We start from the raw sequence: 71,684 nt of genomic DNA, 5'->3' as shown, positions 1-71,684 counted from the left end.
TCACTCATCCTAAAGAAACAGAAAGACGCGGGCTCTGCCTCCGTTTCTTCATTAGCTTTCTTTACATGATCGCCGCTTAGTACTTGACCACGCCCCCTTCCTCGCTGCGGTGTGTCCCATTTTCGTTGCTCTCTTCTTCCTTGGTAATTATCATGGCAGGTTCTGGCCATGTGCCCCTTTTTGCCACATGTGCAGCACTCCACTTCAGTCAGGTCAATTTTCTTTCCTCTTCCTCGTGCTTTTCTTGTCCCGCTAGCTTGCATTACATTGTCCCCTTCAGCATTCATGTCACCTTTCCCATATTTTTCAGTACTCTCGTAACTTCGTAGTTTAGTTTTAAACTCGCCGAACGTTACGGTGTCGTTGGTCTGGGTAATGTGCACGATGAATGGCTTGTAAGAATCAGGTAGCCCTTTTACCACCATGGCTATCTGCAGACCGTCATTAATATGTTCGTCTGCTCTTCTCAGTGACGTGAATATAGTCTCTGCTCGGATAATATAGTCAGTGACTGTTTTATTGCTAGCTTTATGGAGGGAAGAAAGTTCACAATACAAACTGACAACGCGGGGTTTGTCTTTTCCCGCGTAGTGCTCGCGAAGGATCTCTAGCGCTTTTCTTCCATCTCGTTTAGCATCCCTCATGACCAGCGACAAACTTTTGTTGTCCAGACATTGCACCAGTTCAGCATATGCCTCTCCGTTCTTTGCCTCATCTTCCGCGAGGGCATCCTCGTCGCCATCAGTTACCTGCGGGTCCTCCAGGATAACTTGTCTGAGACCGCGCAACTCCATGTGCGCGAGGAATCTCGTCTCCCAGAGCTTTTCTCATCTCCGTCGAACAGAAGTCTGAACCATCTTTGGCCAGTGTGACTGGGCCCATAACCTGTAGCGTTCGACATATCTGCAGCAGTTTGTTCTTACGGGAGAAAAGGACAGATCTCCATGTCTCGTCTGGGAACTCGCGCAGACCATTTATTGCAACTGCGCATGCCCACAAAAAAAAAACCATTTCGGTGCACGCAGGCACACGTGGTATTGTGACATCAATACGCATGCTATTTAACATGGCTTTGTTATTCATATTGTGAAATGTCCTCAACAGCTACCTTGTGTCTTTATTAAATAGCATTATAAAAATATTTTAGCATAAAGCACATCATTTTAAATGTTTAACAGTAACCTGTATCATAACAATGTCTCTGCCCTTTGTAACGAACCAAACTGGGAGAAAAATCAGGTAAAAATGTGTGAAGTTATTGTGGTTGGGCCCACACCTTACAAATAAATGCATTGCACGTGCAACCATGAGACGGGCAGACAGCTGTCATATCCTCCTGACTACCAGGGGAAAAAAATGTGTAACTACAAATGTCCACTATGGAGGACATTGCTTAAACTTTTAAATATTGTGGTAAAATATAGTTATATTTATCTAAGAAACGATTTAATGTGTTTATAAGATATTCAATGAAAATATAACTACAAAATGTCAAGTAAAAATCAGCACAAAGAAAAGTATTATGCTCTTTTGCTCTTCCCATAAAACATGCTTGTTGCCATGGATGCCATTTTTCTTGGAGAGAAAGAAAGTTCACGAAGCCCCACCCCCACAAATGAGGTACCATTTAAAAGCACTAAATGTCCTCTTTAAAGACCAAAAAGTGTTAGTTCAGTAGCATTCAGGGAGATGAAAATATTTAGGTTTACAAAGTTCCTCCACAGAGGACAAATTGAACTACTGGTAGTCAGGAGGATATGAAGACAGGATTGATGACTTTGCAAATGAAAAAAAGCCAGGAAACAGACATTTTGAGGATGATACACTGAAACTGTTAGTGTGAATAATGTGTGATATTTAGATGTTTTGCTGATAAGTGTCAGACTAAGGTAATTTAGCATTACTTTAAGTGTTGGTCTGTTTGATTTTTTATTTAATTATTTTTTTTAATAAATATTTAATATTTTCTATTTATTGATAGATATGCAATTCTTTTTCTTGTATGATAGTGCTTGTTTGTTTTTTGTTTTTTTAATATAATAATAATATAAATGATTAAAAGACCCCTCAAATCGAGGCTGATTTATTTTTCTGGAGATATGTATTAATTCATAACTAATGATTTATTATTTGCACAATCTTATATCTAATTATTCTTGTGAAAGCCCAAAAGAATTCCATTTTTATTGTAAGACTTAAAGTCTCCAAACCTGAACTGGATTAGTGTTCCAAGTCTGCTTAGTCCATCTTTAAAAACTTGTCCTTTAATAAATCTGTTCAGTTTTTGGGTAGATTTCTATGTCATGCATTCAGCTCAGAAGAATTTTCCAGACTCAGCATCTCAGAACTGAAGTTAAAAACTATTGCATTTTACTTTACTCTTTATGCCATTTCAGTCACTCACTTAAGAAAGAAATGAGTTAATTATGCTCTATCATCATTTAAATATTTTATACTGAGAATTCTGATTGCTTCAAAATAGTTCAATTGCTTTTGTCCACCAGGTGGCGCTGTTGTTCTTTGGACAGTCGAGCAGAGGGACAAGATATACCAGAGAAACACTGATGTGCACAAATAAAGGGCTACAAATAATTTGGTAATTTGAACCAAAATCTGGATCATACTTCCCTATAATATTGTCTTCTTGTCATTCATGCTGTTGATATGCCAGACATTTGTTTTTAGTATTGCATATTACTTAGTATGTACTTCTATGCTGACACAAACTGTTGACTTTATTTTTTTAATAAAATTTGATCATTTAGGAAATTACATACGTACGAAATTACGAAGAATAAATTCCTGCATAACATTTTTTGTAGACCCTCTAATAGAGAAAGAAAAAGTCGAGATTCAGTGGATTTTGGGCTAAAACTGAGTTGACTGCTCTCTCAATTCAAAGGTGATCTGGAAAATAAATTAAATGAAAACAAATGAACTGAAATTATATTTTATTAACATATATAAAACATGGATAAAGACATTTATGTCATAAAGATTTTTAAAACATTTTTAAAAATATTTATTGTATGCAAATATACTGACAGTGTCTTTAACATTAAAGGCTAAATTATATACACAACTGAATGAACCCACTGAGCTAAATATATCAACACTGAATGAGCAGGTTTTTTAAACATAACAACAATATACTTTTCTAATATCCTGGAAGAGAATCAGGAAGTGTGAAGCGGCTCTCTTTCCAATGTGAGAGGACATTTGTGGCTGCTGCAAGTCATCTGGATCACAGATAGCTGTCACAAGGATGAATGACAAAAAAAAACACAGTTGTAAATCACAAGTTACACAACACATTCCAACACTGTTTGCGTAAACAAAGTTTTTGTGGAGGGGGTGGGAGGGATTGTCCATGACTGTCAGCAGTTTTGACAACATCCTGTCCCTCACCACCTCCTCCAGGCTCACGAGTTTGAAGCCAACAACAGACCCTGCCTTCTTAATGAGTTGGCTTGAATAGCACTTCAAAGGAATATCATGACACTAATTTGGCTTTTTATTTGCAAAAATCAAGTATAGCTTTCATAAATACATATTTTACTAAAGTTTAATCAAAATTGCATCCAACTCAGTGTTGTCACAGCTTAGAATGAGTTATTTAGAAATACATAGGTGACGGCGCACCCAGCATGCTTGTTGCATTCCCGTCTTTAAAAATTGTAATACTGCACCTAAATGGCAGGGCACCAGAGAGCACTACTCAGTTCAAACTTTATTTGTGTAGCACTTTTCATACAAAAGCATATCAAAGTGCTTAATATTAGAAAAAATAAAAACAGTTTCACATTTAAAAACACACACATACACACATTACCCACACCAAATATGCCAAAATAAAAACTAATAACTTTAGGATTCTGTCATCTCTATCTGGCTTGGTTTAGTATTTTATGTATCCAATTAGTGCACCACTACATGGGAATAATTTTCATACACTAGGACTTTTAAGTTACGCTGCACTTCTGCGATCTTGTTGACAAGTAACCTGCACTGATCTTACGTGTTTTGGTGAGAATGTATGAGATATGTTTTTATTTGAAAAGATATTCTTATTGTTATAGTTTGTTGCTTGCTTTTATTGTGCTAGGTCCCGAATAAATATGTTCCTTTTATCATATTTTATTTAAATGGATGGGTTTTGAAAATGGATGGGCTCCTCATCCACGTCTGCAGGTTGCAGATGGATGTTAAATGCATCTGCTTCCTACATTGCAGGACCTGCGATATGACTATTGCACACATGTACGTTGCCATGACAATGCTAAAAGATATATTGTGCCACTGTAGTTAAAAGCTTGGTTTGGTTTTTTTTTACAGCTGGAGGTACCACAGAGAAATGTCAGAGTATGCATTAAACATATCTCCCAGTATAATCAATTAACCTTTCACAAATCTATTCCATGTTCCTGAGGAGAACCACATTGAAGGGAGACGGTTAATCTCAACAGATCATGATCCGTGAGTCTAATTTTCAGTGTAGTTTATAAATGTTGTTTTAAAAAACTACCGGCATCCAATGCTCTCTGCAACACGGAGCTGTCCTTCCAAAAAACTGGAAATAGACTTACCAATGATCATTGTTGTAGCCAAAGCAGCACTGCTGCACCCACAATGACGTTTGTAACAGTCAAAAGAACCACAGCGAGTTGAAACAGCTCCAGAATAACATGGGGCTTTAACAACAAGCCCATAGTGACACCTTTGAGACAAGATGAAAATGAGCTCCATTTGACATTCACAGACTGAAAACTAAATTCAACATCCTATGTAAATCCGATAAAGAGACCAGGAAATATAAAAGAGAACAAGAATGGGCAGAAACAGTTTTTTAAAAAAAAAAAAATCCCATCTATACCTTGTATGAAGATGGTACTCAGCGAGAATATATTTTACCTCTGTTATGTATATATATATATATATATATATATATATATATATATATATATATATATATATATATATATGTAACTGCTATGAACACGTATGTTTAAAATATACATGTTTATAAATAAATGGTGGTTACTGATCTAAATCTTGTCGCTTAATAAGCATGAAAAATCTAATTTAAAACAATTATTAAAAGCTTCAGGACAAAGTTGACTGCTCATTATCACACCAATTTATTGTGGACAATACAACAAGAAAGCAAATGATTTAGCTTTATAAACCTCATTGGAGCATTTTAAAATGTTTGCTGAAACACCGTTTCAGACAACACAGACTGACGATGCTCACCTTTAAAAAAATAACTAAAGTAGGTGCAATGATTAAAATTGTCCGCAAGATGGCGCTGTTTAACCAGCTGAACCTGGTTGCCGTGAAACGCCTGGTTTTTTTTTCTTATTTTCAACTCAACACACGTTTAACATGTAACATTTTTGCAACGTATATTTCAATTAACATACATAGAACACAATAACAAATATAATTAAAGCCGCAAGGTTTAACATGGTCGCCATGGTAACAGGTGCTTAATTGAGTTTTATGATTGTCTAGGGTTGATACACATGTGTGGCGAATTTCGTAGCCCTAGCTCAAAGTAGACAATCGGGCCCCTAGGAGCCCCCCCCCCCCCAATACATATTACAATGCATTAAGGACCTACCAAATATGAATTATTTTAATTTTGGTTCCGATCGGATGCATTTCTGTAGAGATATAAGCAAACCGAGTTTCATGGCGAGGAGCATTTTTCCATGGGTTGCCACGGTAACACGCTTTCTCCTATCAGAAAGATTTGAATAACTTTTTGTCCCCATCTTGTCACGAAGCTCCATGGCGAACGTGGAGCCAATAGCATGAATCGCCTCAGACTAGTTCGTTCAAATACGATGCGCCCAAATTGACAAAAACGGGCAAAAAAATGGCCGCAAACGCCAAGATGGCGGACAGCCCGTTGCCATGACAACAGGCGTTTCAATGACTTTTTTTTACTTGTCTTGATGTGATAGACATGTGTACCGAATTTCGTCGTCCTACGTCAAACTAAATTTTTTTTGACCCCATTCTAGAGGCCATTTTTGGCGTTTCTAGGGGGCGCCGGCGAGGCATTTTTTCATTGGCGTGCACGCGGACCCCAGAATATCGCTATTTTCGCCGGGAGTGAGGTGTGTGCCAAGTTTCGCAACTTTTCACGGGGTCTAAGGGGGTCAAAAATGGCCGAGTTGTGCTGACAAAAATAATAAACATTACAATAACAAAAGGGCCTTGCCATACTTCGTATGGCTCGGACCCTAATAATAATAATAATTAAAGCCGCAAGCGGCATCCATCGGGTCCTCGCCTCATGCCGAACCCTCCACCCGAGTCCTGGTTCTCCTAATGGTACATGTGAAGGACCCGCAGAGACAGTTCATTTTAATAGAGAAATACAATTCACATATTGAGAAAAGAATGTGTGTAAACGCCAAGATGGCGGACAGCCCGTGACCATGGCAACATGTGTTTCATTGACTTTTCAGCTCGTCTTGGGATGTTAGACATGTGTGCCGAATTTCGTAGCCCTACGTCAAAGTAGACGATCGGGCCCCAAGGGCCCCCCCCCAAAATGTGCCACCCCCAGCATACATATTACAATGCGTGAAGGACCTACCAAATATTAATGTTTTCCACTTTGGTGCAGATCAGATGCATTTCTACGAAGATATGAGTGAACCGTGTTTCATGGCGAGGAGGATTTTTTTCAAGATGGCGGACACACCGTTGCCATGGTAACAGGTGCTTAATTGAGTTTTATGCTTGTCTAGGGTTAATACACATGTGTGCCGACTTTTGTAGCCCTAAGTCAAAGTAGACTATCGGGCCCCTAGGGGCCCCCCCCCCCAAAATGCGCCCCCCCCCCCCCCCCACAATACATATTACAATGCGTGAAGGACCTACCAAATATGAATTATTGGAATTTTGGTTCCGATCAGATGTATTTCTGCAGAGATATAAGCAAACCGTGTTTCATGTCGAGAACGCTTTTTTTCCATGGGTTGCCACGGTAACACGCTTTCTCCTATCAGAAAGATTTGAATAACTTTTGGTCCCCATCTTGTCACGAAGCTCCATGGCGAATGTGGAGCCCATAGCATGAATCACCTCAGACTAGTTCGTTCAAATACGATGCGCTTAAAGTGATAAAAAGGGCACAAACGCCAAGATGGCGGACACCCCGTTGCCATGGTAACAGGTGGTTAATTGAGTTTTTTGCTCGTCTTGGTTACTTATACATGTGTACCGAATTTCGTAGCCCTAGGTCAAAGTAGACTATCGGGCCCCCAGGGGCCACCCCCAGAATGCGCTCCCCCCACAATACATATTACAATGCGTGAAGGACCTACCAAACATGAATTATTTTAATTTTGGTTCGGATCGGATGTATTTCTGCGAAGATATGAGTGAACCGTGTTTCATGGCGAGAACGCTTTTTTCCATGGGTTGCCATGGTAACACGCTTTCTCCTATCAAAAAGATTTGAATAACTTTTGGTCCCCATCTTGTCACGAAGCTCCATGGCGAACGTGGAGCCAATAGCATGAATCCCCTCAGACTAGTTCGTTCAAATACGATGCGCCCAAATTCACAAAAACGGGCCAAAATATGGCCGCAAACGCCAAGATGGCGGAAAGCCTGTTACCATGACAACAGGTCTACGATTAACTTTTTTGGTCGTCTTGAGGTGATAGACATGTGTACCGAATTTCGTCGTCCTACGTCAAACTAAATTTTTTTGACCCCATTCTACGGGCCATTTTCGGCGTTTCTAGGGGGCGCCGTCGAGGCATTTTTGCATTGGCGTGCACGCGGACCCCAGAATATCGCTATTTTCGCCGGGACTGAGGTGTGTGCCAAGTTTCGCAACTTTTCACGGGGTCTAAGGGGGTCAAAAATGGCCGAGTTGTGCTGACAAAAATAATAATAATAATAATAAACATTACAATAACAATAGGGCCCTGCCATACTTCGTATGGCGAGGACCCTAATAATAATAATAATAATAATAATAATAATAATAATAATAATAATAATAAAACTTTTTTTAGGTGTTTGATTGTAGAAACGCTTCTTTTGCAGGTGGCTGAATTCTCCACTTCGGGGCGCCAGTAGCTTTCTGCTGCGGCCGAGGCATCTTACAGTACAAGAAGAAGAATGCTCTTCTGCTATTCATAAGTGACCTGGCGTCTTATACCTGTGTCTTTATTTACGTATTCGTCTTTTTGTGAATGTCAGTGATTATAGTCGCACAGCAAAACCCTTGGTGAGTTACGAATGTTACAATAACTTATATTTGAAGCTTGCAAAATGTCGTGTTTGACCACTATTCAACGAGATTCAAGAAGTCGTTCACAAAACACCAACTAAGCTGTTTTAGTATCCAATCTGAATTTGTCCAAAAAGACCAGCTAAATCAGTTTCATACAAAGTCAATGTAGAATAATTACATTCCTTCAATTTCAACAGTGAAAGTACAGTAATCCGTTTCTATGGATAGCATAGAAACGAGCAGGGGTGACCTTCTGTTGGTCTTGGTATTTTAGTTTTGGGTTGACTATCAACTTTTCTGATGCTGGTAGTCCACAGAGGTCCCTGTCAAGCTATTTTAATTGTGGTACTAAATAAATAAATGAGAAGGGTACCGTTTGAATTTACTATGGAAATAATAAAATACTATATCTCACATAGTAGGGTACAATTGAGATAATCAGAAATACTTTATTAATCTCAGAGGGACTAAGTTGATTTGGAGTATTCCTTAAAACTTTTAAGTGCAGTGATACACAGAGAAATATAAAGTACAAGTGACATAGCGTAAGCCAGTTAAATGAAAATAAAACTAAATGTAAGTAGCACAATAAGGAGATTAACAAATAGAAAAATATTCATAATATTTATAAAGTGGTCATGGAGCAGAGTTGCTCTACAGTGCAGAGTTATGCCGTTTTATTGCCTCAGGAAGGACTGATTTCCTATGTTGTTCTGTATTTCAGCAAAGTGGAATAAGTCTGTTGAACAACTTGCTCCTGAGGTTGTTGAGCATGTTGTGGAGAAGGTGTGAAGGACTGTTAAGTAGAGTCAGCCTCACACTTACATGACTTCAGCATTTTAAACAGGACAAAACCCCTAAAAGAATACGTACCTCATATGTATACCATACTGTTGTCAATATATTGTTGTTTTATCATTTATTTTATGCAGAACCACTGCAAGGTGGCCTTTTTTCTATGCATTTAGAGTAGCTGACTTCGTACAGTCAGACAGATAATTTATGCAGCACTTTGAGTCTGTGCACTAAGTTACAAGAACATGCGACATTCAACACGGTGTATGAAATGCAAAATAACTGCAAAGACTCATATGGCTTGTTTCAACTTTTTCCTGACCAACACAACTTTTTAATTCTTTCAGGATCATTGGAGTGCCTCTACATCAGAATTCCTAATCAACAGGAATCATGTTTCGACGAAGATTGCCGTTCACACAGTTGGCCTTGGCCGCAATACTCGGGGTTGCTGGTGGTATTTATATTTACAGACCTTATTTTGAGCCACTACCGAAGACTTCAGTAGAGCAAGACCAGAATGTGCCAAAGAAACAAAATGAAGTAGACTGAAGAAATGAACATTCACAGAAAATACTGTAATTTCAAGCCAGAACCATCGATGGCTGCTGGACTGTCACTCCTGGACTGGAAGCCACACAAAAGACAAGACCAGTATAGATGAACATTTTCTATGGGCTGCCTAATGTGTTTTTAAAATATACTAAATAAAATAAGCTGTGATTGAACCTTTTTAAAAATCTCTTTTTAAGTGACTTTTCAAAGCTGCTCATGCTATTACATGTGTTTGTTACATCTGATTGTGTGCAAGGGAGATGATATTTGTCAAAGCCCTTGTCTCACACTGCCTTCTAAAGCTATAGGTGCAGTACATGGTAATTTGTTAGTGGACTAATGACATGGCTCATTGGCACCGTGAATAAACAAAACAATATGTTTGCTAATGTTTGAGAAATAATGTTTGAGAAAACATGACCTTAAGAACATCTGTCATTTCACAAACACTCTGTACCAGTCCCAATTTCTTTTTTGTCCTCCACAGGGATTCTTATTCACTGAAAATGAGGATTCTCATTTAAAAAAGCATCAAGATATTTCACATACTCTATAGAAGAATGTGTATTAATGCCTGTGAATTGTGAAGCTATGTTACAATTTGTGCAACTGACAGAAAAAAGTACCAACACGCCAGTGTAAACATTTTGAAGATATTAACTCCAACCTTTCATTTAGCACTCATTAGCGTTCATCACATTTTTCATGAGTTTTGCAGATGCTTTGGCCAGGTCACCATTGTGAATGACATAATTCTGCGGGTTTTGTCATAAACACTAATGTTTTAATATTCAGAAATTGAAAGTTAGATATTTTTGCATTTCAAAAGTAGTGGTGTTTGCTGAAAGAAAGGACCAATTACAGTTAAAGATGACAAATAGTATATCATATATTTTGATATTGTTTATCAACCAAGGCAACATGGTTTGGTGTTTGGTTGTAGTGTGTAGCTGCTCTGCTTGTCAAATATGGAAAGCCAAAGGTTGAGGTACATTCAAAAGCAGATCAGGTAAGGTAAATGACAACTAATCAGGTATAAAACATCAAAACAATATATTTAACCCAACCTTTTAAATGAAAACACAGCCTTGTTGTATTTTGTATGGGGTTATATCAATTGATACACATGAACATTTACATAAATACCCTATGTTAACTAATTTTATTTTTCCTAGAAAGGAAAATAAAGCCTTGATTAGCCTGAATGACAATACTCCGGATCTGATTGGTCTAATTAAATGGCACTGGTCTGGATGTTTTGGTTTTAATTACGGTGTTACTCCGGTCTCACTTCTCCTAGGAGGATTTTTTTTCCTGTTTATTCACATGTGTAAAAACTATACAAACAATAAGATAATGGAAGAAATGGTTAAAAAAAATAAATAAATAAATAAATCAAACAATTCTGAAAGTAATAGTTATGCAGTCCTGCACCTTAACCAAAGCTGGGCTAATAAATGGTCAGCAATTAGAGAAGATGACAATATGTTGTATAAAAGTGACACTTTTTTTTTAAATCTACATTTAAAATGAAAGATGGCCTTTTAATGCAACTTTAGCTTGATGAAAACCCAGCCAGTGCCATTTAATGTTTGTAGTTGAGCCTTTGGGTATCAACAGGAGTAGCTGTCGCGAGCGCCGTGGGGAGGAGCTGTTTCTCAGCACTAGACGACACGAGCACACGGAAAGTTAAGGTGGTGCTCAGGGCAACTGAGGCTGCTTTCCTGCCAACTTAATGGGCCAGATTAGACGGAGAAAGTAAAGCGCAGACTCATTTATAAATCTTTTGCAAAGTTTTTCACGACCATTTGAGCTACTTTTTAAAGAGCAGGACAGCGCGAAGCAGCAACGCCCCGCGGCTGGTGAGTACTGTGTTTTCAGGAAATGTCAAGTCGGAAAAAAAAAGAAGAAGAAGAAGAAAAAAAAAGACAATAGCATCTGGTAGGAGTTAGCAAGACGCTGAAAACTTATAATTTTTCTCGAGTTGTAGTTTTTGCTTAAAGAGTGCCTGTTGTATGTCAGTTCCACCCTCTCATCATGGCAGATTGTTGGCGTTGTTAAACATTTTTCCACCTGTCTTTATCCTCTGCTGAGAGCTCTTAGCATTCTCAACACTTGCTCAATGACTGACACAAACCACCAGCATGGTGGAAATTAATCCAGTTCAGGTTTCTGTCAGTCGTAGATTAAAATTTATAACGATGTACAGGTATGCATGGATCCATATGTTGGCAGCAGGAAGTCTGAGAAAAGGAGCTAGAAAGTTGGCCTCTAGTTTGGTACTTCTGGCAGGATATGAAATTTAAAAGTGATAATTACTTGCCTAAAAGGTCACGCGACAACCCCTTGATGACCAGCTGAGGCTAATTAGATGTTGTGTTTATATTTCGCTATTGATTTACGTGTAAGACATCAACATGTCTTATGGAAGTGTTTTTAAGCCCCTGTTAATGCCTGTTTTTGCTGTTGATAAATGCTTCACTTAGGATAGCTATGACTGTTTTGTTTCCAGCCACAAATATGTCCACCAAAATTATGCCAGAGTTAAGTCTTATCTCTTTTCTTTGCTTGACTGGTCAAGATGGAGTTTGTGGTTTGTACATTATCAGCTTGTTCCCAAAGAGCTGCCTGCTTCTGTGTTGGACAGCAGCCCAGGGTGGGTCCTCCACTTTATCCATGACAAATGATTAAAGCCCTATTTGTTTACTGTGCTAGCTGGCTGGTAGCCTGGCAGACACAGTCAAATGGTCCACTCCCACTGTTGGGGGGAAAAAACGACAAGCAATCTTGAATATGTTTGTTTTATTTTTATTTTTTTTTGTTGAACTTCCAGTGGACTTAAATCTCCTCCAACAGGATTCTAGTCAAACTGTGTAGCAAAAACAATACGTAAAAACACTTTCACAAATATGATAAAATATGGTAAATCGGAACATACAATCATGAATATAATTGATTCTACAACTACGTGATGAAGATTTAAATGGCTCCTTGAAGTAATCCAAGATCTGTCAAAGAAGAAATTAAATCTATATATATATATTTTTTTAATCCAGACAGCGCCACATGATGTATCCATAAATAGATTGGATTAAGCCTGTGCCAGTGCATACCAGCTGTAGACTTACAACTATTAATCAACAACTATGTAAATAATCAACTTATTAAGTCTTACATACTTTTTGAATAGAAATAGACATAGACATCAACAGAATGCCACTTTTGAACCCCTTTGAGACTTGAGGTTCCCATCACTGAATAGTTCTGACACTGAAGATCGTTTGGAAAAAAGAAAAAAAAAAAAAGAGTCAATATCCTTAAAATTTTTTGAAAAGCTTAACAGTTTTCATTGGTAACTAAAATGTAATTTTCGAAGCAGGCGGACAGAAAGATTTAAGAACATTTTGAGTCTGAAGCTTCACATTGAATTCTAAATTATTTAAGGTAATGATGAGGCTTATCCCCCCTATTCCATTACTTCTGTTTTGCACCACACATTTTTTATATACATATATAAAAGACATTTTTTTTCTCTTGCATAAATGTTTTTTAATACTTTATACCCTGTAAATACTGTTTATGTTCTTTCTGTTTTTGTTTTTATTGTTGTGTGGTTTCTTTTTCTTTGTTTTTGCACCACCACTCCAAGAGAAATTTCTTGTATGTGCAAACTTATTTGTGATTCACAATTCTTAAAGTCTTAAAGTAAGAAGCAAGTTACAGCATCCAATGTTATAACATTTTAATATATTTACTCCTCTATGAAAATGCAAAAATGGCAGACTCAAAACATGAAGGCAGTAAATGTGGTGTTGTACAAGCACTTGTTTTTGTTTTGCAATATTTTTCTGTCAATTGACAAATCACACAATTAGCTGGTTAATCAAAAACTAGTTCACAGAATTTTCCACTGTGAAAATAATCCTCATTTGCAGCCCTGATCTGCTGATATAGATGTGGATTTACATTTGCAATGTCACTGTAGATATGCTAGCATTAAACATGTTAATGGTGTCCATTGCTTTTGTCTGGGTTTAACCCAGATTGTCTTTAGTGCCATGGGGGCATTGCACATATGTGTGTCAATAACTTAACTTATCACAAAAACTAGTTTCAGTGCTGGGAGGAGACTATTTGATTACTGACTTAACAGAACGTGAGTCCATTTTGAAAATCCGTTAATTTTTATTGTGTTATCTAAAATTAAGAATATAAAAAATTGTGCAGATTAAACTTTTGCCTTTTCTTTCCCCTTTGAGGGATGGATTTCTGAAGACTTATCTTAGAAAGGTTTATTTCTCTTTTGTTATTGTTTTCTGTCTTTTTTATAGACAAGATAATCAAAATACTTGCCAGTTGCTGCACCTCACTTTGTTATTGTCTTTAGTTGTGAATATTTTACTACCAACAACCATAATTATGACCTGGTAATTTGTGAGTTTCTGGGCCTTTTGGTCATCTGTTTGTTTACAGGAAGGGAATTAAGTTTCATTAGGTCATGGAGTCTGAACTGGCAGAAAAATAGAATTAAATGACCATAGTCTATATTTATGATATCACAATGTTTGATACCATTAAAAAGAAAGCGAAAAGTAGCACCTCAAAAATAGCAGTAAAATATTCAGCCTTTGTTTTTTGTTATCCCCCTAATTAATATACTGATGTAGTTTACGTGTAATACATGACTTTTCTCCTGGATTGATCAGATCATTGTTGCTGACAGTAATACACACAAACTTAGCTAAACAAATCACACACAGCTATTTAAGTGCTGCGACAACGACCTTTTCCTTCGTCGCAGCAGCAGTTTTATGTGATGCCTTGACTTTTAGGAGAACAGGGTCTCGTTTGTTGTGTCTCAAAAGGTTTTGGGAAACATGAGACTGATGCTGTTTCTTCTTTCCCCAACTTGCATGCTCTCTGAAGAATTCAAAGTTATCAAGTAAAGTCAATATAAGAAGATAAAATTGTCAGATGTTGAAACCTCGGGTGGCAATTCTCTACGAAGAGTTAGCTTTTGATGCAGTGTAAAGGGATGTTTCAGAGAGGAGGCTTTTCCAGATTTTTCCAACCTACGTGTCAGCTTTCCTACCTTTTTGTCATGAAACAGTGTGCTCCAATTAGACAATCCTCATCCAGCAGAGGTCAGGTTGGGAGATTATTGTCACTGGAAAGCATGTGCGAGGCAGACATGAAGAGAATACTTTCTTTCTCTGATTTCCTACTGTACTGGGTGTTTTCTTGCCAACACAATGGAAAATCTGCCATCAGAGCTAGCTTCTTTTTCATAGCTAATGGTAGGGCCAGGGAGAAACTACAAACTTGCTTGCTAAAGTTAGATGAAGACATTTGTCGTCAAATTGTGCTCAGTCAGCAAGTGTCGGATCAGGCTGATATGATCTACAGAAATTTGCTGATGCAATATTGACTCCAGCAGTGTGGTTTTGCTCAACTGTGTCACTTGTGTGACTTGTTTTTACTAAAGCAGAAATCATACTCACTCCAGTTTTGATGTTGTTTTCACTTTTGATCTTTGGACTGTAACAAAGAAGCAAGTTGTAATTAGTAGCTGTTAAAATGAAGATCACACAAGTAATGCAACAGATAATGACTGAAAACACAATCCAAGCAGACACATGTTGGAAAAAACCCTTCCCATCAACACATCAGACACAGAAGATCTCAGTCAAATTGTACAAATATCCCCGGCAGGTATAGGATGTGCTGGAGCTCAGTGGTGAGAGCCTTAACAAAAGGTCAATACATTAATGCAACCATGGTAATGATCACACATAGTGCCTCGACTGGTTATCAGTCCAGGTTTTCATACTTTTTTATTCCCATATTCACCAATCAAACACACAAATGTAGAACTACCTATTACGCAAGAAGAACAAACTATAATCCTAAACAAATATGAGGAATTTACAGATATAATCCAGGCTTAAACCAGGTTGCTTCAGCCAAAGCTGTACAAAGCAGACAAAAATGTGCGAATACTTGTGTTTGTCAACTGCCTCATAATTATGACCCAACTAGATCGGACTAACTATAGAGGTCAGTGTTCAGTGAATGTGTTGCAGATATATTCCTTTAACAGATAAACTTTGAGCTGTTAGGTGGAGGGGGGAGTGGTAGTGTAGGGATTACAGAGGTAGGGTTGTGTCTGGAACCCTGAAACTGGGTTCCCCCAACAGAGTTTAATCAATGTGGACCCTAAGCCAGGACCTCTAGCATCTCAACCACTGCCCAGATGCTGAAACATGGCATAGTTTTATAGTAAATCCAGAGATTGGTCAAATGCAGAGCCGAAAGTCCCGATTGGGATTAATAGAGTAAAAGTTATTATTATAAATCAGCTTATTTGAAAATGTCTTGTTTTTCTTTTTATGACTACAGAAAAACACAATCCGAAAATAAGCAGATAAACATCAACAGAATAAGATTAGTGGTCCAGTTGGATTTCAGGAAAATAAGTCCACACAGACATATTGCAAAGCTGTCTGGTGGAGCCTGAGGTTGGTGTGGGCGTAGAACCGAATAGCAAGGGAAACTTCTACAGTTAATAAAACCAAATGGATCCAAATCTTGGTAAGTTGATAAATGAGTTTTAGTACTTATAAAAAAATACGCCCTTCACTAAGAATCTAGCAACAAATTCAGCCTGAGCGTCTTCAATCAGCTCTGTTGAGAAGCCAGTGACTTTTATGGTATTCATGTTATGTAGAACTTTTAACTTAGCTGAGGCAAAAACAGGGTACATGAGCAGCAAAGCATTTCCCTTTATGTGGCTGCATCAGTGCTTGCAACAACCAGTTCTATCACAGTGAATTTACCATGGATCTTGATTTGGCACAAGACCCTAATCTGCTTATGGTTCCAGATGAAAGGTTCACTGGGGGGATGCAGTGAAAGAATGTAAGGCTTGTCTGAAATCTTGTCAACACAGTGATCATATGATATATCTGTGCCTTCTTCTAACTGTTTTGACCACAATTAGTGAACCATTGCAAATGAGGACGTTAGGTCCAGTCGATGAAAACATTGTGTGCTTTCTTATTACCACTGAATTAATGCAGTGGACTTTCACACTTTGTTCCTTGAAATTGATTTAATCTTCACTCCATAATACATTAGTGCAATGATTAATAAAGTCTTAAATTTATTCCATAAGGATATCTGAAAGACATAAAAATGAGGTATTAAATGTATTTTTTGGTTGAGATCAACAAAGGAATTTCAAACGCTTCCTGTTACTGTCAGGAGGATGAAATGTCTTGTCACTTCCCACATTACACACAGTAGTCAACTTTACAAATGTACCGTATTTAGTAAAGCTTCATCCACAACACTGAAAAAATGTTAAATATTGTGTTTTTTCTTCTGAACATTAAACATGGTCTCCTCTGAATTGTAGATTGCCCCAGTGAAGGTGGAAGAGAGTTTTGGAAAGTTATTATAAAATCATTGTTGTGTCATTGCCCAGTAACTGCATGAAATTCTCGACAATTATACCCACAAATGAAAAGGGATTTCTACAAAGTTACTGTTGCAACAGTGGTTGCATTTCTCAATTGAGTAAAACCAATAATTGTTGCATTACAAGAAGGGTAATACAGAATTTCATCACTATCAGTTTGTTTTTTTTTTCACTTCATTTAAACTTTTTTGAAAATGGTTTTTTTTCCCCTCAATGTATCATTTTAAACATTTTGTGCTGCATAAGATGACAGCCTTATCACAGAGCTAGTGTTTAGTATAATGCTGCAGAGAAAACGTTGCCGATATGAACTCACTAAGGACCCTTTCTCTTTTTGTTGGTGTACTGTATTCCATTTAAATTTGTACAAAATGTATGACTTTGACTTTCATTTTAGTGGTTCACTCATAAGAAACTACCTTACCCTTTCTCATATTTTATTTTTCCAGTGATAGATTTTAGAGTTACATGGCACTCTCTAGTAACAAGTAAATCAAGCCCAGAAAGTCACTGTGAGAATATGATGGATGATCCTTTTTTCTTTGAATACTAAGAATGATCCAGTACAAAATAATAAACTATCATATCTTAAAAAGTTGTTCCTATGTCTGTTTACACATCTTGTAGGATACCTTTCTGTGTTTCCAATGATTTGAGCCCTGTCCAATAGTAGTTAATAGATGTAACTTTATTTTTGTGTCCACTGACCCCTTCTGGCACACTTTGGGTGAATGTTTTTATTTATGTACTTTTTGTGAGTGTACCCACATTTAAAAATAAGACTTTTTTTTTATGGAAACATTTAAAAGGACCTTACTGTGTCCCCTCCATTACCATGTTTATCTGAGGGAAACAAATAAATACCATTTCACAAAACAATTGTTACTTTTCTGGCTGGCTAAGTTGTTTGTTTTGTGTGTTTCAGAAATTAAGGCTTCACTATGTCTGATGGGGACTATGATTACCTCATCAAATTCCTAGCCTTGGGGGACTCTGGTGTGGGAAAAACAAGCTTTCTTTTCCAGTACACAGATGGCAAGTTTAACTCCAAATTCATCACTACAGTTGGAATAGACTTTAGAGAAAAGAGAGTGGTAAGTATGTTCACTTAGGCCAGCTTTGAAATGATGGAGATTTCCTTCATTACTCAAGGATTTTGGGCTTCAAACTTGTGATGCAACATTTCTATGTGTGCTACAAGAATTTATGGCTGTCTTAGGGCTTAGATTAATTCCCACAGTGTTGAGTATTTCAATTATAAGAAAAGGCTACTGATAGATGTTGCAGTCGAATTCTGAGCTATGACTAATGTTAGGCAGCACCCTCCTTCAGAATAAACAATTCATACCCTTGGCAAACAGCTGTGTAGCATTTGTATGTGCTTTGTTCTCACTTTTTAATGCAGTTGAACTCTATGTTTGAAAGTAAAGTCTGGTTTCTGAATATCCAGCATTTTTCTCTGACATTTTTCTATCTCATCTCTGAAAAACATCAAGATAAAGGATCAAAGAAACACAAAGGTTTTGAGAGTGCTGATGTGACAGGTTGTGTTAGTAGTTAATAAACCATATATTTGAAGTATTTATGTTGAATAAATACACAAACAGTACAAATGTAACTCTAAACATTGAGTTTTTGTGGGATGAATACACCTATATGACACTGGCTGTCTGTTCAGTGGTCATAAGTATCAAACATGCATACATGCATACATACATACATACATACATACATACATACATGCATTTATTTTTTATGCAAAGCATGATCTCTGAGCTCTGGGTTAAGAGCTGAACTTTACTGCCAGCGTAGCTGAAAAACTTTCCAGCTGTAGAATGAAGTCCACAACAGCTGTACATTAAGTTGGTCTTTTGGGTTGAATATTTGCGTTAAATTCATTTTTGGTTTTCTGGCACAGAAAGAGAGCAGAATTAGAATGAGCAAAATATTTTACTTGGTTTGTCTTTGCTTCCTTCAGATATACAAATCAACAGGTCCAGATGGGACTTCAGGCAGAAAACAAAAGATCCACATGCAGCTGTGGGACACTGCAGGACAGGAGAGGTTCACAGATCACTTTTTCTATAAGCACTTTCTTAACTTCTTTTAGCCTCCCCACTTGTTTCTAAATGTGTCTGTATCTGCTGCTCATTAATTTTTTTTTTTTTCTTCATGAATGATTTCAGGTTTCGAAGTTTGACAACAGCTTTTTTCCGAGATGCAATGGGTTTCCTCCTCCTGTTTGACCTCACAAATGAGCAAAGTTTCCTCAACGTCCGAAACTGGATGAGTAGGTCTACTAATGCGAACAGCTAATTGTTAAATTTTAGTCATTGATAACAAGTCTGGAGACATAATCTGCAAATAAATGTTGAATTAAGATGATTTCAAGTTTGCACAACATTTGATAACAATGTTGTTGTAGCTGACAAATTGGTATTAGAAATGGTTAAACCCCAAAAAGGGTATGTTTGTAGTAATATGTCCTTCAGATTATATTCTAACCCAGTGTTTCCGAATCCAGGTCCTCAGGCCGCTTGCCCTGCATGTTTTAGATGCCTTCCTCCTCCAAAGCACCTAAGTCAGATTACTGAACTTTCTCCTCAAGTTCTTTGCAGCCTGTTAACGAGCCTTTTTTTCATTCGTGTGTGAAAATAGTGTTACCTGTTAAAGAAAATGCAGGTCAGAGGCTCCTGAGGGCCTGGATCGGTAAACACTGTTCTGACCTAAACTATGCTTTGTGCTCGTATTTTGTATAACTATACAGTAATTCATGATTGTTTTTCTGTGAAACTCTCTCAACATTAAGCAGGACCAGATACTTAAAGGTTTGATGTTTCTCTCAGGTCAGTTACAGATTCATGCATACTGTGAAAATCCAGATGTTGTCCTGTGTGGCAACAAAAGTGACCTGGCAGATCAGAGGGCAGTCAGTACAGATGAGGCCCGTGAACTGGCTGAGAAATATGGGTATGTTCATCTATGTGTGATCCATCTGTTTATAAACCTCTCCCTCAAACATTTGTCTTGAAGGTAGTGGCTTCACAGTTTGCCTAACTCTGGTCAGTGGATTGTAAGTCTAAATTGGTTCTTCTTGAAAAGCAAATATTTGTTCACAAGTGTAAAATATCCTGTTGTGGACGTACCAGGCACACCTCTAGTAAAGCAGATACTGTGGAGTAGTTTGTCAAACGTTTAAAATGCCCATAAAGAAATGATAGGAGAATTTGGAAAAAACACTTATTAAAAAAAAGTGTTGAAGCACAGTGTGGGGTGTTTTCTAGGGCTTGAAATGTATTTATAAAAAGTCTACTTTTCTGACCGGGGTTTGTGTCCTTGCAGAATCCCATATTTTGAAACAAGTGCTGCAAGTGGGCAGAACGTCAGCGAGGCGGTGGACGTACTGCTGGATCTCATTATGAAGAGGATGGAGCGGTGTGTCGACAAATCCTGGATCCCAGACGGCACTGTTCGTGCTAATGGTTCCACCAACCCAGACATCTCTGAGGGCTCTGATGGAGGCAAATGTGCATGCTAGAATGATATTTCTTGCACATTTGTGTTTACATAATGTTAGCAAAACAATAGGAAAACAACCAAGTGGGAGTTTGTATTTTACATTCTTTGTTAAGGAGAACTTTATCATCCTCATCAGCATTTTCTGGACACTTTTCTCCACAAACTGTTACAACTTCACTTTAGTGACATGCTGAACAGTTTCAGTGTGGAGTTAAATTCCTTCTGAATTAAGACATTTAATTTTCATTTACATAAGTCTTTTGAATGATCAGGACTTACTGGCTCAAAGTCTGAGATCTTTATTTCTTATGATGTCTAGTAGGTTTGTCATTTTGATAATTGGTGAAATATGTTGATAAACATTTCAAGAATGAATGTTCGCAACAGAATAGTGAGCTGGTTTGTCACATGTTCTATGAATATATTCTTCACTTGCTGTAAAAAGAGAATCTAAGAGCCTTTATATCATCACTTGAGTACCACTGTTACTTTACTGAAATGTCTCACTAAAAGCTGCACTCTCACCAGTGCCACAGCCAGAGAAAATGCAGCTTGCAATAACCATTCAGTTTTGGCTAGATGGATCTTTAACACTTAAGTTTCTTCTTCTAAAATCTTTTCGCTAGTTTGCTTCTCTGTAAAACACAGATTGTGGAGTACACTTTGACTACATGTGCAGTTTAGATCAGTGGTAACAAAATGTTCTGAAGTTGTTAAGTTACACAAATAAATATAAGAGTAAAAAAAAAAACAAAAAAAAAAAAAAACAGCACAGTAACTCAGGAACCCAATTTATTCCGGTGCTGCCATCTATAGGACTGATTCACACATGCATAACAAAAAAAGAAGCTATTTGCACTTATTTGGCTAACTGCATTAAAACTGTTTATTTCTTTAAAAAATATGAGTATATGGACTCTGTTTTTTGTCATTTGGAGCATCATAGAAAATTACATCTCATTGTTGCAAATTATTTCTGAGATAACTTGAAGTAAACTGCTAAAGAAAAACAAAACAGTGGTAAACCAAGTGAGTTTATAATTAGAATCTGCCCAATACATTGAAATATTGAAAATTTAAATGTTTGGTAAACCACAAATCTCAAAATATATTTTGTATGAAATCCTAACAAGATGAAAATGCATTAAGATAAAAGAAAATTCAGATGAAAAGGGCACCCCTGTCTTTTCACACTGCAGATGCCATGAATCAGAAAATTGTGATTTTGTTTATTGATCAGATGGTGAGGTGTGACACTGTGTCATCAAAGCAAATTTCTTTTATAATCTCTTTTGTAGAAGGGCTGGATATAATTGCTGAAAGACCATTACATTCTTGTAACCTCAAAGTATTTATAGGAAATGGTGTGCCATGTTAATAAGTCAGTATACCTGTGGCTGCTGAATGGGTCGATTCTTTGAAACTGGTAAGCTAAACTGTTGTATTGATAAGTTTTATAGATGGGAATGTAAAAATGGGGTCTGCCCGTTTACCATCAGTGTATTAACCTTCAAGTTAGTTTATAATTTTGGTGGTATTTTACAAAAATAATATTTGTTTCGCACACAAATCCACATTTGTATCACACTGTCATTTTCTTTGTGAAATACTAGAAGTGATATTTTTACTATAAGTAAATATCTTTCCTTCCTCAAACACAAATATTTCAGTCTATCACAAAAAATTATTTCATCACATTGGTCAGATTAAAATATATCAAGAGGTATATCAAGCTGTCAATTGTGCCATACTTTCATACAAGATATGCATATTATTTCCAAAATAAACATTTGTATTATTTATGACTGAAACTTTATTAAATTTCATGTGATTGATTATTGCAAATTGGGGAAGGGGCTGCATGGTGGCATAGTGATTAGCACTGTGGCCTCACAGCAAGAAGGGGGTGGTTTGATTGGTGACCTGTTTGTGTGGAGTATGCATTTCTTCTTGTGTTTGCACGGGTTCTCCCTGGATACTTTTACTTCCACTGTCCAAAAACATGCATGTTAGGTTAATTGATCACTCAAAATAGTGTATGTGATGTGTGAATGGCTGTTTGTCTCCCTGTGTTGAACTTTTGATGGACTGGCACCCTGTCCGGGGTGTCCCTGCCTCTTGCCCAATGATTGCTGGGGATAGGCTCCTGCTTCTTTATTCAATGCTTAATTGGACTAAGTGGTTAAAAAAAATGAATAATTATTGCAAATGTTTACAAAGTGGAGATGATACTTCTTTCAATATCAGGTATGTTAAATACTAAATGTTTCAACTTTGCAACAACACATTATCGGTATCGTAAAGCCAATAAGTTGTATTTAAAGAAAGTTTCTTGGAAAAATACAAATGAATTGGGAAAACTTGACAACAGTATGAGACAACAGCCTGTCTACAGCTGCAACAATGGCCTACAGGGGGCAGCACTTACTCTACATATTTCTGATTTAACAGCGTAAACCGCAGACGAAGCATTACCTCCGGCTGAAGTTGTATAAGGTATTTTTTGCTTCTGATATTCAGTCATTTTTTGAGAAAATGTTAATTTAAGCCAAGGTTTCATCCTGGCCCACAGCTTAAACTGGCAAGCTTTATTATTTTCATATAAAGCAAGGCTATTTTACATTTTTATATGCGTTTTAGTTTTAAATCGCTAGCTAATGTATTTTGGACTCAGGAAGTTTGGAGTGCCCAGTAATAGACATTACAGCACAATATTTTCTGTCTTCTTTTTTTCCCCCTACATGCACTACCCCCGCTAAAGAGATTAGCTGGGAAGCTACGTTACGCAAAAAATACTTTTTTGTTTGTTTTGTTTTATGAGAATGGATCCTTGGCTGACTTGTTTTCCATTACATTTTGGGAGCATTTGGGAGGAATTCTGAACGCAGAAGTTATCGAAAGGATTAAGGAAACTAAGGATTCTACGCAATATATGAGAAGAAGTTAGTTTTGGCAGTGGTCTGTGCTCTCAGGGTGCCTTTCTTGCTTCAAATGTTTTAGGATTAAGTCCTTGCGAAGTATACAAGTATTGCATGTTAACCAGCCAAAGTTTAAACTTCTCTTATATGATCTTCAAGCTGAACAATAGTTTATAGAGGCCTTGCTAGAAATGCAGCTGCAGGCTGCTCTGTTACCCCAAAACATTGTTTTCCACACTTGTAAAGGCCATTGTCATAAACTACTATTGCTAAAGCAGAATACTGCCCCGTACATTTAGGCAACGCGTTCCCAGGCGAGCCAAGAGATATAACCCCTCAAGCGTGTCCTGGGTCTTCCCCGGGGTCTCCTCCCAGAGGGACGTGCCTGGAACACCTCACCAGGGAGGCGTCCAGGAGGCATCCTGACCAGATGCCCGAGCCACCTCAACTGGTTCCTCTCGATGCGGAGGAGCAGCGGCTCTACTCTGAGCCCCTCCTGGATGACCGAGCTTCTCACCCTATCTCTAAGGGAGAGCCCGGTCACCCTGCGGAGGAAACTCCCAGGGTGCCTCCCAGGCACCCCCTCCAGGTCTCACAGTTATCGCCCACGTGAGCATTTAAGTAAGCATTAAGCAGAACAAGGGAGTCCCCAGATGGAGCAACCTCCAACACTCCCTCCAATGTCTCCTGAAAGGGTGGGTACTCTGAACTGCTGTTCGGTGCATAGGCACAGAACACAGTCAGGACCTGTCCCCCCACCCAAAGGCGGAGTGAGGCTACCCTCTCGTCCACCGGGGTAAACCCCAACGTACAGGCAACAAGCCGGGGGCCAATGAGGATGCCCACACCACACACGCTTGGCGCCTCTCACCACTGGCAACTCCCAAGTAGAAGAATGTCCAGCCCCTCTTGAGGGAATTGGTTCCAGAGACCAAGCCATGCGTCGAGGTGAGTCCAACTATATCTAGCCGCAACTGCTCAGCTTGTGCGCGTTCCACATCCCTAGACCTGTGTCCGGTCAAGGGAACACTTCTGCCAATGGTTGCCATCATCATGAGGGTCGCTGAGCCACACTTAGTCTGGTCCCTTCCCTGTTTGCCATGAGTGACCCTACCAGGGGAATAAAGGCCCCGACAACATAGCTGCTAGGATTTTCAGGATACACAAACCCCTCCACCATGATAAGGTGGCAGCTCAGGGAGGGGCCAACTTCCTGAGCGATAGATAGAAATATGTGGTTGCTCAAAACCTCTTTTAACAACCCTTTGTGAAGATGATTACTATACTTTCTGTCTGTTAGTATTCTTTTTCAGGAGCCGTCTCACAGATTTGTTATATAATGGCAAAGATAATGGTAATGTTTGTGTTCCTTTCGCCAGAATGCCTTTCCATTTTTGCCCCCAGTGTGGGACAAAGCTGCTGCCGGATTACAGATTTTGTCCCTCCTGCGGAGAAAAACTTCCCTGCCCTTCAGATGAACCAGCGTCTTTGGGCTCCACCACCCTTTCAAGGGATAAAACAAGCCCTGAGTCAAGCAAGAACTGTGATTCTATAGAAGATAATGGTGAATATTTTAGCCGTATTGTTTTAAATGATAATTTGGAGGTTTTATGTAATTGTGAACCGTTTTATTAAATTGAATGTACCATGTCAGCTCCAGTTTCCCCCCGTCCTGCACTTCGAAAGACTCGTAAAACTCTGCACCTGGATAAAACAGTTAAATTAAACATCACAAGTGCTTCTCCAGATATGGGACCTTCCACTCATCTTAACAGAGATGACAAGACCAAAGGTATTTACTATGGTTTGGGGCAGTTTAAAGTGTATATTGTTAGTATGTATCACCAGGTTTGAGGCAAAATCAACAACACTTATCAGCTGCATGTTTGAGTAATGAATATGACAAATAAGGATTAATTAAAAATTATTTTAAAAAAAGTAAGTGAGGTACATCTGGATGTTTAAATCGTAAAAATGAAAGGCTTTGATTTGCATCAACAGCTAACAGTGGGTGTCAGGTGTCTCCGCTGAAGCAGCACACGGTCACCGTCAAATTGGATGCAGAGGAGTTCACAACAGAGTCTTCATCACCTGTTGGAAAATCCCTTCGAACAAGTGAGCTGAAACATAGCCTACTTTCCCATCCTATTCATACTCATACTAAATGTGTATACTACATGAAAACTACAGATGGTGTCATCTTTGTTGTTTGTTTGCTCTTTTTTATCGCTGCTGGATCCATGTGCAGTTAGGGGGAAAACAAAACTCTCCAGTCCGGCTAAGGAGCAAACAGAGGAAACAACAGTGGATGGCTCTTCATCTATTTCCTCACCAACCACAAGGTCTCCTTTAAAAGGTGAGTTTCAACCTTTACTTAAAATGTTTCACACATACAGTGTGGATTAGATACACAAGTAAGTTTCAGATGCTTAAATTAACTGCTTCAGCTTGGAGTCTTATAAGCAAAATGTCGTAATTTAAGATGACAGGCTTTTGTGGAAATGAATGTTGGGGGAATTTAGAGGATACCTGAGAGCAGGTGTTAGGGAAAATGGGCAAAATGTTGCTGTTATGATCACATGTTTATATGTTAAACATGTATTCAGCATGAAGAGTCCATATGAAACATGTCCATGTTAAGCATATGGACCCTGTACAGGGTCTAACTCATTTAAAGTAATGAATCTGTGCTCAGTGAAATTGTAAATTACATTCCTTTTCCCTGTGTGCAGGGAGAAGCAAAGCCAAGAAGGCAAAACGTGGGCCTGCAGTGGAGCCACTGCAGGAGGGAGAGGAAGTGATGGACACAACGGGTAAGAAGTGGAAGCTGATGAAGCTGATTAGTCAGAGCACAACAGAGCTCTTCTATGAAGGTGAGACTGCATTCATGATGTAGGAGTTAGTAGTTAGTAATGTTATTAACTCAGACCTTCATTTTACTGATAAATATCCTGAGAAGATCATAAATTATAACCTACGAACAAGGAAGTTGACATTTAGACACAGAAGTTTAGATTCAATTTAATTATTTGAGAAAGCGCAATAAAAATTTACTTTTATAATTTTACACTTTATATTTTTTTAGTTGCTTGTGGGTAACATTTGCAAACATATGCTGATTTAATTATTTACAACATTTGTAGTTTAGCAAAACTTAAACAATTAACCAAAACAATAAAGACTAAATTAAACTAATGATGCTTCTGTTTGGACTAAATAACTGATTTTGAGTAACTCCTGTTTCCTGTAAATTCTGGTTGTTCTCAGAGAGAGATGGCTAAAGTTTAGTTGATCAACCTGTGTTGATCAACAATTTTATTTCATTTAAACATTTTTTTTTCTCATTTTCAGTTTCTAGACCCAATTCCAAGGAATCAGATCACATCCTCAAATTGGTTTGTAACATTTTTTTTTTTAAGTTTGCCATTTATTCATGTAAAATATTGTTGCATTGTCACTGAGGCGCCATTAATACATAAATATAACCGTCTTCTCAGCTTCCTCCCAGTTTTGCTTCTTCAGTTATTTTCATTGCTCTACACTGAACTGATGAATTGCACGTGTCTTTATTTTCAGGGAGCTAAAGATGGACGCATCTTCAATGAGCAGAACTTTCTGCAGAGAGCTGCTAAACCTGCATCTGGTGAGGGTTTATTAGGCTGTCTTTGAAGAGCTGTGCAACCCCAGTTAAAAGATTTTTGGAAGGGAGATTATTTCTCTACAGATTTGTTTCTTGTCCTGCTTGAAGCACTTCTGATGTTACACTATAATCCTTCTGGCATTTGTCTGCAGTGGACAAGTGGATCAAACTAAACAAGATGGATTTTCTGGGGATTCCTCCTTGCATCGGCTTTGGTCTTCATTCTGATAGTTACAGGTGTGCATATTTATTCATTTCATGACAACATTTTACTCGGACTGAGATTTTTCTTTTTTACGTAGGTTTCTTATTTTCCCCGACATTGGACGCTCTCTCCATTCTGTGATTGAAGAAGAAAAGAAGCCACTGCCTGAGAAAGTCGTTCTTCAGCTCGCCTGTAGATTAGTGAGTGTTTTTTCATTGGGTGTAAACCTGCCAGACAATATTCTTTCCATAAGTTCATCTAGATCATTCTTCTCTTCAAACAAACAGCGTTTTTTTTTATCTCTGATGTTTCAGCTGGATGCGCTGCAGTTTATTCACTCAAACGAGTATGTTCATGCTGACATTAATGCAGAGAACATCTACGTCAAATCAGGACAGAGATCACAGGTGGGAAATGCTTTCAAGTACAAATTGAAACTACGGTAGCCATAAGGTTCAAAGTACAACAAAAAAAAAAAAAACAGCACCATTAAGATCAGATAAGCCTTTATTAGTCCCACAGTGGGGAAAACTGTACAATTATGTCTTATATCTTTTAAAAATATTTTCAGTATGTTTCTTAAGATTAAATGTGTTTTTTTTTTTTTTTTTAGGTATACCTGGTAGGATACTGCCATGCCTTCAGGTACTGTCCTGGAGGCCAGCATGTGGAGTACCGTGAAGACAGCAGAACACCACACGAGGGTGCTGTGGAGTTCATCAGCCTGGATTCACACAAGGGAGCAGGTGTGTTTCTTCTTTTAAACACCCACAAGTGTCACTGACTCTAGAGATCACTTTATAAATGTCTCTGTAAACATCAGCTGGTTTGTTTTCATCCAGCTTTCCATCTGGCACACAGATGTTCTGAAACTGATGTAGATTTGATCCTGAAGCTGTTTTAGTTTTTATGTTCTACTGTGTAAAAAAACATTTGCTTTGCACCCTTTGTGATGCTTCCACATATGAGGATTACAATATAAATGTCATTGCTATGTTTTAGCCCCGTCTTGCCGCAGTGACTTGCAGTCTCTGGGTTACTGTATGTTGCACTGGCTCACAGGGAAGCTGCCATGGACTGAACTCACTCAACCAGCTCAGGTCGCCGCCCAGAAACAGAGGTATGAGAGAGACCATCAAGACTGTCATTGACACCTTTTAAACATAAAACTGCTGCATGTCTGTGTAGTGTCAACCCATAATATGATTTTTTTTTTTTACATTTTTTTTTTTTAATTTGTTCATTATTTTAAAATAAAAAAATCTTTCTAAACAAAACAATCAATATAAACCTCAGACACTTGAATGTAAAAGAGGAAAATCTGATGTAATCTGTCCACTCATTCAAATCATGAATTAACCAAACATTCGAGAAAATAGCACTAAAAACAGTTGTAGGCCAACCCCTAACTTACCATATTCATATCACCACAAAGAAATAAATTAACTTTTTTCCACTGTATTTTCTATCATTTCTGTCATTATAAAGACAATCTTTGATTTTGCATCTTTAGTGTCTTTCTACGTGTTACTCCATAAACCAACTCTGTAGACAGTAACACATCTTTTTTACACTTTCGTTCTGAATGTTAGTTTGTAAGACATCTTGCATGGTTTTAAATTTGAACAACTTTGTCTTATTTCAGATCTTTTTTGGGGGGTTATTTATAGATAAACATCTCTTATAAGGATTATACATTACCTTCAAAACCTTGTAATCAACTAGATTATTTGGTTTTAATCATTTTAACTTTGCAGATAAAGGACTTGATTGATATCTATTTCTGCTTCTACTCGTGACTAGCTCTATTTTTTTGTAAAATCAATGCTGGATTAATTTATGTTTTAAATGTGGTTCCTCAAATGTCAGTACAGTATGTCAGACATGGAACAATCAAAAAATTATACAATAAATTTGAGTTTTTTTTCCAGGGAATTGTATACTGTATGACACATTAGAAACAAGTCATCACACACACCCATGTATAAATTCTAACAATTGTTAAAACACAACTGATCATAATCTCTCTCAGATGCGCACACACACATGCACAGCATGCATACACTCACCTTACCACCCACACCCACATCCTATATTTGCACTGTAACCTCCAGCTTATGTCTCTTTAAGTGTATATTAACCAGGAAATAACGCAATGTGACTTCCATAATATATTTTCATAAGACCCAAATACTTAATTTCTCTTATTTTGTTAATTGTAGTACCTTCTATATGCAAAGAAATTTTCACATTTGTACACGTATCAATAAATATCATGAAATGTGATCATACATTTGTGTGATCTATAATATTTTCCAGTTCTTTCTAGGCCACTTTTCATATCCGTTTCATTGCTGCTGCACAATAAAAGAATGAGTCCTCTGCAAACACAATATATTCACAGTTCAAATACATTACCAATATAATTGATAAATAAGTTTAGGACCTAGGATTGACCCTTATAAAACACCATGTTATATTTCATGTGTCTTATTTTATCAAATTTATTTGAACATACTGTTTTTTTTTCAATAACTTGTAATGATATAAAACAAAGATACAATCACTAAAATAGTTTTCATTGCAGGTTCATGGAGGATGTCAGTGGCCTTTTCAGCCATTGCCTTGGGAAAAAGAGAGTTTCCAGTGAGTTTAAATGTGTTTACTGTAACATATAAGAAGTGTTGTGGTTTGCTGTTTGGTAACACGTATGTGTATACGTTGTAGGTGCCTTCCAAACTTACCTGACTGCAGTGATGGCTCTTCAGTACTCGGAGCAGCCTGACTATTCGGGGCTAAAGGCTGGACTCAGTGATGCTTTACAGCAGCTAGGCAGTTTGGTGGAGCTGCCGCTCAATTTGTAGGCAAGCTCTGCTGGTCACATTCTCCTCAGTACACCTGCTGAGCAGCAAGTTCCAGTTGGACACCACTAGAGTTTCATTTGAAGCTATTATATTGAGCAGGTGGTTTTAATGTTGTGGTTCAAAACTTGAAAGTGGTTTGGTTTTTGTGTGCTAAGATGTCTTTCTTATTCCACAAGTCTTTTCTCTGCACTGAATGGATTCTAACTTAAGGTTAGTTTCTACACTTGAACTGTAGAAGCTGCCTCTAAAATCACACCTCAGTTCATTTGTACACCTAAAAACCAAACACTGAGAATTGTCACATCTTTGTCATTCACAGTGGATTTAGTTCTTAATTTTTTAAAATTGAATTCTGGATCTGTTGCTGGTTTTTTACCAATGTGTCTCATGGTGTATAACTTACAAACAGTAGCAGAGATGCAAACGAACCATATAGTCTGTGGTCTTGTGCAGATTATTGAAATAGTTGTCAGGCCTGTACACCATCAAAGCATTACATCCCTGTGACTACTGCAATGATTGGTATGAATTACCTTCTCATTCTCTAGTCTCTAAGCTATAAAGCTTCCTCTTCATGCTGTGAGTACACAGTTTGCTAACATTTGAAGAATCTGCTATCTAGAGTCAGATGGCTTGAGGGCTGAAATAAATTTTAGTAAAGTAAGCAGGAATTTTACCTTTTTTTTTTTTTAAAAAGTAAAATGACATCCTGGGCCAGAAGAGCATCTCAACTTCGGACTGTTTTAACCCCCTTAGTGTGAAAATGTCTGTTAATAGAGTTCCCTTTTCCACAGAAACTGAACCACAAGACAGCCATTTTAAAAAACAGCCTTGTTTTAGTCTGCCGTGTTTTATCCATGATGTTTTAATTACACTGATGGTCTTGTAGTTTAGTTCATACACCAGCTTTTGGTGTGTGTGTCAATAACTGTTAAAGTTCTGTTTCTAATGCAGAGATTGTGGATAAAATGGACACGTTAAATCTCAGCATTCAGGGTTGAGAGTTCAGTCCGCATTTTCTGTTTGTTGTTTGTTTACTTTCAGGTATTTTTTCTGGTCGCTTGTAATTTGATATTTTTTGTGTATGAGGAAAAATGCGTGTTTTTTTTTTATTTTTTATTTTTTAACTTTTGTTAGGTTTACTACTGTTGTCGTATTTCCAATACTAAGATCTGGACTGCCGTGAATAAAAAATTAAGTTTTCCACAGCAGAATCACTCACATTGTATTAATTGATGCTAATTTAACCCATCATTTTAAAATAACTTCACCCTGCATAAAAAGTCTGCACTTGTGACATTTGCCAACACATTCAACACACAGTGATGTTGATTTTAAAGAAATCTTTATAAAGTTTAAACATTTCTGAACATAAACATTTTACCATTTCAGGACATACAATTCTTAATATGAAACAGTAAATATCTCTTATTGTGCACACTCTTTAAGTGATTCAGAAAATAAAACACTATCATCTGCAGGATTTCTCCTGCCATGGCATTTAAAACTTGAACATCTCTGTCACTTGAGGCACTTTCTGAATGACGAGGCTTTTTTTTTTCTTTTCTTTTTTTAAATTTATGTAAAAGCATAATGAAAGACAACAGTGACCCCGTGAGGCAGCTTTCTGACACAGTTACAGAACGAGTGGGTGGCTTCCTCGGAGCGGAGCCTAGCTTACACACTTAAACTGATCAGACATGCTGGCAGCAACACATGCATGTTTAAATATAGATCCACACTGCGGATGGTTTTCTTGTTTGTAAAAAGTGGAACAAAAATGAGCTCTCACATCCTATTCTTTGAGAAATCATATCGACTTCCTACATAATGTGTCCATTCAGCTCAGGCACGGATACAGACTGAAATTAAAATAAACTTAAAAGAAAAGATCCTCTTTGTTTTCAGGGTACATTCCTGGTTTGGAAATAACTTTTTCGACAAACATCACATGCTCATAAAGTCTTTCCTCTGACAATGAAAGAGCTTTGGGCTGTACACTGATTTAACACAGAAATCACAACTGTGGTAGGTTTGTATGACCACGAATACTGTTTCTTTAGAAAACTGAATGCAACTTGGTATGTTTCTCTGTAGACTGAAAAATACATGACTGAAATTAAAAAACAGGTTTAGAATAATTATGCAGAAATAAGGCAGCTTCTATCTGTTCCTTAAATGTTTTTGGACATTGAATTTTCAAACCACAGGAACAGTTCTGTAAACTTAAGCAGTGTCCCATTTTAACCCAGGCAAAATAATGAAGTGTGTATATCAAAAGAATGATTGCCGTTGGAGGGAGGTGTGTGTATGTTTGCATGTTTCAGTCTGGCTAGTGGTGTAGTAACCTCCCCGTTTATCATTCTTGGTAAACAAGGCAAAAATGAGCACAAACTCCACTGTGATGGAAGAGCTTGTTTGTCTGAGAAGTGGAACATCGTCAAGGCCTCCACGTCTGCAGTGTGAGACAGATGGCACCAGTTTGTCAGAGGAACAAATTGATTAGCTGTAGCTCCACTGAGTCATGAGAAGCCAGCAGTGGCCAGTTGGATGGGAGTGGAGGGGCGCTCTGACTGTTCATCTGAGGTTTCCTCTCCTGAAAAGTTAAAATAAATTAAACTTCTGAAGTTTGTTACATACCCCACAAAAAACAAGAACAAAGTTCTTGTTCTTAAGGCTGCAAGAACAAGAACAAAAGCTTGTTTTGGGCCAGTCAATTCATACTCCTTGAGAAGCTTCGTCCACAATGAGGCAGGATTACTGCGGCGGGGATGACAGTTTTTGTTTTTTTAATGTGAAATAAACAACTGACCCAATTGTTTTACATTTGACAAGAAATGTCATCCTCCGCAGGGCGGTTGTGTTTTCATTCTTTCTCAGCACCCCAATCAGCTGTTTATTAAACCTGTGCGGAACGACACCTTTCCGCTTCATGCTTACCCGTGTTAACCACACCCACCTCTAATGTCCAAACAATCACAAAATATTTTTCGGACCCCAACCAGAAGAAAGAAAAAGGCGCAAGGTTGTCACCAATCACAACCGCAAGAAAACGAGAGAAAGGATTTGGTTCTTACAGAGTATGTAGCAGGCATCTGCTATCACAAAAATAACTATGACTTCTTTCCTAAGACACTCCTCTCACCATGCGGTTCGTCTCCCTTTTCCTCGCTGTGCTCGTCTTTCTCGTTGGGAATTTCCACCGGATCCAAATCCAGCACATCATCCACGTTTGACTCCTTTTTAAAAACATTTCAACCAACTTTTAAAAACATAAAAACAAATAAGTAGAAGTAACAAGCTTTGACAGGAGTTAGTTTACCTGTGATTCAGAGAAACGATCTTCATCTGAGTTTCTAAATCCTTCTGGAGCCTCCATGAGAATTTCCAGACCATCTGCCTCCTCTTCATCACTGCAAAAAGAAAATTTATATTGGTAAGGAGACACTCATGTTGGTATTATCTTGATGCCACCTTCATTATCACAACACCTTCACACAGAGTTAGATGTTCAAGCCTCAATGTTTTCATCAATGACGTATGTCTTCGTTTTACATGCATTTCCGCTGATTCAGCAAACCCTGATTTTCAAATCCAAACACCTTAATAACCAATCAAAACTGATCATACATCAATGTCCTATAATTTAATAAAACACCAGTCAGAAAAAGGTTTTACATTAGCTGACAACAATCCTGAGTTAAAGATATTTTTAACATCTATGATGCTTTCCAGTTACAAAAAAGAACTACTGAGGTGTTAAAGTTGTACATTTCACACATTTAGATGTAAATTATATAAGTTGTACATTTCACACATTTAGATGTAAATTATATAAAATTTATACTTCCAAATTATAAAGTCAAGTAATTTAAAAAACTAAGTGAAACCATAGAAAACAGTTTTAAAGCTAAATACTTTGACAACCTTTCGTTGCCTATGCAGATACATAATATGGAGAGAAATATATTACTATTATTCTGTTTATTATATTGGTCAATCACTAGGAGAAATAAACAGCTTCACGTTGCATTTAAAAGTTAGATTTGCTGTTTTTTGCATCACTCAAGCTACAACAGGACAAATCCGATTTTACCTGCACGCAAGAATGAATTTCATTTTAAAGTCATTTAAAAATCTTTATTGATTGGCAAATACTAATAAATTACATGCCGATAATTTCAGAAATGAACTAAATGCCTAATTTATGACATAATTTTGAAAGTAGTTTATCTCTGAATTTTTAACAGCTGTTGCCAAAAATATCAGCTAAATCAGCAGCTAAACATTTATCATCAAGCTCAGAGCTGAAATCTCTGTTTGTTGTGCTGTAAATATTGTTTATAATTACTTCCTCCTGAACTCAAAGCTCTGCAGAAAAGCTGCATATTCCGGTGTTCAGTTTGCATTAATCATAAATTATTACTACGATTATGATATTATAATAGGAGCAACCTGTCTTGGAAATATTTCAAATACAAACTGAACAACAAATATTTCTGTTCTTGTTGCACTGACCTTCCTCCAGAGTACAAGTTATCCATATTCTTCTCCTCTTCCTCTAGTTCTTCTTTTGATTTATTTTGGTCCTCTTTACATTTCCCATCATCATGCTCTTCTTTTTCTCCTTTATCCTCCAGCTGCTGTTCATCTTCCTCATCGAGATCAGAGTAGTTGAGAAAGTCAAAGCTTTCAAGGGCAGTTTCGACTTCCTGAGTGAAACTAGCAGAAGTAGGAAAAGGAGCCTGAGGGGAGAAAGATGCAGGAGTTAAAAAAAAAATAAAAAAGTTAACACACGAGACTTCCCAGAAAAACCTGCTGATTTGTATTTATTTATGTTTTTGCTCACCATTGGAGTGTCTTCTGGTTGTTTTAACTCATGGGCCGACTGATGTGGATGTTTTTGTTCTACCTTGTCTCCCTCTGAAGTTTCAGTGGTGCTGTTCTCTGTTTCTGCTTCAGTCTGTTCAGTATGTGCTGACAAGTCTTCACATGGCTCATCAGTTACCACAGCCTTCTCCACCAATGGCAATGGAGGTACAGACAATTCGTTGGGGCAGGAACAACTCAGCTCTGCTGGAGTTTTTGAGAGTTTCTCTGAGTGGACAGAGTTCCTATCAGTCTTAACACAGTCTGAGGTACTCTCTCCTGAAAGGCTGAGAGAGCTGGAAGTCTGCAGATGGCCGTTTGGCACTTCGTCCGTCTGAGGGAAAACATCACCTCCTTCTGTCTCGTCCTCTTCTTGGTTGGATGAGAGTGATGGTGTGGATGCACTGGACTTGTGTGGCGCAAGAGAGAGCTGAGTCGTCAGAGTGGTTTGCAACATGTTGGAGGCTGTTAACCTCTGAGTGTGATGAGCCAGCGCTGGACTGGAGGAGTCATCTGAAGATTCAGAAGAGTTGGACCAGACTGTCCCATTCTCCATTTCTCCCTGACGCTTCAGAAGGGACTAAAGAGGAAATTAAAAATGACCACAGCTTTATCAAACAGCAGGATGCTATGTAAACATCTTAGCTATTAAATCAAGAAAAACCTAATTCTGTAGATTAATAAATTAATCCAAAGGTCCACCAACAGTGTGTCACAAAATCAGTTTGACATTAAACCAGTGAGTATTTTCAATAGTCTCTTAAAAATACTCATTGTTGATGTTTCACTAAACTTGGGTGAACTATGTGCTGAACAGCCAACATATATGACTTGCCACCAAGTAGTAGTAAAATGGATAAAATTTGAAAAAGCAATATGATAATTAACTCTTATTTTTGGCATTATGTACTTAAATGAAGTGGTAGAGATGGCTCAGACAAGTTTTACAGTGCTTGAAAAATTTAATTATAGTAAATGAAAATGTGGCTCTACTGTTTGGTAGAGCAGGACTTTGAGTTGAACTAGTACAAGATCCTTTGTCATGATATGTATTTTACGAAAAAAAAACTGACTAAACAATAATCAGCTTTTTTAAAGTTGTGACCAATTTATAATGAATCAAATATTCCTTGATTTGAAATAAACTTGAGCTTATTCAGTTTCGTGACAGATCAGAGATGGTGTCAAGTGTCTAACTTTTAATAAATAAATATTTCACAACAGTTGATCTTAGGTCTGCACAATATTTGTAAAACATGCAGTATTAGTGATGACATAACTTGGAATATATGAACAAATATTTCAATATATGGTGTTAATCTAGTGTGTATTAATGAGGGATTCCTTCCACTTCTGCACTTTTCCATGTTGTAGCAGTGCATACACAAAAACAGGATTTCTTCTAACTGGAATGGAGCCCCATTAATACAACTATGCTTGTGCTATTTATTTAAAACTGCAATACTGATTTTGTATATTCCAACAGTCTGATACAAAATTTCTATATATTGTGCAGCCCTAACTGAACTACTGCCAGCTAAACTATAGCTACAGCTACATCCCAACACACCGGCTGTGATGAAATAAATTGTGGTGCAGCATGGCTGAACTCCCAACGTAAGGATGCGATCCTGTCCGTCGTGACACTGGAGAAAAGCTTAACCAGCAAACGGCTCTGCTGGGCCCTGCTAGTAGGCATGCTCTTCGTCGAGGTGAGGGAAAGGAGGGACATATTGGAGGGCTACTCAACCACTATTAAACAGCTACAAGGACCACAGCTGCGTTCATACAAACTGCTGCTGTCACACAGGGCTCTACTGCTCTCATTCATTCTCCTCACATGGGACATCCCACTCCCACAACCACATGTCCTAACACACAACCCTCTGTGAATATCCTGACACATGTCAGTGCTACCGCTACACACAAAGCAGTTGGGGAGCAGCTGAAACAAAACAAGCCAGTGAGATGACAATAATAATAGCCATCAGTAAGATAAATCACAGAATCACAGCTATACATATGAGAGGTAAAAAGTGAACAAAGTACTTTGCAGTACTGATTTATTTAATCCATGATGCCAATCATACACAAGAAGTTTATTACAAAGTGTTTTGATTATTTTTAATGGAAAACACTGAAGATAAATGTGATTTAATGTAACTTACATAGAAAACCTGCTCGCGCATTGATGGCGTGTCAGGAGGGCTCTGATTGGACAGCAGCCTTTTGGAAACTGTACTGGAAGAGGATGTCTGGTCATCCTTATCAAATGGACTAAAAAAGTAAATGAAAGGCAGGACAAAGAGTGAGCTTTTATAATCACAAGTGTGCAAGTTGCTGCAGGTGTACACACCTCCAGGTAACCTCCAAGTTTAGCTTCACTGTCCCCAGGTCGTTGATATCCACGGCGAGCGTCTGAGGGAGCGGGCAGAACAGATCAAGCATTTCACAGGACACACTGCCCACCACCACGTGATTGGCCAGGCTCTTCAGCTCCGTCACCTTGACAACCAAAACAAGCAGACCTCAGAGACGATTCAATAAGAGCGATGATTATCTGAAGCCTTTGACCACAGATGCAGTTTGGAGCAAGTTTCTGGGTGTGCATGATGAGGCTGTGGTTGAAGATGTCTTATCTAAATGCCAAATATTTTCTTGTGCAACCAAAAGCTGACAGAATATCCTGAGATCTGTCAGACACTGTGAGCAACAAAGTTTCACAGGATGATATGTTCTCATCACTGAACACAGAATAAAAATACACTGATCTTGCCTTACAGTGATGCATGTGCTAAAAACTACCTCAAGTGCCCTGCCAAAGCTACTAATTTAATTATTTCTAAAGATTTGCTTCTTCAAATCAAATAAAACTCGCTTTTATCTTTTCTATGTCTGGCAAAGTGATATTGCATATAATGGGATTATCATAAAAACAGAAGAAAAGCTGCAAAACCTTGTAAAAGGCCCAGTTTCCTCGGACTGGTCACTGCCTATTTTTTTTTTTCAGTTTTAATAAGGCTCAGAGAAGCTCTTTACATGCATTATACAAAATATTAATGACTCCATCTATTTTTAAAAGCAATGAATCTCATTTTTACATATTGTTAACTTTTTTGTTTAATGACCTCAAACTTTAATTCAGACATGTTAGAAAGTGTCAGAAGGAACCACAGAGCATGTGACTGTTACTAAATGGCACATATCTTTAGACAGTCAGTTTCTCACAGCAACATATCATAATCGCATGCCAAGTGTGTAGAAGTATTAAACCACAGAGGTAGATAAAATCTGCTAAAAATCCTTCTTCTTTCATTTTTAGGCACATTGAACTGTTGTTGCATTTAATTGTAAGGGTTTAACAGCATTAACTTGAAAAGTGTAGCTGTTGTTACCTATGGAAACAGCTGGAAACAGCTGGAAATATTGATATATGGTCTAACTGAGCTGAAACTTCAGCTGCAGCTTAAATACATTTAAGCAGTTTTTATCAATCATTTGGCGGAAAAATATTATGTATCTAATTATTGTAGATAAAAATACTGAGAAAGTTTAAACAGTACTCTCATTTACTAATTGACATAATCTGTCAGATTCCTTTGACCACTGACCATTTCACTGTCGCTATGTAGACAGTCATTATTACTGTGCCTACGGCCATTCAGATTTTGTTGTGCTGAAAGTGATATGTTAATGTTTCAAACCCAGTTAGACCCCCATTGCTATATGTATGGAAACACGCTGGAGGGAGTGGGGGGGTAAGAAGAAGGAAGCTAAGAATACAAATGAAAGCAGTAAGATTTCTTTTTCTTGCTTCGTGAGGATGTTTCATCTCTGACCCACAACTAAAAGTTTGGAATTGAAGGAGAACTTGAACCTGACGGTGAAACAATGTTTTAGGCGTTTTTATTCCATTTTTGGGAGGAGCTGAAGCCCCCCCAGACTGAAGCAAAGCACCCCCTAAAGTCTACTTTGTTTTTTTCTTTTAGTGTATGCGTTTTTTTTAAATAAAAATAAAAACTATAAAAGTGTAGAAACTATACACTACCTGGTTGAAAAGTAATATTGCAAACACCCCCCCCCCCCCCCCCCCCCCCCCCCCCCCCGAAAAATCTGTTCTATCTTATTCTTTTAATACCCCTATGTTGAATATGGACATCTTCAGGTTTATTCAGTCTAATACCTTCACTTTACCATGCTGGAAAAAAGAATCTGTCTTTAATTTTTCTACATTACTGCTCTTATCCAGCCAGCTTTTTCTCAGCCAATCAACTCATGTCCCTCATAAACAATGTAGTTTCTGATAGGTTTCTTATCAGTTCTCTTTCATACAACCTCCCTACTCCTCTATCTCATCTTCTAGATTCTCCAACTATCAGCCATCTGTTGACTACACCATCAGCTGCATTTAGACCTGCAGGATTCACCAGCTCTGGTCCTTAATGGCCACAGCCCTGCAGTTTTTAGACATGTTTCTGCTTTAGCTCACTTGGTCCAGACTGCCAGCAGAACTAGAGGACAACATGCAGAGGAGATCCATTTTATCTGAACCAGCTGCATTGGCACAAGGAAACATCTAAAACTTGGAGGGCCACAGCCTGAGATCCACTCCTACACAATGATATACCCTCTCTCCTCTGTTCAGCAGAGACTTTCTCATACTGTATGTAGCAGCTCGACTTCCAACATGTCTTTATTATACACACACACTTTTGTTTTGGAAATAATTTAGCTTAAGATGTTATTTCCTTACTAAAACGAAATCCACAATTCTACAATGCATTTCAGTGAGTCCATGTCCCGAACATGAAACATCAGTCATTTTTAAAGGATTTCCAGGAAACTTGAAAAACTGTTAAGAAAACTCACAAACCTACTATTTTTGCCACCAGAGAGGAAGATCTTACAGACTATATGTTGTGGAAGTCTTAAAAAAAAAAAAAAAAAAATCACATTTAAAATGTCTAATTTGCTTTTGTTGGGGATAAAAAAGAACTTAGTTCCATTACCTTGATTGACAGCAGATCTGCAATGAGGGGCAAGAAAATATATTCCTCACTGTCCCATATCTGCTTGCTGCTGACTTCTACACGACCTCGTAGCCTCCAGCGTTGCCGCCCATAGCGCATCAGGACCTAACAGGGCCAAAAGCAGATGAGGACAGCATTCAGAGACAGATACTCAAAGATAGAAAAAAAAGCAGGAGTGTTCTATATGTGGTTGGGTTGGTGTCTAACCTCATACTGGTCACCAGCACACAGTCGTGCAAATCCAGCAAGGCCTTAAACATAAGAGATGGTCAGAAAATGAGAACTGGACTAAAAGCAGAGGGCTGCAAATAGGAAGTCACATAAGTGAGAAGAGTGACTCACCCTTCATCTTGACATGAAATTCTCCCATCTGGCTTTCTAACTCACTCTCAAGAGAGCACATGTGCTGCAGAGAACAAAAAGAAGTGTCAGGTTTAAACAGTGCATCATTTTCCCACACTTGACAGCTCCTAAACTAGTTACTTAATTGTCAATGAACATATGGGTCATCACTCATTTTTAAAACAAAAAACAAAGACATCTATTTCCTATTTAAATGATCTTTAACTGCAATAAATATATTTGAATTTTTGAATGTTGAGTAATTTGGAGATTTACCTGTAATAAAGCATTAATAAAAGAACTTTTTTGGGTAAAATCAAAAATTAAATAAATGAATAGGTTAAATAAATAAAGACAATCTGACCTCAGATCAGTCACATACCTCTGTACATTCCCTGTAACCCTTGTTGGCTTCACTTAGGCTCTCTCGGGCCTCTTTGCTGCCAGTGGTAGAGTTAAACGCTGCCACCATCTTGCTTGCTCCATCACGCAGTCGCCGCTGTATACAATAAGCATCATACAGTTCCTCGACCTGGAAACATTACAAAGGTTTCAATGCAAGAATGTAAAGAAGGATAAAGAAAAAGTTGCAAAAAATAAAATCTGTTTGCTGCTTTCTGACAGACTTTAACAAAAGCAACATTTCAAACACAACACAGACACGAAAACACTTGTGAAGCAAACACAAAGTAACATACTTTCACACTCAAATGAAACTCAGTAACTGAGAAATTTATGTGGAGCTGTGTTTGTTTTCCATTAATGACTTTTGAAATAATATCCATAATCCTTTCAGGTCTATTAGCTGCTTAAATGTTTTAAAGTGCTCACAATCTATTCTCAACCTCCTGTGTTTCTCCATCAGGTGTAAAACCATAACAATGATCTTAAAGACACAAAAATTTTCCAAGAACTGAGGAGAAACTACAAAGTTTGTTGTAATTTTTGTTCATCTTTTCAAATGAAACATTTCAAATAGCTCATTACCTCTTGATTAATTATTTTTACAACAGTAATAGCGAGGCCATTTATAACCTGTCGACTCATTCATGTATTAGGTTATATACACACCTTGCTGAGATGAAACTCCAAGCGACGCATGAACCTCTCTATGGCTTTCACTTGCTACAATAACAAACAAAAAAAAAAGAAAACATTAACTATACAAAAATTTATATAAAGTGTCTGTTGTACTTTGTAATGCTGGTCTTTTCAGGGAATAATACACAAAAACTATGAAGGAAACTCACCTTATCCAATTCATACAAAGAGCCCTGCAAAGAAAAAGAGAATAACAACATTTAGTATCACAAAACATCAAGTCAGTACTAGAATGACTGGCTTGAGTAGTCAAGCTCTCACCAGACGACCATTCCTCTTGTTTTCTCTGATCTGCTGACCCAGACTGTCCAGCTCCAGCTGGTGGACCTGCAGGTACGACCTGACAACAAAACCACAACTTCTTCACTTATTTATTCTACAATGTAATGAGCAGCTGCATGTTTAGTGATATTCCACCAGGCAGTCATCCACTGGAATCAATGCAAACAGAGCCTGAGGTTTGTTTACTCACTGTAAGCCTCTACGCAAGGCGGCGTACACTTCATCCAGCCGCTCGGGCTGGGGGTTTTTAGTTGGTGGCAGCTTGGTGGAGCCTGTGAACATCCTGCTTCCTTAAAAGGCACGTTTCTCTTGGATCAAACAGGACTGAGGAAGACAGTGAGGAAGCTTTATCATCTCTGATATGGCTTTAGTGCTTGTTTCTATTAAAATGGTTATCAAGGAAACAGGACAACAGAGTCAGATAGGGCGTTGCTCACCTGCTGAGTGGGGAGATACTATCACTGCATGCTTGGAGAGTTGTGTGTAGCTCTGTGGCATTAGCAAACTGAAGGACATGTCCTGCAATTACACAAAAAGAAGATATTTAACCCAAAAAATATTCCTCCTCTCATACATTTCTAGGCCTAAAACAACTTCAGTCAGTGATCAGAGATAGCTACATGGGAAAAAAAGAGGATACAGACCACTCTTTCACTTCCTCAGTTTGTTCAAAGTGCTTTGTTGAAAGTCTGACATGCCAAGCAACATGCTAGCAGTAACCACAGTGGCTACCACTGACAACAGAAGGGAGCACGGGCTGCTTATGCTTCCCTTCCCTTTCCTTCCCTGCCTCTCCACCCCCCACCCCACCCCCGCCCCTTCACATCCAGTACAGGAAGTCTCATGGCTGACTCTACACAGGAAATTCTACACTGAAGTTTGGCCTGTGAATATAAAAACCATCCCTCCAGTGAATGCAAGGGTGTAAAAAAAAAAAATAATAAAATAATCGACCCTCTATGTGCAGATCTGAGTGATGCTGCAGTCAGGAGAAACTGCAATAAGAGAGGGTCGCGTCTGAGCTAATAATCCACTCACAACAGAGATTACAGACTTAAACCAAACTAAACCTGTCAAGCAGGAGCCAACTCACAGCTCGTACAGGATGCAGCAACTGGTGGCATCTGCTCTGCATTGTTGGGAAATTTGCTTCATAATACTGTAACAGATGGGAATAACCTGTTGGACTTGCTGAGGTGGAAACATACAGATTATGATTTTACATGATCAAAGATGTATTAAAAACAACACTGCTGATATGACATTAATCTGTACACACCCTAGGTGGGTGTGAGGTGTTTCAGGGGTCTGGTTAAAACCACTAATCTATGCTACACCCTGGGAGGATTAAGTGGAGCTGGTCAAGGTTAAAACAAAGCAAGGAGAAGGTGCCATACCATGAGAGCTTTTATGGATAAAGCACCCCACCACCAACCAGCTTCTGCCAAACATGGAACAGGGTCCAGGGTCCAAAAAGTGCAAAGTCATCACAATAACACACAGCAAAAGAAATGCCCCCATCTCACACACCACACCTCCATAAATAAAAAGCTTGGGTCCATACATGTCCTCAACAAACGTCACTTATATTGACAGTTATAAGAACTAGTCAAATCACCCAGTTTCCTCAATGTTAGATGTGCTTTCACCCCTTTCCTTACATTGAAAGGCATTAGCTGGATTATTCCTTTTCACAGAGCAGCGTGAACAAAGAGTACACTGTTATCAAACACCTCACAAGACTGGAGTTTGTTAAAAAAAAAAAAGAGAGAAAAAAAAGAAAAACTTTAATGTACTCAGTGGATGAACAAACACAGGGTTCAGCTGGTCATTTGAGCCCAAAACATTCTCAGTTTTCAATTTTGTTTATTGTTTCATGATATCATAATGAAAACATCACAGATAAAGACTATATACAAAGAGAAACTTTATAAAAGAATATTCAATTCCTTGTTTACTCCATATGCTATCTCCTTTATAATATGAATAAAAAGAAAATATTCAGATTTGTAACCTACAATACAAGAAATTTTCAATTGAGAATAAATGGCATTTTTTCTTTCTAAATAATCTCAATTACAAATACATTTTAATATGTCTAATATTATTTTCAAGAATTTGGGTCTAAAGGACTCAATTCTTCTAACTCTTTAGATATTGTATTTGACTAACTTATCTATGTATTTGGAAGAAAAATAGGTTTAAAAAATTAAATCAGGAATGTGAAAATGAAAGTAGCAAATGTTTGCTTTTTACTTCACGTCATAAATTTATTAACATATAAATATTTATTTATTTAGACAGAGTTGTAAGGTTTTTTTTCTCTGTTATTCCCATTTGAATTTAAGGAGTATTAAATAGTCATTTCTGCATATCAAACCATTGACAAAAGTGTTCATCCACACTTTGGCTCTGTTTGTTGAGGAAGAGGAGGAGGGAGAGGAGGAGGTGGAGGAGGTGGATAAGGGGGAAGTGGTGTTACAATAAAATGAAGCCTCTATTCCAGATTACTGGATTAGCCTAACCCGGCGGCAGCAGGCCACTCAGGCGGATAAACACCTTCACACTTCACAGCAGTGCTCCTTACTTGCACTAACAAGCAAAGGATGGAGTTCAACCCTCAAACTTGTGAGATGCCGTCGTGCCAGATTTAGTATTCCGTTCATATCCCACCCCAGCAGCTACCAGAGCTCATCACAGGCCACAAAAAGTCCTCTCCCCTCCGTTCTCTCAAGGGTCCGCAGCACCCATTTCACCCGAAAATATGAAACCACCAAATGACAACAAACAAACAAACCTCGCTGGAAAAATAAGGATACGGTCAACCAGAGCCCCCTGCTTCGCAGATATTACTTTAACAACATCACAGCAAAACAACTTCACGTCGGACGGGCTCATGCCCATGAAGAGAAAATTTATCAGCGTTCTTGTTGTGACCTTGGCGACAGAAAAAGACCTGTTTCCTACCTCTGTTTTAATGTCCAACAAGCCCCAGGACATAACCAGGGTCCCATTCCCAACGAGATGCTGAATGCAGTTTGCAGAGGTTTACAGTTATTCTGGGCGCTGTCCTTCTCCTTGATTTCGCAGTTTTTTGTGTCCACAATCAAACTAGTTACAGTCACGCGCAGTAACTTCCGGTCGGCTGGTTTCAATATAAAAGTTAAAAAATTAACACTATTTTACCACTATTTAATTGGTATGAAGTCATAATAATGTAAACATGAATGAAATCAAACATTTGACACAAGCCAAAACCCTTTTTTTTTTTTTTTTTATCATAAAACGAGATTATACAATATTATTTAAACAAATTATGAGATATTACAGACGTCTCCTAAATGTATAACTAGGTAAAATGAGGCAGTTTAAGTACAACACAAATAATGAAAAAAGTAAAGAAATAAAAAGTAGCAGCAATACGGTACAGTAACATGCATTGAAAAAAGGTTAAATATTACAGGTAAGTTTGAACAGATAAGTTTTGAAACAAAATTTAAAGCAAGGGAGGGAGTTGGGGTTATGGAGGTAAGGAGAAAGGGAAATCCAGAGTTTAGGAGCAGAGCAGCTAAAAACCTTCCTATCCAAAGTAATAAGTCAAGGGGAGAACAGTGAAATGGGAAAGGATGCCCCCTTTTTTTTTTTTTTTTTTAAATTTGTCTTGTTGAGCATCTGTGCAAGAAGAATAGGGGTATGGCTGCTGGATTATGCCAAATTTGCTTTGGCTAGCAGAGCTTTATGCATATGTTCATAATTCACAAACAAATGCATACATAAATATATACACCTGCTTAAACAAATTTATGTATGTAACAAGTTTACAAACAGCAAAACATTAGTGTTTATTGCATAAGAGTACTGAGTACGCATGGAGTATGGAGAAAAGGATGACAAGACAACAAATGAAGAATGTTTCAAATAAATGTGCCTCATCCAACTCTCTTGAATTTGTTCAAAGTGATCTTCTTGTAATTTAACACTAAATTACAAAAAATAATTTAATAGGTTATCGATAACCTATTGAATTACCTCATAGGATGGCTTTGCAAATATCCTAAACAATCAATGGCAAAAGCTCTTCATTATCACTTTCATAAAAAAAATTCACAATGTCTTTCCTTGGTCTCAGTTGACCCATTATTGCTGTATTCTCCAACTTTTTCTTTTTAAATGGCACAATTATATCCAATTGAAGTGCTTTCACTTTTTTATATTCCCATTTTGTAGTTGCTTCTATTTAATATTTATTAAATGGCTATTTTGAATAGACACTATATCTTCGCCATCCCCTTTTCAATCAGACATACAGTAATTTCACAGAACTCCCCAAACTGCTTAGATTACAAGTGATTACCCTAATCAATTTCAAATTTTGCATTATATAAATTGTAAAGCATGCAAGCCCCTGTACGTCCAAATTTTAAAAAGTTCTTTTTGCACACCTTATGCCATAAAAGATAAGCACAATAATAATCAACATGAATAAAATGTTTCGGTCAACACTGCCTCTCTGAAATTTTCTTTTATATCCACTGAGCATAGTTGAAGCACCAGTTTTATTTTGAAATTCTGTTTATTAGACCGGAAATGGTGTGGCTGGTAGTTGCTGTGGCAACAAGCATGTGCCTCAGCCTCAGTCACTATTTCCTCCGTTGCTGTCTCTGCTACGCTGGCGACGCCACAGTAACGGGAAAAATAGGCATGATGTTTCTGTGAGAGAAAAGCGAAGAAAAAACAAACAAACAAAAAACAGATTTAGTAGAAAAGATTGATGCTCGAGAGAAGCCCAGTTAAAACGTGTCGGTTCCACTGTTAACTCTATCAGGTGGAGTTGCTCTGTGAGGCCATATGACCTAGATTGATCAATCCGGAGAGGAGGAAACGATCAGGGAAAGCATGAGGCAATTTTGTCTCCAGACTTTTCACAAAACTTTAGAGAGGGGGAAGAAGTTCTGTTGTAAGTATGTAATGTTAAAAATAGCTTATATTTCCCACCTGCCTGCCTGCGGCTGATACCGTTTTTGGGATCGTAGTGTATAGAAGCTGGATAGGGTTAAAAAAAACAAAAACAAACATAAGGCCGGATACAAATTTATGCCTTACTAGTTAATTAAAACCATTACTCTCACACATGCATAAAACACTTATATAGTGTTTTGGCAAACTACTATCCAAAAACTGCATCAGGAGGAGGTTATGAACCAGCATCACTTTCTGCCACCAGGGTAAACAATACCACTGAGCTTACCACTGGATTGTTTTAAAAGTTTATTGAATAAGTTTTAATGTAAGTAGCTTAGAATAAATATCATAGTTAGAAGAATATACTAAAACAATATCATGACAAATATTTTTATTTTCAGTCAATTAAAATATCAAGCTAATAAAACTAAAAAAAAAAAAAAAAAGAGCTAAAAAGAAAAATAGAGCTCTGACGATTTTCCTCCCAGCAAAGAATCTTTAATTCTCCTGAAGCTTTGTTCCCACCCTTCCCTGTGCATGATGTTTGAATTATTTTGTAAATGTACCTTCAGTTTCTTATTCCGTCACACTATATGTTGTTTTTTATTTCAAAAATTAGGGACGCTGCATAGAATGTAAATGAAAAAGCAAACAGCATGCAGAAATGTTCTAATAGAAACATATCAGAAGATGAAAATGAAACATTTAGCCATTTAATGGTAATATAATCTATATTTGAATTTAATGCAGCAACACATCTCACAAAAGTTGGAACAAAAATTAGTTTTGCAAGTATGTAGCACTTCCCTTTCTTTTAACTTCTGGGAATATATATATATATATATATATATATGTGTGTGTGTGTGTGTTTTCCATTGGTGAAAAGTAGGCAATTCTGCTATTGTGATGGATACATTTGTGATTTGGCATTGGCATTGTATTGCTGAAATATGCAACATCTTCCGTAAGAGAAGTCTGCATGGAAGTGCTTGCTACTACTCATAGCCAAGCACTAGTATGGCACCATCAGAGATGTAGGACTAATACCAAGCTGGATTGTTCCTTTCCATATTAATCTTTGCACCCTTGAGTATAACTTTAAGACTTTGATGCATAGGATCATAGAATGGTAGAATGGTTTTTGTATCTGTCTCAGAAAATGTTTTATGTTTGTTTTGGTAATATTTGTATTCAAGTTTAAAAACAAAAGAAGTTGCTGTGTTGCATGGTAAATGGACTTGTACTTCTATAGCGCTTTTCTAGTCATACAGACCACTCAAAGCGCTTTACACTACTTGTCACATTCACCCATTCGCACACACACTCACTCACTCACTCAACACACTCATACCCTGATAGGCACATCAGGGGGGGCAGTTTGGGGTTCAGTGTCTTGCCCTAGGACACTTCGGCATTTCAGGGGAAGCCTGGAATCGATCCCCCAACTTACCAGTTGAAGGACAACTGCTCTTCCTCCTGAGCTACAGCCGCCCAAGTGCATGTGAAGTGCATGTGAATTAGGCATGCATGCTAGTTAAGTGATGAGTGAGTAAACGTGCTTCTGAGAAGAGGAACGACACAAAGAAAGAGGAACACTTTGAACATGGACTAACAGCTCCTAAACGTTGGATTAGAAGGCGCACACGGTGATTGTTATTATTTTATTGTATATTTTGGATTTATTTGTGTTTTTGCTTTATTAATGAAAGTTTTATATTTGTCTTTCTTTAGTTTTTCACGGTGGTTTTGTCGGTTATTGTGTGTGTGACACAATAAATGCCAACTAAAACATCAGTTGATGCGTGGCTTTCTCTGGTCCAAACGAAAATCCTTGGGAGCAGTTACAGTGAAAAACGTGTCCTGTCGGTGCCACGTGTGGTTCTGTCCAGAGAGAATCGTCACCGCAGTTCTTGTGGGGAGAGGCCAGTCATCAAGGGAGCAACTTAACATCACCACAACCACGTGTTGAGGGACTTCAGCCTCTATCTCAGTCGTCATCTGTCTGTCTCCATGTCCACAGTCCAGCGGCAGCTGAATGTTGGAAGAACTGCAGCCTGCATCAGTTCAGTCGAAAACGGACTGCTTCAGTAGTGTTGCTGCAGTGCAAATCAGGTCAGATTGTACCGTCAGGGTTTGGCAGAAGAGAGAAATGTTTTAGGTTTGCTCTGTTAAACTGATATTATTCGGCATTTGAAATAGTGGGTTACATTGGTTAAGTACCCTGTCAATGCTTAATATTTCAAAGATACAGTGAATACTAATACTGCCAATATTACTCTGAAAATGGCTACTGAAACATGTGATCTAGAGGTCATAATTGAGGCTTTAAAGTGTGAGAAAGCTCAGTTAGAAGAGATGTTAGACGGTGACTCAGAAGTCAGACGTTCTGAGAGAGAAAAACATATGACTGAAAAGATGTTTGAGCTTAAGAAAGACAAGTTGATAGACAAAGAGAGAAGTTTTTTGTCAACGTACATGCGCTTTAAGACAGAGGTTCAGCTGACCAGGTCCAAGCTCAAAGTACAATGTTCCAAAGCAGAGCTAGGTGACAGGATTCGTTCAGTTCAACAATGTGAGTCAGATTTAAAACATGACTATGAGGCTATACGCGCATTAACGGCTCCATCGCAAGACATAAGAAGGAAAATGGACAGTTGTACTTCAGTCTCTGCTGAAGTCATCTAACTATTGGAAAGACGTTATGTAGATGTAGAAAAGGAGTTTCATGCAGAAGTTGTAAGAGAATCACTCCAGAAGTTACTACAAAGAGAGGATGCAAAGTCGATCTATGGATCAACAGTATCAAGAGCTGAAAAGAGCCAGCACAGTTCAAGTTATCAAAGCAGTCACATAAGTGCAAAAAGAGCAGAAGCTGCTGCACGTTTAGCTTCAAAAAGGGCTGAAATTAACAGAGAAACAGAAATCTCTGCCCAAAGACAAGAGATTGTGGTCCAACAGGAAAAGTTAAAAATGTTGGAGAATCAAAGAGATCTTGAGGCGATAGAGGCAGAATATAACACATATGTGGAAGAGGAATCAAAGGTGAATGCTGACATAAGAGAAAGTGAAATAAAAGTCACCTTGTCAAGTGAGCCCTTAGTGCAGCTGAACAGTAGCTGGCACCCCCAAGTTCCTTTGAGCTCAGCTCCACCTCCCGTTCCACTTGCAAGAAATGCTCAGATTTCTAAAAATGTTTCAGATCCCCAAACTAGTGACTAGGATAGCAGCAAAAGGTTGTGAGTTTTCCCTGGTAGAAGCACTAAAAGAATCCCTGACAATGACCAGACTTCCAGCTCCGGAGCCATTTGTATTTACTGGAAATACTGATGTTCATAGAGTGGAACACTTGTTTTAAGGCTCTTATTGAGACAAGCTGTGCAGATGCAGCACATAGACTTTTTTATCTGAAAAAATACATAAGTGGCGAAGCCCTTAGTGTGTTAGAAGGAGCATTCTACCGTAGTGACGAGGAAGCCTACACACAGGCTTGGGAGGCCTTGAATAAACGTTACGGCCATCCTTTTGTAGTGCAGAGAGCTTTCAGAGAAAAACTGAGTAGTTGGCCAAAGATTGGGTCAAAAGAGTCACTCAGATTAAGGGAGTTCAGTGATTTCCTTATTTCTTGTAAAAATGCTATTCCCTATGTACAAGGGCTCGGGGTTTTAAATGACTGTGAGGAAAATCAAAAAATACTTCGGAAACTTCCAGACTGGGCAACAACTCGATGGAACAGACATGTAGCCAAAATGTTGGAGGAGGGAAAGGAGTATCCCGGGTTTGCAGAGTTTGCTGAGTTCGTGGCTGAGGAAGCGCGAATAGCTTGCAACCCCATCTCTTCTCTTTTTGCATTAAGGACATTTGACAAACCAGACAAAGAACAAAAGCGTATTAAGGCAAGTGTGCTGGCCACAACAAAGGAAACCAAAAATTCAAAACCCTCCAGCACAGTACAGAGCAACAGATCTAAAACAAACCTCTCTCCAGCTCAGAGCAAAAAACAGATTGAATGTGTTTGCTGTAAGGAAAGTCACTTCATTTACAAATGTGAAAAATTTGCAGCAATGACACTTGAAGAAAAGAAATCATTTGTCACTAAAAACAACATGTGTTTTGGCTGTCTTAGAGTTGGACATATTTCCAAAAACTGTCGTCAACGAGCTAATTGTAATATTTGTAGGAAAGGCCATCCTACTCCACTTCATGAAGATCGCTCACAAGTAAACAAATCCGATATGCCACCATCAGAAGAAAATGCCTCGGCTGTTTCAAACAATGTGACAGTGGACAAGTCATGGTACTTCAATGATCATTCCTGTCTGGCTGTCTTGCACAAAAGGTAACAAAGAGGAAACCTTGGTTTATGCTCTGTTAGACACACAAAGCAGCAATACTTTTATTGACCAAGAAATTTGTGAAAGGATTCAAGCAGTTGCTGAACCTGTGAAGTTAAAACTAACAACAATGACAGACAAAGGCTCATTTGTGTCAAGTCACCGGGTAAATGGGCTTAGAGTTAGAGGGTACCATTCAAAAGAGTACATAGATCTACCAACAACGTACACTCGAGAATACATTCCCCTTGAACAAAACAGTATTCCCACTTGTGACACAGCGAAAGTGTGGCCTCACTTGCACTGTATTGCAAACGAAATGCCTAATCTGTTAGACTGTCCTGCAGCACTTTTAATTGGTTATGATTGTGCAAGAGCTCTAAAACCAAGAAAGGTAATAGCAGGCAATGATTATGATCCCTATGCAGTAAAAACAGATTTAGGTTGGAGTATAGTGGGATCCATTAAGCCATTGTCAAATACTATGGCTGTAATGGGAGCATGCCATCGTATTACAGTAAAAGAGCTGCCATCCATCACCCCCTCTTCTGTCATAAAGGTGTTGGAAAAGGATTTTATGGACACAAATCTTAGAGGGAAATGTATCACAGGAAGATGTTCAGTTTTTGCAGTTCCTGAATGAAAATATTTGTCACAACAAGGAGGGTCATTTAGAAATTCCTTTACCTTTCAGAGAGCATCCACAACTTCCAAACAAACCGCTCGCAACAGCACGCCTGAAGCATTTGAAAGGAAAAATGGAAAGGAATCCAAAAGAGGATTACGTGAGATTTATGAAAGGATTTATGAAAGGCATCTTTGAGGATGGTGATGCAGAAGAAGCAGACAGCACATGCAAGGATGGTAATATATGGTACATACCTCACCACGGGGTGTACCATCCAAGGAAACCAGAGAAAATAAGTCGTGTTTGACTGTGCTGCTAGAAGTGAGAACACTTCTTTAAATGACCACCTTCTCACTGGTCCAGATTTGACTAATACTCTCATAGGAGTTCTTTGCAGGTTCCGCCAACACCAAATAGCCATTATGTGCGATGTAGAAAAAATGTTTCACCGCTTTCATGTCAGTCCCGCAGACCGAGACTTTCTAAGGTTTCTGTGGTGGCAGGATGGGGAAACTGACACTGAGCCCAAAGAATATCGCATGCGGGTACATATTTTTGGAGCAGCATCCTCGCCAGGATGTGCAAACTATGGCCTGAAGTTTCTTGCTCGTGAACATGAAAGGGACTACCCTGAAGCAGCCAGCTTCATTCGCAAAAACTTTTATGTGGATGATGGGCTAATCAGTGTTGATTCAGTTCAAAAGGCAGAACAGCTGGTCAGTCAAGCTCAGGAAATCTGTGTGAAGGGCAAGCTGCGATTGCACAAATTTGTGTGCAACAAAAAGGAGGTCTTGAACGTCTTACCACAATCAGAGCGTGCCTGTAATGGCAAAGATGTAAATCTGAACTACTCTAACATTCCAATGCAAAGTGCTCTAGGAGTTAAATGGGATGTTGTTGTAGGTGAGGGGCTAGTAGGATCCAAAGAGCGGACAGTTTCTGAGTACAGAGAGAGGTTTATTGATTTTCCACAGATTCCTGTGAATTCTTCCAGCGGAGCTTTCAGAGACTGGCGGGCATCAGGAGGAAGGCAGGCAGGGGAGCAAGCGAACGAACAGGCAGGCTGGCTTTCTCTGGCAGGAGGAAGACAGGACAGGTTACAATCAAGGTCAAGCACAAGCAATGTGAGCTGAGGCCGAGAGCTGTTTTACCGCAGGGCAATCAACAATCTGGCGCTGGATAGCAGGCAGAGCTGGTCTTAAATAGGTGGTTCGTTGATTGCTGAGATGTGGATCAGCTGTGCCTCCAGTTGTCAGCTGACCGCGCCCACCAGGAAACAGGAATCACCACAGATGTAGAAACAGATGAGCTTTCATTTAGTGTAGATCTCAAAGAAAAGCCTGCAACTCGGAGAGGGATCCTGGCAACTGTTGCAAGTGTGCATGATCCATTAGGATTTCTCTCTCCCTACATCTTAGTTGGAAAACAAATCCTTCAGGAAATGTGTAAACGGGGTATTGGATGGGATGAACCTGTTCCCCCTGCATTGGAAACTAAATGGAAAGCATGGCTCTCTGATCTGGAAAACCTTCCAAAGATACAAATACAAAGATGCTTCATTCCCGAAAACATTGGTGTAATCCAGAAAATAGAGCTGCATCATTTCTCAGATGCTAGCAGTAGTGGTTATGGGCAGTGTTCATATGTGAGAGTTGTAGCAAAGGACAAGGTACACTGTGCTCTGGTCATGGCAAAGGCCAGAGTAGCGCCCACAAGAGTAGTCACAATACCACGTCTTGAGCTCACTGCAGCAGCGGTTTCTGCAGGAGTAAGCAGTCTCCTCAGAGCAGAGCTAGAGCTGAGGATAGATGAGGAGTTTTTCTGGACAGACTCCCAAGTGGTACTCGGGTATATAAAAAATGAAGCACGCCGCTTTCATATTTTCGTGGCAAACAGAGTGCAGAAAATCAGAGATCTCACAGACCCAAAGCAATGGTTCTACATTGAAACAGACCAAAATCCAGCCGATCATGCATCTAGAGGACTTAAGGTGGCAGAGCTGACAGAATCAAACTGGCTCACTGGACCTGGATTTCTATGGGAGCAAACGCTTGTCATAACACCTCATTCTCCTGAGCTTTTAGTCGGAGACCCTGAAGTGAAAGTTCTAAAAACACAAGCATTGGAAAGAGAAAGTTTTCTGGAAAGGTTCTCTAGATTCTCGGATTGGAATACAACTCTTAACGTTGCTGCAAGGATAAAACGACTCAAGGCAGGAGACAAAATGGGGCCAGTTAGCGTTGAGGAGAGACGAGCAGCGTCTTTTGTACTCATAAAAGCTGCACAAAGAGAAGCCTTTGAACAAGAGTTGAAACAGTTGAGTCAAAACGCCGTCAAACTGCCCAAAACACATAGGTTGTACCAACTTGATCCCATTCTTGAGAATGGCTTACTTAGGGTGGGAGGCAGGTTAAGAAAATCAACTGCCTCATTTGAACTTAGACACCCAGTGATTCTTCCTAAGGAAGGCATTGTCACTCAACTGATTCTTGATTATTGTCACAAGAAAACACAGCATCAGGGCAGAGGCCAAACACTAAATGCACTCAGAGCCAATGGTTATTGGATTGTAGGTGCCAGCAAGGTAGTGGCCAAGCACATTAAGAATTGTGTGACATGTAGAAAGGTGCGAGGGTCAGCAGAAAAGCAACGTATGGCTGACTTACCAGCAGAAAGAGTAGACCCCTCACCCCCTTTCACGTATACCGGACTAGACTGTTTTGGCCCTTTTTTCACCAAACAAGGTAGAAAGGAATGTAAGCGTTATGGTCTTTTATTTACCTGTTTGAGTTCCAGGGCCATTCACATTGAAATGCTGGAGGATCTCTCCACTGACTCGTTCATCAACGGGTTGAGGTGTTTTATTGCCATCAGAGGTGCAGTGAGACAAATTAGATCTGATCGAGGTACCAATTTTGTCGGCGCTAAAAATGAGTTTGAAAAATGTCTTTCAGAACTGGACAAGGAGAGGATTGTTACCTATTTAGCTAAAAACCAATGTGACTTCCAAATGAATGTTCCCGATGCTAGTCACAGAGGTGGTGTTTGGGAACGCCAAATCAGAACTGTTAAAAGTGTTATGAGTTCTGTGCTGGCACTAGCTGCAGGAAAACTTGATGACTCATCTCTAAGAACCATATTTTATGAGACTATGTCAATCGTAAATAACCGTCCACTCACCACTGACACAATCAGTGATCCAATGGGGGTTGAACCTTTAACGCCTAACCATTTGCTCACAATGAAAGAAGCAGTGCCACTTCCACCTCCAGGTAGATTTGTCAGAGAAGATTTATATACCAGAAAGAGATGGCGCAGAGTTCAGTATTTGACAGAGCAGTTCTGGCACAGATGGTGCAGAGTATTTAACAAGCATAAGTCTGAGGCAGCAGTGGCATGCACCCAAAAGGAATGTGCAGGTAGGGGATGTAGTGATAGTCAAGGAAGACAACATTCCCAGAAATGAGTGGAAACTAGCAAAAGTGGTGGAAGCAAATAAGGATGATGACGGTTTAGTGCGACATGTTAAGATACAAATGGGACAGAGAGGTTCTGGAAAAGGGTGTGAACGCTTGAAGCAAGTGTCTTTTCTTGAGCGACCAGTACAGAAATTAGTGGTACTGGTGCAACATGAGTAAAATGCTTCAATGAAGATCAACAGTCTGAGGTTGATTATAATGTTTAGTTTGGAAAATTACAAGATTTATTTGATGTGTCAATACAAACCTTTTGTAATTTTGGTGGCAGTGTATCTGTCTCAGAAAATGTTTTATGTTTGTTTTGGTAATATTTGTATTCAAGTTTAAAAACAAAAGAAGTTGCTGTGTTGCGCCACTGACCTCTTGTGGTAGAATGAGGGATTACGTGCATGTGAAGTGCATGTGAATTAGGTATGCATGCTAGTTAAGTGATGAGTGAGTAAACGTGCTTCGGAGAAGAGGAACGACACAAAGAAAGAGGAACACTTTGAACATGGACTAACAGCTCCTAAACGTTGGATTAGAAGGCGCACACGGTGATTGTTATTATTTTATTGTATATTTTGGATTTATTTGTGTTTTTGCTTTATTAATGAAAGTTTTATATTTGTCTTTCTTTAGTTTTTCACGGTGGTTTTGTCGGTTATTGTGTGTGTGACACAATAAATGCCAACTAAAACATCAGTTGATGCGTGGCTTTCTCTGGTCCAAACGAAAATCCTTGGGAGCAGTTACAGTTTTCCTCTCACACAATTTTGAATGAGCTCTGATCCAGTGAAAAAGGTGTTCACTGATGTGCTGAAGACCCTTATCCTAATCATTGATCTAACTAACCTTTTGACTTTTTTTCAAGTAAAATGTAAATCAATAAAAAGTAGACTACACTAAATTAAGTTTAGCAAGTAAAGCATTAGCTCTTTCAAAGATTTTGGATATAAAAAAAACACTAAACAAAAGATTGTCAGTAATTCACATCCACACTTAAAGCTGGACTCCAAAAACGCAATTTCTTGCTTCCTATTTTGGGCCTGGAAATTCTAGGATCCTCAAATAAATCCTTAGTCTGTAAAGCTACAAATTCTTTTGTTGGTGGGAACTATGAGAGCTTTTATCTGAAACTGACTAGTGGTGTTTAGGGTTTCATAAATTATTGCAATTGTGTTCATGTGTTGATAGGATTTGGATTTTAGAAGTTCAGTTTCTGAGAGAACAGAGGTTTTTAAAAAAAAACCCCTAAATTTTATTACCAGGATTAACTGTTGGCACGAGAGAAAAGTCTAATATTAAACTATCCAAAATCCATACATGAGATGGGAAATATGCTTTGCCTTTTCTTTATTTCAGGTCAGGAAAGACTTCTACTGCCAGACCCACAGGATAATGACAATGTACAGTTCAGCACCAAGTAGAAAACATCTTTATCATTTAAATAGTTGGATATGCATACTTTTTCAAAACTGCATATAAATTTAAAATAGATTGCTATTTATTATATCATTTAAGAATTTCCCAGTCCATGTCATTTGACCAGTATCGTCTGAAAAACAATATTTGAAACTTGGTGCCTGGCAATTTGAAGGTGTCAATTTTTAAGAACTACTTCATGATTCCAGTATTTAACAAAAATAAATAAATTATATATATATATATATATATATATATATATATATATATAGCTAATTATTTTAGAGCTACTGGGAAAATGTTAGTATAACACCAGCAGGCATTTGTAATCAGCCTCAACATGCATTACTCATGATGCAAATCACATGCAAGTTGATCATGTTAATATTTTTCAATTCACTTCTTGTTGGGTGTAAATTTGAAGTTTTACATGAACACAGTCAAGGCAATTTTATCCTATATGATGTTTACTCTTCTGCATAAACTTTGATTTTAACAGCAATCTTATTTTAGATTTTATTTTAATCTCATTTAACACTAAATGAAAGCTGGTATGTTTTAATCCTGAACATGTGGGCAAGTGTACAAAAAAAAACCTGATGTGTTCTTTTATATACATGAAAAAAAGATACCAAAGATCAGGCTTTCAATTTAATAAAATATATTTGCAAGCAAAATACACTGACATTTGCCAATTTTAATAAACCATGAGCCAGGAAAATCTTCTACTGTAACTGCACCAGTAACGTAGCTGAGCCAAACCAGTCTCCTTAAAATCCATGATCAATCATTTTAGCTTCAAAAATCTAAAACATATGACTATTTTTTCTTAATTGGTTGTACAGTCACATCTGTTCTCATCTGCCACACAGTTGATAAAAGGTCATTCAAACTGCTACGTAGCATTGTAAATGGTAAAAAAGAAAAACATCAATCCAAAGTGGAATGGCTACATGTGGGAACAATTTCTTTTTCTCCTCTGTGCTTATCTGTGACAATGTTTAGTACATATACATTTTTTCTACAGGTGTTACAGTAGCAGGAAAGGAGCGGGAGATAAGCCATCTATTAAGCTTTTAAAAACTAGAATCACCAAAATAAGAAAAAAAAAAAAGATTTCCTAACCACAAAGAACAAAATCTTTAAAAAGATACATCTCGTATATATATTTATATCTTAATTTGAAGTGGCTGTGATTAATGACAGTATCATTTACCTGAAAGTTGCTTCTTTATTAATACAATATTCTGTTTCAATTTGAACTTTAATTGTATTATACTTGTATTTGTAAAACCATTTGTGCAAGTAGGAAGAGTCCCTCAATAAAAAATGGTCTTAAAGCATTATCTGCATGACTGGTGAGAGGTGCAGTGCTAACAACTCTAACTTTACCCGCTGGTACAGATATACAAAAAAAAAAAAAAGCATACAAAAAAGGCCTTAGAAGAAAACAGTAGTAGATATTTTGTGGAAAATTCAGTAAAAAAGGAACAATAGCTGATATCCTTTGACTGCAGGGCATATTGTTTTCCAACTATTTTCTTACTTCGCTGAATATCAGAAATAGCAAAACTGGGGGAAATATACTGCTACAAATGACAGCCACTTCAAACTGTACTGAAATGCCTTTTTGGGTTTGGTAAATCCTAGAAGTACAAAAAAACCCCCAAAAAAACAAAAAACAAACAAACCTCAATACAGTGATTTAAAAAGTAAAATCTTAAATTATGAACAGGGGTGTCTGTTTCTGTGCCGGATGGAAGTATTTGTTATCTGAAATGCCAAGAAATAAAATAAAGATTTGATCAAGGGTCTAGGTGTTTTACAGGTGTCACCCTCATGCCCATCATCGGTCCATCATACTGAGGATCATCTCGGGGGTCAGGTCTCCATTAGGAGGGGCCTCAGACAGCTGCACTTCCTGAGCTGCTCCTTCCTGGGGCAGCTCCTCCATCTGAATCGTTGATTTCACACCGCCAACGACCACCTCCTCTGTAGCATCATTGCCGTCATCTTGGTCAGCTCCAACTTCCTTCTTCACAATGATGTCATCTACTTCTCCGGTGACCTCGTCCTCCACACGGATGATGGCGGCAGCTGAAAAGAATTTTAGGTAAAACTGATACTGATTGTAGCTACACGGCTTTCACCCATCCCGTGTGTCGGTTCTGAACATTTAGCCAAAGACTTTCTATGTGACTGTCAACCTGATCAATGAGTTAAACTTACTGTCAGGTTTATTCTTGGGGGGTCGTCCACGTTTCCTCTTGACAGGGGGCTCTATTGGGGCAGGGATAGGAACGACTGGTGCAGCTTGTTCCACTTCAATGTCATCGAGTATTTCTTCTTCTTCTTCTTCATCTGCCTCTTCCAGTTCGTCCTCTACATAAGAGAGAGACAACATGGGTTTCAGTTTGAAATGAATAGTTTTTGCTCAACTGTACACACATTTCATGGACAGCTTTGTGTCAAAGCCTTTCCTAAATAACAGAAATTATTTCAGATAGACCACAAAGACCTGTTTTTTTTTTGGCAGTTTTAAACTCAGATCAGCTGGTGGCAACTTTGCATGTTTCAGTCTCTATAAGCAGCTAGGGGGTTGTTGCTATAAGAGGACCAAGGTTGTAGTGAGCATTTTTGGTTGTGCGAAGGGGCCTATGAATATTAAGAGTGAACGACACCCGCTTTCACGACCGTCTCCAATAACACCAGATAAAGTAGCTATATTTGTCTCTAGTTGCTTTTTAAAAATGAAGTCTATGTCTGAAAACTTGCTAAATGTAGCCAAAGTAAATAAGGTTTCCAAACCTCCATGCGAGATGTCAATGTGGACATTTATTCATTCATAATCATCCTGTCCATTTAAGTGTTGTGTTCCCACCAATACTTAACTGAAGCCAATGCATACCTTTCACTATACAGGAAGCCACTTTAACACTTCCCCCTTCACCCAAAATCTCTGACTTTATTGTAATGTTACAGCATGTACACAATTCACCATGGCATCACTTATTTAAAATACCTGTGTTGTCATCATCGTCATCATCATCATCATCTCTCCTGGTCTGCATTTTCCTCTTTCGGCCACGGCGGTCTTTCTTGGGAACGGGAGTTCCATTTTCATCTCCAGGAACTTCGCCCATGCAGTTTTCAGCATGACGCAGCATGGTGTTCTGCCGAGAATACATTCAATTGTTAAACCTCAGTGACATAATGTTAAAAAATGTACAACAGATCTCAGGCTTCCCTACCCTGCGCGTGAAGGTCTTGCTACATTTGCTGCAGACGAAGGCAGTGGGAACAAAGTTGGGGTCATGGTAGCGCTTGAAGTGCATGTCCAGAAGCTGCTTTTGCCGGAAAGTTTTATCACACTGGCTGCAGGCAAACGGCTTCTCTCCTGTGTGTGTACGCTTGTGCATTATCATGTGGCGCTCCTGCAGAAACAAAGTAAAAAAATATTTCAAAGTCGTTAAACAGTAAAATACAAAAACAAAACAAACAAAAAAACAAAACAAAACAGTAGATATCAGAAATGTTCAGTGCAACACAAACCTGTCGGCAGCAGTAATCACATTGGTCACACTTGAACCGTTTCTCATTTTTGTGAGTCTTCTGATGTTGGATGAGAGCATAGCGCTCATGAAACACAGCATCACAGCAACGACATTTCTTTCCTGTCTCAATAAATGAGTGCTGCTTCCGCAAGTGAACACCTGGATGAGAACAAACATACCAAATGTTGAACAGCTTTGCTTGGGGGGGGGTTGTTACTGATAGGCAGTTTAAAACTGGCTTGGTCAGACTTACCAAGGTCACTCTTGCGTGCAATGACAGTGTCACAGTGTGGGCAGTGGAACTTGGCGACATTCTCTGTGTGTTTCTGCAGGATGTGCATCTTCATGGTGCCACTCTGTGTGAAACGGGCATGGCATATATAGCACTCATAAGGCTTCTCACCTGCAACATAAAGGAAGGCATTTTATGAGAAGGATTCTCTCCTTAAAATGAAGATAAGCAAGAGTCTGAGCATTTTACCTGAATGTGTTCTCATGTGTCTTTTCAGTTTGTATGTGTCTCTGCTGGCGTAGCTGCACAGGCTGCACTGGAAAGGTCTCTCCCCTGTGTGAGAGCGGATGTGCCTTTTCAACTTGCTCACCTGGCAAGAGAAATACTTCAAAATAAGAACTTTTTCCACAGTATATTAATTAGGATTACACATGAAATTAGTGGAACAGCAAAAGTGAGTACTAACTTACCTCCACACTGGAATAATCACACATGGAACATTTGAATGGTTTCTCATGTGTGTGTTTGTAGCGACGATGACGGACCAACTCGCCACTGGTCACAAAAGCCATGTCACAATCTGTGCATTTGTGTGGACGAGTGCCTTAAAAAAAAAAAGTCATTAAAAAAAAAAAAGCAGACTATAACATGTGGTATTATCACAGATTTTCAAAAAGGCATATTTGAATGAGGCAAATAACCGCATAATAATTTTGATCAAATACAATAAACACAAGGCATTAGGGTTGGGTGATGTGTAACAAAATAATTTATTATTTTAAGATTTTCTGTATTGATGGATCTTGGTCATGATATCATTTGTTAATGATGTCACTTAAATCAAAAGTATAGTGATAATGACCACAAGAACACCATGTGGAAATATGAAACTGCTGTAGTGATCCATTTGCTTAGTTTTAAATGTTATCCAAAATAGGCTAGTAGCCACAAATAGATGAAGTTTGCAATGAAAGAACAGACTCGTACACAAAGTTTGCCCATTGTATCTGTATGTAATCTTCTTTACTGTATCAAAACAACTTCCATATAGCTGATGTTTTGGGACGTTTTCAGTTTATGAATGAAACAATTTGGAAAGATGAATTCAGTTTCAGTCCTGCTTTCAGGATTTCGTTCAACTACACTAATTCTTGCCTACATTTCTGCTCCAATTCCCTCCCCATTCAGCATTAAGGTGTTATTGCTCACGTGCATTAGCAACAACTAATTGACTGGAATGTACCGAGAAATACACAGCTGCCTCTCTAGATGTCATAAAATGTTGCACCCTAATTATATAGTTCATCACAAATTTGATGGAAACAAACTTTTTAAAATTTTATAAAAATCCCCCAGACCTATAAAGAATAAATCGAAAATGTAACTCGCCTAACAGTCAAGCTATGACAGGATACTTGGATTCTTCAGATTATCAGTTTCATCCAATAAAAACAAATTTATTAAAAAGGTACTCAACTGTTTTCATAGTCAGCATTCCTGACTATTCTGATTTACCTGTGTGTGTATTGAGGTGATTTCGCAGCAGTGTGACTGTTCTGAAGGCTCTTCCGCACAAATGACATTTATGTGGTCTCTCATCTGTATGGCTCTTCATGTGTCGGTCCAGATTAGAGCGTCTTGGACAAGTGTAGCTGCAGAGCTCACACTGGAAAGTTTTCTTCACACCTTGACACAAATAAGACCCATTCGGCTCAAATTAAAGCGCTGTATATTAAAGGCATTACAAATTAATAAAGTTAAAGATTTGAATCCAACCTTTTTTCTTTATCTTTGTGGGCTTTGGAGGCTTCATGTTGCCAACAACCTTCTCTGCATTCACCTCCGACAGCAGTCCCTCCTGCTGCTCTTCCTCAAAGTCATACACAGAAACATCCATGTCACGATCACCCTCTGCATAGCGCAGACGGCTTTTCTTTCCCTTCTTCGCTTTACGGACTGCAGTAATGGGCTGGTAGTCTGGATCCTTGGACCATTCTGGATCATCTTGCTGGGGTACAGAAGATTCCACTTCTCCTGTCTCTTCCTCCTCCTCTTCTTCCTCTTCCTCTTCACATCTAGTCCCTTGAAGCTCTTCATGAGCAGCCTGGAGCTCTTCCTGCTCTACAGTCTCCACTTCCCCATTGGCACCCACTTTTACAACCTAAGAAACACATAAAAAGTTTCACTATTGTAGTGCTTCAACAAGAAAAGCGGAAGATTTTTACTTAAAGTACAGAGAAACACAATGTAATGTCTTACCTGGAAGCCCTCAGGCAAAGGAAGGGTGTGACAGATAACTGGTTCTGCATCCTTGTTGGCTGCTGACCCCTCGACATAAGAGGCCTGGAGCCCCACTACAGTTGCTGTTGGCACCTGAACCAGCTGAAGTTGACCAAGACCTAATGCTGCACCTGCCTGCTCCTCCATATTTACCACCTACAAAGAGCAAAGCAACCTTACAATCATATCAAATGACAAAACATTTCCAATTACTGAAAAGACATAATCATCTTTAGGTTTTCACAAACCTGGAGTGTGATGATCTGACCCTCATCTCCACCAGTTACAGTAACCGTCCCGCCTCCCTCCAACACTTCTGTCTTCATTTGCAGCAAAGTTGGATCAAGGGCATCCATCACCATCATCTCCATATTACCAGCCACTTCACCTTGTGCCCCCTGTATCAAAGCCTCACCACCGTCTGGCAGGACCTTTCCATCTGAGGACAGAGCAGCTTGAGCAGTCTCCATGGAAACAACTTTGCCCTCCATGGCAATGGGCTAACCGATACTCTAAACAGAATAAAGGTGGAATTGTAAGAAATGCTTCATGGATGATAATCAGTTTTGCAAATAATCCAGAAAACATGTTTATAAAATCTTATAAAAACTTTCAAGTATAAAACATTAAGATTAATACACACCAGCCAAACGTTATGACTTCCTATCTTATAATTAAAACTGACTTTAAATAAATTCATGCATGTTTAGATAATATGATAAAAAAACAAACTGAAAAAAAAAAAACCCAAACATCCATCCACACACCAACAACATATTGTGCCTCAGTAATAGTTTGTCTTGTGGGCAGGTTTTCCCAGTTACAAATAATGAATTCGCTATATACACACACACATTTTATATATATATATATATATATATACATAAATACACATATATATATATATATATATATATATATACACACACATACATGCACATATATATATATATATATACATAAATACACATATATACGTGTATATACACACACACACACACACACACACACACACACACACACACACACAGAGAGAGAGAGAGAGAGAGAGAAATAGATAAGGTTTTTGTCACATTGATGACTTTCTAGATTTATCATTTAATATACTGACGTTGTTTCTCACTGTTCATAAACTGTCAACCTACAAGTCAAGCAAGATGGATTAATAAGTCCATATCCAAGTAGTTTAGTAATGTGGATGTTTTTGCTAGTTGCAATGATAGAAACCCAGGTAACACTGACTTATTAATTACATGTGAACCTATAAACTGGGTCACTGTGTCTCCACGCAGCAAGCATGAACTTGGCGCAATAAAGCCGTGTTGAATATAATGGAGGACAAACTGACTTCTAGTTTGACTGTGCAACCTCTGACAAAGCCTGGAATAAGAGTCAAATATTTTTAAAGTACATAGACTAAGCTTAAAACGTTTAATAAACGTATAAACCATGTTAATATCAATTGTCAGACTGTAGTAACCAGGAGGCAGACGTTTTAAAAGAGTTCACGTCTTCCTATGTTGAAGAGACATTGATGGGTTAGCCTGTTTGCCAATCAGTCGATCACTGTGCTTCACTGGTTTGTCCATTTAAAGCATCCGTCTTATGTCTTGTCTGTCACTGGACAGGACGGTATTCTAACAATGATGCCCTGGAAATCAAAACAAGAACAAGAAAAAGTACTTTTAACATGTCTCATGTTAGTTAAGTCGCGAAGCGCGAGTACGTCTGAAAACAGGAAACAAAGGACATGATAAGATGGACGTCAGGCCTGTACAAACTTAAAACAAAAATATCGATTATTATACCCAACCCAGCGAAAACACAACATCGTATGGCCCTAAATCACAAAAATGCTCTACTGAGACCAGGGCTTACACTTTATAGATTAATTTAGTGTATTTTGGATAACGATAGAGGGAGACAAACACCCCCCGCCAGCCGCCTGGTCGGTAAGCCCTACCGTGACACCTAGAGGCCGTCGACGGCTCCTACAAAAACCTCCCCTCTTTTGGCAGCTAAGTAATGGTCTTGCTTACTCCGTGTCGCTTCTTTTCTCTATTATATGGCTTTGGAAGCTTAGCGCCTTCAGTTGCTCCAATCAGTCCTGCAAAGGACGGTCGTATAAGCCCTGCACCGAGCTAATAATTTCCTCCCGCTTTGGAGGAGTAGGCCTAACACAAAATGGCGGCCCATTTGAGCTAACGCGGCTGCGCACACACAGCACACAGGGCAGAAAAGGGGCGTGGTCAACCGGTTGCTGTAGGTGATGGGCGCCAGATTTGAATTCTCGCGCGGGCGTTGCAAATAGCAACAGAATGGCGAATAACAGAACAGACTATCGATATGATTTCTTCAAATCAATGCAGATACCCCCCGTAAAACTTTTAACAATCAATAAATAGTCAGAGATAACAAAAATATAATATATGGTGGTGGTGGTTTGGGGCGGGGAGCGCTGCAAGCCATAAAGTCTGCCACAAGAGGGCAGTGCTTTGACTGGTCCTCAATGGCACACATAGAAGTCGTGATATTAACCACCCTCATATTGTAAATGGAAGATGATCTAAAAATGATTAATGTGATCACATCAAACCAGTGGAAGAAAAAAGCTAGGTTCGGTTTCTATCAGCTTAAATAACTAAATTCAGTATTACAGCATTTCTTCAAGCTGATGATTAAACATTGTTTTATGTTGCACTTCAGCAAACTGAGGATTAAAGATAACATTGAAACCAAAACTGCACACTGGTGACATTCAGTAAAGCTTTGAGTCGTGATCATTCATTACTAGATATAAATGACATGCCGTTTTTAAGATACGTACCAAAAATGAAGGTACTCAACATTGTGTAATAGACCTAGTGTCTACATGTGACTTATAGACATAGACTGTGCTTATAGACATAGACAATCTGACTTATTAAGTAAGCTAATATGTTTCAGGAAAAAATTTTTAAAGCACCATTATATTCTTGAATTTGACTGATAGAAAAGGTTTTTTTTCTTTTTTTGTCTGGATTAAATCAGATTTAGCATATGTTTTAAAAAGACACAGTCAGCTTTAAAAGTGTCACAGTCAGAGCAACATTTTGTTGCTAAGTTGAGGAAGATTATTAACCATTTACTTATTAACCATTTACTTCCTTGAAGATGCTGTTTCATTGTTTGGTGTGCTCTTTACAACTTTGGGTTCTTTTAGTGCAGTTTATTCCGTTTGTAAACACAGACAATATCTAATTAACACTAAATACACCTTTAAGTTTCAGAAAACATAATCACCTGACCCTAAAACTTGCCTCTATAAAAGCAGCAGGCTCTTGATACCAATGCACCTTAACACTGAAAATCCTAATTTGTTTGATGATCAAATATTCATCCAGGCAATACAGTTACCATGAAATTAACAACATATATTCTCAAGGGAGCCAGTCTTATAATCAAAATAAGCAAAAGCTGGTGCTTGTGGGTGTGTGTCATATGTGTTATGGCTTCTGAACAAGTCATACATCTCATTATAAAGCATCAGAACAATCTACGTAGGACCACTTAGGAGTTTCCTTGGGTGAGAAATGTTTTTAAATTAATGAGAATAGACTGTAGTGTATTTGTGCACATTTTTTAGGGATATAAGAAAATGCCAGGCCAGCATGTCAATTACAGCATCTTTTCCGCATATGAAATAAATTATTAATTTGTTACATAAGTAGTAGAACATTTTGTCCATTCAGGTATTTCCTGCAGAGTGTGTTAGTTGATCTGCACTTGATGTAGGCTAAGATGTATGGATGAAGTGTGGCCTCTGGATACCTGTCTGCGTGGCTTTTCTTATTTTATCACCATCTTTTTTGCTCTGGTTTTTCTCTTGGAGTGGGATGGGGAGGGGAGGTTCTGTTGTCAGATATGTCAGTCTAGTCAGCTTGGCCCCTCCCACTTCTGTTGAGGCATTACATACTGCTGGTGCTCGTGCTCTTAGCAACGGTGCCTCAGCAACAGAGCCACGGCAACAGAGCTCCACGGCAACAGCGTGCCGTGTCTCCCCAATGGAGCTGCCATTGGGCGGACCAGCTCTCAGGCATTACACCCAGAGCAGACCAAGACCTCACCGACAAAAACTGAACTATCGTCCCAACAGACTGCAGGTACTGTGCAGGAAGATGAGAGAGGTTTGGTTAAAAAATGGAGTGTGAGGGAGAGGTGGTGTGTGTGAGGAGAGAAAATGGATGGGAGGGAGAGAAGAGAGATGTAATAGGGTACAGAGGGGAGAGGCAGGGGGAAGGGATGGATGGAAGGGGAGTGCTGTAAAAGATGCCTGGTTCCTGCTTGAAGGAGGTATTCCTTTTGTACAGGTCTATCTTTTTGAAGAAGAATGCACTCCGTTTTCTGTCTGAGTGAGCATGGTGACTTTAAATGCAAGCGGGTGGTAGTTTGGTCTGAATGCCTTTTCTTTTCTTTTTTTTTTTTTTGGCTCCCTCTGGAAAGCGGCGAAACAGCTAATGTTTTATTCTTTCATATGTCTCAGAATGTAGAGTGTGTGGTTTTCCAGTGAGATGATCACGACGTTGTCACACAGCTGTTCGGTTAAAGACATGCAGTCACTCCCTTGGAGACAAAATTCAAGCAATTCCCACAACAAGATATCATATAACAGTGACTTCAACTAAATCTGTGTCAACCTCTTAACTGTCATTGTGACTTGGAGGCGCAGATCTTGATATGATCAATGTAATGCAACTCTATATTGCTGCAATTTTGATATTAAATTACGATCATTGGTAAAATGAGTTGTCATGCTCTTCTGCATGTAAAATGCAGTGACCTCCCCTCACACATACACAACACACACACCTTTTATACGTTACTGAGCAACTGACTCTCGTGAGGGGCTGGGTTTGTAGCATAAATGGATGAGAGAATCAAACCAAAAAACACCTATAGAGGCAGGAGGCACATTACTGCCAGTGTGTGGGTTTTTAGAGGGGATTGTTACATAAAGTTACATATGATGCAAGTTTTTTTTGTCATTGTTTTCTATGTATGTGTGTGGTAATTAGGACACAATAATTGAGAGTGAAAATGAAGTCCTTGAGCTCATGGGGAGAGTGGATGAAGGAGTTGAGGAGTTCTTTACAAAGAGGGTACTCCCTACTGATACACAGTGAGTATCACAGCTGACAAAGAGCACTCATCATACTTAATAGATTTAGACTCAAGAAGAGGAACGAGATTTGACATATATGATTCCCTGTATAGGAACAAGCAAGATGAGGAATCTATTACGGTACACGAGGTGGCTCCTGCTAGCTCCACTCCTTGTCCACCACCGACAAAAACACTCAGGAGGAAGCTTGGAGATTTCTTTACACTCAAAAAGAGGAGAGGTTTGAAATCAGAGATGAGTCAGGAGGGGCGTCCCAAAAAGGCCTCCATCGCTGATCTCATTCGTCCTCTCAGGGAGGCCGCCAGGTCTGAGAAAGATAAGGACAAGGACCGAGGGAAGGATCATGACAAGGAAAATGAAAAAGAGAAAGGAAAAGAGCATCTCAGTTCTGTTACAGGAGAGTCAGCTGCTCAGGAGACACCTGTTACTGGTGAAGCACCTCTGAGGGGTGAGGTGGTGCCTCCCCGTCGAGCTCTAAGAGAGGGGAAATCTCAGTCTCTTATTCTACTGTCTGGATCAGCAGCAGCAGGGACTACCAATGTTAGAAACACTGCAAAAGTGAGTGTCACTACAGTTCAAATATTGTATTCCTTTATATTAGTAAATACATCCTACAAAAAAGTATTAATTCTGTTCTGTGATTTCAGAAACCATTTGAAGGCCAACATAGTTTTGAGCAGAAACTCCATCTCATGCTTCAGCGCATTGGAGTTTCTAAATCTCAACCAGAGACACAGGTGTGTGAATGTGTGTGTGTGTCTCAGTCCTGTATTGTGAAAGTAATAAAAAAGTGTATAAAAGTGTTTCTGTGTCTTGTAGAATCAAGAGGGAGAGATGAAAAAGGCAGAGTCTGAAGGTATGTTCCCTGATCTATGTAATGTGTAATATAATTAAACTACCCTCTGCTCCAGCTTAGTGCTCATAAAGCTGGATTAATCTTTGAAGTTTAAGGATTTGTACAACAAAGAAAGACTTGTTGATGTGGATCACCATTAAAAAGATTAAATGTCTCAGTCACTGAGCTGATAAGACCAGTGGGCGAATTTGGCTGTTTATATTTATAAAAGTCTCACAGTTAGGGCTCAATTCCTGTGTTAAAATAGGATGTAATCTTTATGCTTCAGGTACCATCATTGACAGTAAGCCTGAGCCACCTCCTACTTTCTCAAAACCTCGAACAATGTCTGCGTCATCAGGTAAAACACACTTCGGTTTTTTTTTCCATTCCCACATATATAACCTACAATCTGTTAAAACACCAGCACATTTATTTTTTTAACATTTCTTTTAGACACACGGCATCAAATTCGAGCAAGTGTGTCCGCACACGAGGCAGATGGGAAGCCTGCTTTGCTTCCAAAGCCAGTAATCAAACCAGGTCCACCGCCTACAACCTCTGGCCGCAACACACCTGAGAACGAGCTAGCCCAGATACAAGAAGCAGAAACAAACACGCCTACTAAAGCCAGTACAGACGCAGCTCCACCAGCACCTGCTGTTCCTTCTACTCCTTCTGCTCCTACACCAGCTTCTACAACCACTACTTCTGTATCGACAATCTCAAACTCAGCCCCAAAGTCAGCAAGTGTTACAGTTTCTCCTGCAAGTACTGTAACTCCTTCGGACACAGATATATGCACTGACTCAGTTAACTCTACTGCAGCAGCTACAATACCCTTATGCAGTACAGGGCCTGATAGCAAAGCCTCTATCCCTGATACCAGTGCTCCTACCACTGAACCTTCCACTTCTACCATTCCAACACTTACAAGCACCAGTACATCAACAGTGACCACTGACACTGGCACAATTCCTTCCACCTCCTCAGAATCCATCACCCCAAGCCTCTCTGTCACCTCTGCCACAGACACAGTAACTACAACTTCCATTACCACCCCAAAAACTGTTTCAGCTCCCAGCAACCAAAGCTCAGTTTCTACAACATCAACAGATCTGTCAACCAAGTCAGCTTTGGCAGAGCCAAATGGAGCTCTCTCAGTTGATGCTACTGCAGCTGCTGGAGATGGTGCAGATATTTCTGTCACCACTGCAGCTTCATCACCCTCAACCAGCACATCACACATGCCATCAGGCTTGTCTACTACCATTGGTTTAGTTTCTGAAGCAGGTGACAAATCCACTTCAGTTTCTTCCAGTTGCTCTGTAACATTAGTTTCTTCGGTCCCTAAAACTACATGTCCTCCTTTTCATTCTAGTGACACAATTACAGCTGCAGTTTCACATGACGTTCCCATTACTACACCCTCCACCACCTCCTCTGTTGCCCCTCCTCCCACCACCGTTACCCCTTCCGTCCCAGATGAAACCATCACCCCAACACCCAGTGACTCCATTAATTCTGTTGCTGCACCCACTGCTAGTCACTCAGCCATCCTTGGCCCAGATGACACCTCCAGTCCCTGCACTTCTTCCAGTGAAACAAACCCAACAGACACCACTTCTACTGCCACATGTTTAAATAGAGCAGATACCACCTCCACAAATAGTTCAGCATACACAACTAGTTCAGACCTACCACTCTCTAGCAACGTCAGCATCATCCTCACACCACCTGTCTCTAGCCTGCCCCATAATGATGATTCAAGTGCCCCTTCTCAACATTTGACAAGTTCAGCACCCTCTGATGATAGTCCAGTGAAAGATAACGACATCTCAATGGTGGAAAAAACAGAAAACCCCCCTGAGAAAGGCATAGGTAAGTTTTAGGCTCTGTAAATATGCAAAATAAGCTTCCAGTGTAATATGTTAGTAGTTATTTGTATTTTTGTCTCCCACCAGTAGACAAGGAGCTCAAGATGGTTCAAAACAGCAAGTCAGAGGAGTTTGATGAGAAGAAGAAAGCTGATGATACTGGAGAGAAGAGCAAAAGTGACAATGACAAACCGATGCTTGATAACAGAGATGTGACAAATGAAGAAGAGCAAGTTGAAAGTGTGAAAGCTGAAGAAGACTCTCAGGCTGAACCTGCATCTGGTAAAGCGAGTGATGGGAACAGATATAAGGCAGTCACAAAGGCTCAGAAGCAAGAAGAATCTATGTCAGTGAGTGATAAGTGATTGAGATCTGAATATGTTGCTGAATATGGGACCAACTACTGTGACGAGCAGAGGAGAACACAGTAATGGGAATGGACAGGGGTGGGGGAGGGGTGGGGTGATCCATGGCACTTCCTATAAGGACCACCACATTACAGCAGCACACCACAAAGAGTGGGCCACAGGACCAAAGAACTGAGATCCCCTGGGTGTGATGTAATCAACAAATCCAGCAGTGTCTTTGTCTTTCTTTTTTTTTTAAACTTATGTTTGAGATTTTTGCATTGCACGTATGATTATGTACCATATGAAAAGTACTGTGGTAAAAAAAAAACAAAAAAAACATGTTTACAATATATGAATAAGATACATAGTTATGACTATTAAATGGATTATTCAATTGAATGACTCATTCCCTCAGCCTTTTTAAGTGTGAATGTTTTTATTTATTTAATAATTTATTAATTAATTTATTTATTTATTCATTATAAAGAATGTGTACAAGAAACAAGGAACACATCCTGGGGAAGGTGATGAGATGTTAATGAAAGCCCTGAAAACTTTAAAACTGCATTTGAACAGAATTTATTTTCAGGGTTTAAACTGTAAGAACATGTTAATTAAAATAATTTAAGTTAATTAAATTAATTAAGTTAAATAATCTATTTAATTAATTAATACGTTAATTATAATGAATTAAGTCCCTAATTAATGTGTTTATATAAGCATTC

At 38.6% G+C, this 71,684-nt stretch overlaps 4 protein-coding genes across 4 annotated transcripts; 2 read left to right on the top strand and 2 right to left on the bottom strand.

The window, feature by feature from the left end:
• Positions 1-11,294: 11,294 nt before the first annotated feature.
• Positions 11,295-21,983, top strand: rab27a (RAB27A, member RAS oncogene family). Its single transcript, XM_079249653.1, has 6 exons — positions 11,295-11,478; positions 18,022-18,190; positions 19,075-19,160; positions 19,283-19,386; positions 19,943-20,066; positions 20,439-21,983. The coding sequence occupies exons 2-6, from the start codon at positions 18,038-18,040 to the stop codon at positions 20,632-20,634; spliced, it is 663 nt and encodes a 220-aa protein (XP_079105779.1). The 5' UTR covers positions 11,295-11,478; positions 18,022-18,037; the 3' UTR covers positions 20,635-21,983.
• A 1,120-nt stretch (positions 21,984-23,103) lies between these two features.
• Positions 23,104-31,418, top strand: vrk3 (VRK serine/threonine kinase 3). The gene is made up of 15 exons (XM_079239731.1): positions 23,104-23,111; positions 24,913-25,097; positions 25,188-25,325; positions 25,535-25,648; positions 25,782-25,889; positions 26,266-26,406; positions 26,885-26,928; positions 27,110-27,176; positions 27,326-27,410; positions 27,476-27,578; positions 27,693-27,785; positions 27,992-28,124; positions 28,381-28,498; positions 29,966-30,024; positions 30,106-31,418. Exons 2-15 carry the CDS (start codon positions 24,914-24,916, stop codon positions 30,240-30,242), a joined length of 1,524 nt encoding a protein of 507 aa, XP_079095857.1. The 5' UTR covers positions 23,104-23,111; position 24,913; the 3' UTR covers positions 30,243-31,418.
• Positions 31,419-31,576: 158 nt separating this feature from the next.
• LOC306764825 (rho family-interacting cell polarization regulator 1-like) lies at positions 31,577-44,969 on the bottom strand. The gene is made up of 17 exons (XM_079252098.1): positions 44,834-44,969; positions 42,304-42,385; positions 42,057-42,190; positions 41,846-41,924; positions 41,734-41,757; positions 41,555-41,608; positions 40,866-41,015; positions 40,484-40,547; positions 40,349-40,392; positions 40,121-40,246; positions 37,468-37,616; positions 37,280-37,388; positions 35,092-35,691; positions 34,761-34,987; positions 33,565-33,655; positions 33,388-33,481; positions 31,577-32,838 (listed from the first exon to the last, which is right to left on the bottom strand). Exons 3-17 carry the CDS (start codon positions 42,146-42,148, stop codon positions 32,765-32,767), a joined length of 1,977 nt encoding a protein of 658 aa, XP_079108224.1. The 5' UTR covers positions 42,149-42,190; positions 42,304-42,385; positions 44,834-44,969; the 3' UTR covers positions 31,577-32,764.
• A 12,361-nt stretch (positions 44,970-57,330) lies between these two features.
• On the bottom strand, positions 57,331-64,896 carry LOC306759252 (transcriptional repressor CTCF-like). Its single transcript, XM_079244827.1, has 13 exons — positions 64,776-64,896; positions 62,985-63,248; positions 62,716-62,892; positions 62,233-62,617; positions 61,972-62,142; positions 60,927-61,060; positions 60,706-60,826; positions 60,478-60,627; positions 60,223-60,383; positions 59,922-60,104; positions 59,693-59,843; positions 58,900-59,052; positions 57,331-58,767 (listed from the first exon to the last, which is right to left on the bottom strand). Exons 2-13 carry the CDS (start codon positions 63,225-63,227, stop codon positions 58,517-58,519), a joined length of 2,280 nt encoding a protein of 759 aa, XP_079100953.1. The 5' UTR covers positions 63,228-63,248; positions 64,776-64,896; the 3' UTR covers positions 57,331-58,516.
• Positions 64,897-71,684: the final 6,788 nt, after the last annotated feature.

This window comes from Telmatherina bonti, assembly GCF_933228915.1.
Source record: "Telmatherina bonti genome assembly, chromosome: 1".
NCBI classification, from domain to species: Eukaryota; Metazoa; Chordata; class Actinopteri; order Atheriniformes; family Telmatherinidae; genus Telmatherina; species Telmatherina bonti.
This window is presented reverse-complemented; position numbering and strand designations above follow the sequence as displayed.

Excerpts from the sequence above, each read along its gene's own strand:
- vrk3 (XM_079239731.1), top strand. The coding sequence starts at position 24,914 with ATGCCTTTCCATTTTTGCCCCCAGTGTGGGACAAAGCTGCTGCCGGAT. Across the intron at positions 25,326-25,534 it reads CAGAGATGACAAGACCAAAG|CTAACAGTGGGTGTCAGGTG; the intron begins GTATTTACTATG and ends TTGCATCAACAG. Across the intron at positions 27,579-27,692 it reads TTCAGCTCGCCTGTAGATTA|CTGGATGCGCTGCAGTTTAT; the intron begins GTGAGTGTTTTT and ends CTGATGTTTCAG.
- LOC306759252 (XM_079244827.1), bottom strand. The coding sequence starts at position 63,227 with ATGGAGGGCAAAGTTGTTTCCATGGAGACTGCTCAAGCTGCTCTGTCC. Across the intron at positions 60,105-60,222 it reads GTGATTACTGCTGCCGACAG|GAGCGCCACATGATAATGCA; the intron begins GTTTGTGTTGCA and ends TTGTTTCTGCAG. Across the intron at positions 59,844-59,921 it reads GCAAGACCTTCACGCGCAGG|AACACCATGCTGCGTCATGC; the intron begins GTAGGGAAGCCT and ends TATTCTCGGCAG.
- rab27a (XM_079249653.1), top strand. The coding sequence starts at position 18,038 with ATGTCTGATGGGGACTATGATTACCTCATCAAATTCCTAGCCTTGGGG. Across the intron at positions 18,191-19,074 it reads ACTTTAGAGAAAAGAGAGTG|ATATACAAATCAACAGGTCC; the intron begins GTAAGTATGTTC and ends TGCTTCCTTCAG. Across the intron at positions 20,067-20,438 it reads GAACTGGCTGAGAAATATGG|AATCCCATATTTTGAAACAA; the intron begins GTATGTTCATCT and ends GTGTCCTTGCAG.
- LOC306764825 (XM_079252098.1), bottom strand. The coding sequence starts at position 42,148 with ATGTTCACAGGCTCCACCAAGCTGCCACCAACTAAAAACCCCCAGCCC. Across the intron at positions 41,758-41,845 it reads ACAAGAGGAATGGTCGTCTG|GGCTCTTTGTATGAATTGGA; the intron begins GTGAGAGCTTGA and ends TTTTCTTTGCAG. Across the intron at positions 41,609-41,733 it reads CTTTGTATGAATTGGATAAG|CAAGTGAAAGCCATAGAGAG; the intron begins GTGAGTTTCCTT and ends TTGTTATTGTAG.